At 36.7% G+C, this 72,089-nt stretch overlaps 1 pseudogene; it reads right to left on the bottom strand.

The window, feature by feature from the left end:
* Positions 1-40,846: 40,846 nt before the first annotated feature.
* On the bottom strand, positions 40,847-41,434 carry LOC103016208 (transmembrane emp24 domain-containing protein 2-like; annotated as a pseudogene).
* Positions 41,435-72,089: the final 30,655 nt, after the last annotated feature.

The raw sequence follows: 72,089 nt of genomic DNA, 5'->3' as shown, positions 1-72,089 counted from the left end.
TAAACACTGCCTGATTTCAAGATTTATTTTAAAAAGCCAAAACAATCATGACAGTGTGATACTGGCATAAAGTTTAAAAAGTAAATTAATAGAGTAAATACCTAGCCCAGAAATGCACTTATGGCATTTGATTTTTGATAATGAACCTGAGCAAAGGGGGAAAGAAAAGTCTTTTCAACAAATGGTGCTAGAATAACTGAATTCTATGTGGAGAAAAAATTAATCTCACAACATACACAAAAGTTAATTTGAAATACTTTATATACTTGAATATAAATACTAAAACCCTAGAATTTTTATAGGTAGAACCTGGGTTTAGGTAAAGGTTTGATAAACAGTTCACAGAAATATAATTGATAAATTAGACTTCATAATTAATTTTTTTAATCATCCAAAGATACCATTAAGAAAATAACAACAAAAACAAAAAAAAAACATGCAACAATAGGCAGGAGTGGGGGGAGGGAGAAATAGTCACAATATGTATATCTGACAAAGGATTGTATCCAGAATATATATAAACTCATACTCACCTGAATGTCTAAAATCAAAAAGAGTAAGACCAAATGTTGACAACAACATAGAGAAAGTGGACCTCACCCATTGTTAGAGATATAAAATGGTTCAATTACTTGAAAAAAATTTTGACAGTTTTTTATAAAACTAAAAATATGCTGACCTTATGACCTAGCAATTCTACTCCTAGGTATTTTCCCAATAAAAATGAAAGCACATGATGACAAAAGCCTTGTAAATGAGTGTTCATCACGGCTTTATTCATAATACCTAAACAACTAGAAATAGCTTATATGTTCAAAAATAGGAGAATTGAGAAATTAACTGAAATAAAATAATAGAATACTACTCAGCAGTGAAAGTAAAGAAATTTTGGTACACACAATTTATTAGTTTTCTATTGGTGCCATAAAAAATCACCACAAATTTAGCAGTTCAAAACAATACAAATTTACTATCATATCTTTAGGTCAGAGGTACAGAAAGGGGTTTACTATGGGTTTTACCCTTAAATAAAACCCTTTCATGTTTCAGATCTCTCCTATCTCTTCTTCCATCTTATCTATCTCTTCTACCTTCCTTCCTCTTTCATTTTTAATGGCCCATGTGATTACATTGGATTTATCAGGATAATCCAGAGTAATCTCCCTATAAGCATAACTTCCCTATATTAAAGTCCTTAATTCTGTTTGTAAAGTTTTCTTGCCATATAACATAGCATATTCACAGGTTCTGGGGCTTAGAGCATGGGAATCTTTCGTTTGTCATTATTTTGCCTATCATATCAGTGTTCAGTATAATATTCTTTTCAATCCTTTTTTGGTAATATGTTGGGGAAAAGGAGATATGCAATAATATCTACTTTATCTAACAATAGGCTTATGGTGAAGTTCAAGTGAAATAAGTAAACAATAATATAAAGTGGCATTTAAGTAAAATTCATCATCCTATTCTTCTGCTTAATAACATTTTTTTTAACATGAGGTATTTGTTGAATTAAAAAAAAATATTCATTGCATAGATAAAAAGTAAATCTAGGATTTGAATTTTGACTTCTCTAGTTTTATCCTTTCCAACTGTCTTTGATTCAATCTATGTCTTAAATATGGCAATCTTTTAGTCCTTGAAAACTCTAAATCTCTCAACTATTGGGCAATGCTATTTACTGTGTCTGGAACACACTTCACTTCCTTGGCTTTTCAAATCCTACTCCTTTCTCTCTACCATCCTATTCTTGCAATTCAGAAATTTCTATTTATCTTTCAGATTATTAAACTTTACTTTTAGGTACACTTCCCCAAGCCCATAAGTTAAGTTAAGTTAAATTAAGTCCCCTTGCTGTGAACTTCATATTTATTGAATAGATAAATGAGTTATTTATTTTCTCTATTCTCATACTTTATTCTAAATATAATTTTAATTCTCTCTTTTCCACAGTTAATTCTAGAGTCTATGAAGGGAGGAACATTATCTGTCTTGTTTATCACTGTAGGCATAGTGTGTATCACAGGACCTAGCAAACAGTGGGTGTCCAATAAATATTTATAAAATGTATCAATGAATGAATAAATAAATAAATGAATAAGGAAAGTCAGCATTATCTTAGAACCATTATTCAACCTAGTGACCTTAAACTCCTAGTGTGGTTCTTGGACATTTTCTGATATCCTGTATCAATTTTTCCTATGAGGTACTTGGTTAACATTTTCTGCCTTAGTGAATTTCCCAAATATTCCCTCTGGACCAGAAGTCCTGTGCTTCCTGCCTGATTCATTCAGCCTATCTCATCTTAACTTCTTGCTTGCCAAATAGAAGATATCTGTCAAAACTGTCTTGCATAGCAAGATTTCTGGTTCTAGACCTTTCTAATCAACCATGCTGAACTGTCCCACACCTCACTCTCAATCCTCCCAGAATAATCTTAAAAATAACAAGCTAAGGCAAGACTTACACATTGCCATCCAGTGATAGATATCTTTATTAGAGTTCTTATTTATTTTTAACCTTTTCCCGTAGGCATTTCAACTCCTTCACACTACATCCTATTATATCCTATTATTGTAATTGCCCATTGAGTATATAAAGAAAATTACTGGATTGTCCCTAATATAAACACAATGAATATGTGTTGGAGACAGATGTAAGCTCTAACGGTGCAGCTGCAACTCACACAGCACAACACGGGGTGGGGAGATGCCAGAAAGATCCAGTTTTAGGAAATGACTGACAAAACTGCAAATAATCATTGCAGGGTAATCATGGCCCAGGGGCTGCTCCACACATTTGTTGGTGTGGCTGCCTGTGAAGATGTGATTATAGGACAGAAGAGTCCATGCAGCTGGACTCACAATAGAGTAGAATTCTTTGAAGAAAATTGATGAACCACTGCCAGCTCCTAAGTCTAAGGTAAATGAAAACAGAAAGAATAGGTTTATTTACCCTTCAGACTCTCATGTAAGCAAACTAACCATGTTTCTATTGCTGATGCTGAAAGAGAGAGTTTGATGAAAGTTCAGATCTCTGGTTTCCATGTGTCTTCCAACTCAAATACATTTAGTGAGAAAATGGGGTGTCCCTTACCTGGAAGTCATGAGTAAAAATAATCCTTAATATCAGTGCACCTGATTCTCTCATCAAACCTCACCAGCTCTAGCTTGAGTTAGGATTACTTTGGAATTTAACTCTAGTCTGTGAATATACTGCGGTTATATACAAAAGGAAGGAGAGACTTGACATGGGAAGAGTAGTTGCCTTATAAGTAGTCTCCTACAGCACTTAAGCATTTAAACAATGGTTCCTTATTTTGGGGTCTACAAACTTTGAGAGTATTCTTCTGCAAAGTATAGTACATGATACAATTGCATCAGAATTATCAATTATTTCTGAAATATTTAGGTTCAGATTTCTTCTAGACCCAATGAACTCTGGGTTTCAGGATGTAGGGCATGTGATTCTGCATTGTAACAAGCACTTTAAAGTGTTTCAAAGACACTCTAAAGTCTGAGAAGCCTTACTGAATGAGGTCCATGGATGGGTTTCAAAGGACTTTCAAAATCCAAAAATTTCGGGTAAAATTTTATGCAATTGTCAAAAAGAAGGACTATAGCTTTCTGAGAATTTCAAAGCATTTGTGGCCCCAAAATGTTTTAAATCATCAGATGATAACATCTGAAGAGGGATCTTATTCCTGGTGAATTTATGGTTCTTGCCTTGTCACAGAAAGAATTCAGAGATGAGACAGGGAGGTCAAGAAAGTAAAGTGAAGATTTATTTAAGAAAGAATACACTCTCAGAGGGAGAGAGTGGATAGCTGCCCCTGGGTTTTTTTTGGCAAGCCAGTTATGAGGGGCATGCAAATGAAGGGGCAGAATATTCACTGGGAAGGAAGGGTTTGGGGGTTGTATTTCCTGATTTTCATCCCATCTTCACATTCCCCCAGGGTAAGAGAGATTTTTATCTTTGTTTAGCATTTATCAGAAGTGTCATGGCATCAGTGCTTGATGGGTACTTCTTATCTGCAAGGCTAATTTCATTGTAATGAGAGCACAATGAGCAACAGATTACATTTGGACGCAGGAGATTCCTGCCTTTTCCCACTTTTCTTTGTCTGCCTCCAGGACACTTATCACCCCAAAATATGTGGTTTCCTGTCAGTCTGAAGGTTCCTGCTTTTCTTTGTCTGCCCATGGAGCCCCACTGCTTACAAGATGCATGATTTCTTGCCACCTGGTCCCTGCTCTCCTTTCTCTGATCATATCTAGCTACCTGCTTGCTGTAACAGTCTGGCTTTTTCATACCCGTGCTAACTACAGCTTTTCCCTGAAAACATCTGTGAGCCAATTCTCAGACAATCCAGATCTAAAATTGTTGGTAGGTATGAGAGCCACAGGGGAAAATCCTTCATTCCTTGCCTTAATCATTTCCTTCCCTATTTTTGCCTTCCTACTGTTGGATAAGTATATGTTCACTATCTCAAGTCCATTCTAAGTCTTAACCACCCTGACAAGGTTAGGCAATATACAATAAGCCCTGGAATCTCATCTGTATGCATCTAGAATAACTTGCTAACAATAGACATATAATCTTGAGAAACAGATTTGAGCAGTATATACCTCTGTTAAAGTTACAACATTTTCTACCTACTTTCTTTTCCTCCTTCTATGTGAGCTTCTTACTATATAATAAATATAATTCTTATACCACAAATCAGCAAGCAATAAATGTTCACTGATTTTATTTTCTTTAAATTAAACCTGGCCTCCAAGCTCCCAGCCCTCGGACAGGAAGAAATCAAACTTCAGCCATTACTATATTCCTTCAAATATCCAAGACTATGCAAAGGTCCTGGGATATCTTACCCAGAAGGGCAAATTAGGCAAATGTCCTCCAGCTATTAGGTCAAACTGATTAGCATTGAGATATCCACTGGCCCAGCCTGCATGGTCAAATTGAGTTCAGTGCTTATGCTTTCTCCATGGCTTGTTTGGGGACAGGAAACTTTTCTGAAGTTGGGAACCCTGATGTCTTAGATCCAGCTTCCTCATATGAATCACATGAAGCCTACAGGTATTTTTACGTCCTATGGTACCCCAAAGCTTCAGGCAAAGATTCTCGCAATTTTTATAACTCTAGGCCTCTATTTGTCTCCTCTCTAGTTCTGAGAAATTTATTTTTTCCTATTTCTTCCCATTAGTTCTTGCCTTGATCTGAATGTATGTGTCTCCTTCTCAAAATTCATGTGTTAAAGTCTTAACCCCCAAGGTGATAGAATTAAGAAGCAAGCACTTTGGGAAATGATTAGGTCATGAGGACAGAGCCCTCAAGAATAGGATTAGTACCTTTATAAAAGAGGCCAAGAGAGCTCACTTGTCCCTTTTGCCATGTGAACTTACAGCAAATAGATGGCCATCTGTGAAATGGGAATAGGCCTTTACCAGACACTGAATCTACTGGCATTTTGATTATGGACTTCTTAGCCTTCAGTACCGTGGAAAATGTTTCTGTTGTTCATAAGCCACAAATTATGATATTGTGCTGTATCAGCCCAAATGGATTAGGCTCAAAATTTCTTTCCTATTATACAACCCCTCTGTATGTGCAGGTGACACTGACCCTGTTGTATTATCCTGTGGGATTTGGACATCATGGAATTCAGCACAAATGCTGACACTCTGGCAAATATCATTATTGTGAATATTAAAGTCTTATCTCTGACCCAGGAGTTTCGTGTCTTCTACAAGCATCCTTGAAACTACAGAAGTCTAATTTGTTAACAAGTAGGGTATAATCCCAGAGTCTGTACAATTCTTGGCACTCCTGTTCCCTGCCTGTTGGATGGGACCCCTTCACTCAATCCAATAGCAATATTTACCCCAAACAAGTCTGTTTTTGCCATATTCCTTACACACAGTATGAGATCTGCCCACAGGATTAAGGCCAGGTTCCCACAGATCCCTGTCTCAAACCTTAATGCTAACTGTTCCCCAATTCTTGTCTTCTTGAGAACTTGATGGTGAGTTTCCAGAATACAATATACCTCAACCAGTTTGTGTTATGAAAAAAGTCTCAATCAACATTCAATGTACAAATAGTAATTAATTAATTATATATTTTTTCAGTGTACTTACCAAGTGCCACAGACCTACAGGCTTTATTATAAATTAAACATCTATTTTATTTATCTTTAGAGTGCATTATGATGGGAGGGTTAGAGGGACATTTATTTTTACAAAATATTTTCTAAATTTTAGTTCTACTTTCTATTTTTTTTCCTGTTTGCCTTCAGGCTCCCCTCCTCCTCTCTGCATGTTTTATGATCTTAATGGGTCATTGATCATAACATCTCTCTTCCTGCTCATGCACAAAATCCTAACTGCCCTGTGAAAGGAGCCATAACTATATTCTATGGCTCAGGGCATTTCCTAGTCTGCAGCCTCTTTTCCACTTCCCAGCTGAAACACTTTAAGTGTGACTAATAAACTTTCACCTCTCAGTCTCTTGGATACACAAACATACACGTGTGTATATACAAACATGCATGCATATTTTTACATACAAAATAGCACATTAATATGCATATATAGTTTAGATAATATTAATAAAATTCATGTACCCAAAACCTAGCTTAAAAATAGGATATTATCAATGTACTAAAAATTACCTGTATGACTTTCTCCAACTCCACCTCACCCTACAGTTAATTGCTATTTGGAATCATTGCCTTGTTGTTGTTATTTTACTTCAACTTTATATATATTATTAAACAATATATGGTTTTAGCTTTCATGGTGTAAATGTTACATGAAAGAAATCATATGTATTATTCTGTGACTTTTCTTCCTGCAATGTTTATGGTAATAATTTTTACTGTTGTTGCATATGTGACTATATTTCATTCATTTTCACTTGAATGTTAGATTCCTGTTCTCTCTCCAGCACCTTTGGACCATTGACTCTTGCTTTTCCTGCCTGGCTTTGGTCCCAGACAGTGATTCACACATCACTGTCAGCATTGTGCTCTATAATCTGGGCTTTTCCTATCTTCTTCCTCCTAGCTAGCCCAGAAACTCAGGATGTCCTGCACTCAAGACTCATATCTTCTTATGAGGTTCATCAAGGATCTTAGGCATCTATGAAAGCATTATTATTCCTCCATCTCTTTCCCCATCTCCTCTAGAGCAGGAGGAATAAGTCACGATCTAGCCCCACAGCACAACAAAGCCACCCATCAAGGTTTAGCTCCAGCACCCTAGTCCAAGTAAGGCAAAAAACAAGTAATAGGAGAACAGACTCAATAAGAGTTAAAAAAAAAAAAAACACACAAAGAAACAAAAAAACACTAGCCTATAAAGCTTATTTCAAAGATCTAAAATGAATCTTAATATTGAATTTGGATTAGGGGGAGATTGAATTAGATGTGAAAAGGCCACATACTCTCTTATAAAAAGATACTTCACTCCTCTAATCCCTCTATGGCTCCTCCTAATCTCCTCTCACTCCCTCCTCCTGTTCTTCATATCACATACCATGCACTTAGAACACACACTTGTTAGGCATGAGACAATTAGATCCCATAGATCTAAACTATACCAAGTACTCTCATACCATCCTTTCTCTACTTTTTCTGTGGAGTTTTATAGGATTTGGTCTGAGACAGATTGCAGATTGATTTTTCATGAAGGCAAATGTTGGTCCATTTAGGTTAGGAAACTGATGGGATAGGAATGTTGAAAGGGAGGGACTGGCATTAGTGAACTGGATAAGAACAAGGCCAACAGAATTTTGGCAGTTTTGCTGATTTTTGAAAACATATGCAAAACTAGATTAAAATACTCTTCAAACTAGCAAAAGCTGGGGCCAGCTTGTCTCTGCTGCAATGTTCAGGCTGGCTGGTACTTCTGATGCTGAATTTCTATTTAAGTGTCAAGTCTGACCTTTACTCAGTTTAATTCCATTCAATTTAATTCTGTAAAATTTATTGAAGCCAACTTTTGCCAGGCTACTGTGCACAAAGATCCTAAAGAACATATCATTTAAATCTAAGACTATTTTTGAACATTAAGAAAAAATTCCAAAGTAAGAAAACAACGGTTCTCAGGGCTTCTTCATAGTATGTGGCTTATCCATCTGATTTTTGTATTCATGACCAGCAATAATGACAGGGTCAGAGAGAAGGGGTAAAGGAAGAAAGGCAGAAGGAAAAGGTATAAGAAAAGAAAAAAAAAGAGGGAAAGAGAAGAGTAAGAGTTGCAAGGTGCACGAACCACATTGATGAGTATTTTGAGCCCCATCTTTCTCATTTTCTAATGAGAAGCAGCATGATGCAATGCAATGCCCATTGAGTAGGAGTTGAACGATCCTTCTTGACTTGCTAGAGCAATTTCACCTCTCTGAATTTTAGTTTTCATAGTAGTAAAATGACATGATATTACCTTATACTTCAAAATTGTTCTGAGGGTCAAATTAATGATAGTTTTTTTATTTTATTTTATTTTTTTTTACCAAAAACTTCCCACCATTTTATTGACATCATGAAATCTTATATGTAATCTTTTTTTCTCTTTTTTTTTAAACATCTTTATTGGAGTATAATTGCTTTACAATAGTGTGTTAGTTTCTGCTTTATAACAAAGTGAATCAGCTATACATATACATATATCCCCATATCTCCTCCCTCTTATGTCTCCCTGCCACCATCCCTATCCCACCCCTCTAGGTGGTCACAAGCCACCGAGCTGATCTTCCTGTGCTATGCAGCTGCTTCCCACTAGCTATCTATTTTACATATGCTAGTGTATATATGTCAGTGCTTCTCTCTCCCTTCGTCCCAGCTTACCCTTCCCCCTCCCCGTGTCCTCACATCCATTCTCTAGGTCTGCGTCTTTATTCCTGTCCTGCCCCTAGGTTCTTCATAACTTTTTTTTTTTTTTTGGTAAATAAAGGACTTTAAAAAAACTCACTCATTAATTTGACCTTCAAAATTGTTCTGAGGGCCAAATTAATGAGAGAGTTTTTAAAAATCCTTTATTTACCAAAAATATAGATTTGGAACTATTTTACAGTCATATCTACATGTTTTTTTTAATTTTAGTGATACTCTTCCCCAGGAACTCTTCCTCAAGGAGCATCTTGAGACTTGGGGAGATAAAAAGAGCATCATTTTACAAAGGACCAAGAGAAGAGTTAGAATTACATGTCATAAGTTCAGAGTCCACACAATCTGAATTCATGGTGGCACTGACTTGGTTCAGTGAACTAGGGCAAGACGAAACATGTCCAGATCAGAAAAAAACAAGGTAAAGATCATAATTATGTAAAATATGTTTGCAAAATTGCTTTTCTGTGAGCCAGATGTACCTTTACATCTATTGACACGATTGTTCCAGTATCAGTTTAGTACCTATAGGTTAGGGAGTTACCTCTATCCTAACCAAATTATTCACATATTATCTGTCAGCAGCATTGTGTTGTATGTGTCTTCCATTCCCTGTGCTATACAAAGGTGCCAGACAGGCTGGTGTTGGCCCTATCTGAAGACCTGGTCTGTTCCTAGTCAATAAGAAATCTTGACTCCCAAAGCTATTTTGGAGACCAAAGATTGTACATCTTTGTTCCATTAAGCCCTCCACTTTGGATAGAGGAGGTCCTAGGCAGCACTAGTTGGAAGTAAAGAAGATTGGCTGGTATCCTCTCACCATCTCAGAGGGTTCTCACAGGCTGTATATCATATATCTTCTTATTTCTATCAAGTCTTCTTCCCAGCCAGCTGTTATAATCTGGTTTAAAAGGGTAATTGATAAAGGTTTAAGGAATTAGACCTCCAAGGGATGCTACTCTTCAAATAGCATATTCTAAAGAATGATAAGTTTTCAAATTCCCAAAAGAAGACACTTAAAACATGGAAATGTAACCATTCTGAAAATTTTCATTTCTCTTCATCTTTTTGTTTCTTTAGGAGTGAAAGGAGAGTTAGGTAAGTAATTTCTATGGAGTCCCTACAATAAAAATCTGCCTGTAACACCTTTTCTTTAAACTTCCCCAAAGTAGAGCTATATTTTTGTTCCAATCAGTTCTGGGGTGATAAGTTTCTTTCCTAAGATAGAATAGTACTAGGTTTCAACTTGCAGTGCCACTTTATAACATGAATGAATATGTCTTTGGATTTAGATCTGTGTTCAAGCCCTGCCTCTGTTACTTGCTAGCTGTATCACTTTGGGTGAGGTCTCTAAATAGTTACATCTCTGAGAGGAAGTATTACACAGTGATTAAAACTGTGGTCTCTAAAATTAGAAAATTTGAAGTCAATCACATTTGTATTCAAGTCCCAGGTCCAGCTCTTTGTAGCCCTCTGGGAGCCACTTAACCTCGCAAAGACTCAGTTTCCTCATACATAACGTGAGGAAAATATTGTCATAAGTAATTATGACATTGGGTCATTGTGTGGATTGAATGTATATAAAGTTCTTCCACATAGTATGCTCTCCATCATGTTAACTGTTATTTTATTAGCTATTATTATATTCTTCTTCATCTGAAAAAAATGAGAGATGAAAAAATTAGGGTATTTTGAGAACATATAAATAATTATATAAGTACTAAGGTTTTTTTGTATTGCTTTGTTTTTGCTATATTCAGCACATAATAATATTTCAGTAGATGGTTATTGAGTTTATAAACACTTGTGAATGTCATGTTTTATGTATTTATTATTTATTTATTTATTTATTTATTTATTTATTTATTTTTGGCTGTGTTGGGTCTTCGTCTCTGTGCGAGGGCCTTCTCCAGTTGCGGCAAGCGGGGGCCACTCTCCATCACGGTGCGCGGGCCCCTCACCATCGCGGCCTCTCTTGCTGTGGAGCAGAGGCTCCAGACGCGCAGGCTCAGCAATCGTGGCTGACAGGCTCAGTCGCTCCGCGGCATGTGGGATCCTCCCAGACCAGGGCTCGAACCCGTGTCCCCTGCGCTGGCAGGCAGACTCCCAACCACTGCGCCACCAGGGAAGCCCCGAATGTCATGTTTTGAACTTTAACAAATACTGTTTCTCTTGGTCTCTGTCTCCCCTTTAATATTATTTTTCCCCCTCTTTTTCTCCCTTTGTCTCTTCTGTTTATGCAATAAGAATCGTATTTTCTTGTGAGACCATGGTCTTAGTTGTTCTCACTCTTCTACTTTTCAAACACATTTGTAGCTGTTTTCACCTACAAGATTGGTTCCTGACTACAGTTAAATCATATCCTCTCTTCCTCTATACTCTTTTTTTTTAGGCGGGATTTATCACTCTTAGGTTTTTCTGGAGAGCTCGCCAAATGCATTTACTGTTAGATTCATCATATTTGCTTATCTGAGACAGAGAGATTCAGAAGCTACAGTGGTGGTCAAGTTGCTCCAAGACTTTGGACAATCACAGCCTTTAATGAGGTGGCTAATTTCTACACACAGAGAAATGAATCAAAAGTCAGGATAGTTGTTTCCATTAAAATCAATTCAATAGAGAATCCTCAGCTATCCGTTAAAAGTAAACTATTGTCTGTGTATATTCAAGATGGGTCAGTTCATGGTAATAAAATCTTGACCCACTGATTTGTAGACACACAAAAAAAGTTGTTTGAAGTTGAAATAACTTTTGTTAAAAAATATTTTTCTATAGCAAGAGATGTGAGGATTATTTCAAAGACCTGTGTCTATAACTCTCCAGTGTCCAAGCTATTTGCCTATGTACAAAGTTCTTACTCAGACAATGTCTCAAGTTGCTGGCTAAGCATTTTATAAATTCTCTAGGAGCCTCTGCATACCAGGTTTTTTTTTTTTAAGACATGTACTTGAGGTTTGACTTAATCAATTGCTCCAGTAATCTGGTTCCCCCTCACCTGCTAACTGAATATACAGATTGTTGTAGAAATGTCACTGGTGAATTCTAACATAAAAATGGAATTTCCAGGCCAACTGTTCACTAACTAAAAATGCCCAAATCATGATAATGTGGAAACACAGGTGAGATCCAGGATCTTGCTGAAAGTGTCTGGTATAAAGAAAATGAAAAAACATGCTTCAATTATTAATTAAATTGAAAAAGGTCAAGTTCCAGTGTCAGATGTTGGAGGTCAAGTGAAAACTCTTAGTTGGGAAAGTACCAACCCTATTCCCCACCTAATGACACATAACTCATTCTTTTAAAACAAGAAACAAAGACTGAGGAATAAGATATTACCACTCCCAGTTGCCCTCAATAACCTAGTAAGCATTGAAGTAATTTATTGATTGGAGGACTTTATTAGCTGCTCCAGTCAGTAATAATTTGGCTGAGATTTTTATATATGAGAGACTTAAAAATGGAGGAGAAAGATGTGGCTGATAGAAAGTATAAAATAATATTTATAAAAATTGTAAGACTGAGAAAATATCATTATTCCATATTTTTAGAATAGAGTGGGGCTGAGGAAGATTATGATAAATCGATAACCTCCCAAGATTTCCCTCCTTGCTGCCATCTCTGGTCAACTCATGTGTACTTCTAGCTCACAGCTACCATCAGTGTGATCCACCACTGTGAAGCTCAGTTAGGAAGATTCCTCTCACAGGACAGTTAGATCCCACCCAAAGAGGAAACTTTTTTTTTTTTTTAATTTATCATCTTTGCAATGTATTTAATACATATGAATCCGTTTATTTCAACATTGATCAAGTGTCTACTTTGTGTCATGCACTTTCTGGAAGGTGGTGTTATAAAGATAAATCAAATATGGCTTCTCTCCTTAGGTAGCTTGTAGTTTAGTGAGACAGCCATGTAAGCAAATATCCCCCTATAATTGAATAAGGGCAGTGACAGAGTTACACACATTGGCACTGAGAAATGTGGCAAATTGGGTGCCCGTTGAAAGAAAAAGTAAAGAAAAATCTAATTAAAAAGTATATATGTAAATACCTTTTTATGTAAATAGTACATTTTTTTCCCAAATTAGGAAGATGTTTCACAGCATCTACAAATCATATAGCACTAATTTTCTAGTACAAATGTTACAGATGTGTTAAACTTATCAAGAAAAATTTTCCTTCAGATTGTGAGGCAAGAGAAGTGAGTTCTCATTTAACCCTTGTCGTTTATTCATCTTCTCTGTCATTTATTATTTAGCATCTATTATGTGTCAGGCACGAGACTAGGTCTCTTAATTGTTTTATAATTGATGTTAGAAAAGTCATTTGAAGACTATCTGACCCTTCACATCTGCAGATTGAGCATTATATATATTTCTTCTTTTAGATTATTATAAAGATTAAGGGTCATAGAGTACATGTAGAAAATCTATACATTTGTATAACAGTAACTTGGAAAATTATATATACAAAAACAAAATGCAGAAATGTCCCCTAATTTTCTTTAATTCATGAGCCTTTTATCTATCTACTCTTTGTTACTTTAAAGATTCCTGATACCTACTGATTCTTAATTATTTATTCCAGACTTGACATAAAGCCACACAAGAAATTTCCAGTTTCCCCTTTGAATATAGAAAAATGTAATCAACATCTTAACAAGAAAAAGCCAGATAATCTACAAAATCTTAACTTTTCTTGAATGCATGAGAGAGCTGAGGTCACAGGACAATCAGCTGCTTGAAACTGAAGGGAAGACAGATGCCTCCAAGGAAAGATAGGACCCAAGCACTGATAGAGCATAGGTGAAAGAGACCTTAGACACCACATGAGCTGCTAAGAAGAATTCAGCCTAATTTTTTTAGCCAGTTGCTGACAGTCATGTGTGGGCTGGAGTGAGAGTATAAACCTCCTGGCTGCCAAAATACAAGGAGAGTTTGCATCACTCACATGGTCTTCTCCATGGACCTCACTGGGTGCTCACAAGGAAGATTGGGGCAAGGTAAGAGCCCTGAGAAAATCTTCCTCATGGTACAGTTGGAAGGTGGGGCACAGCAACAGCCACAGAAAAGGATTTCTACCCAGATCCTTTCCCCTAGAGGAAAAGCAGGAAATTGTCATGGGAACAGAACATTTGAAACACCCTGTTGCTAGGGAAAGGAAGGATCACTGAGAAAGACCAGAAAGATGAGGAAGAAAAAGACACCAAGAAGAGGAAGATGGTGCTTATCTGAAATTGAGGCTGAACCAGGACAAAAGAGAACAACTCAAATCCCTCAGGTACACATGAGTAAGATTTATCAGCAGGCTACCAAAGGGAGAAACAAGAGCATAGAGAGAGAACTTCTTCCTAAGTGAAGGCTCAGAGGGAAGGCTTAAAACAGAGAGTAGAACAGGAAACATGAGAAAAATCCTCCAACAATAAAGCTCCCCCACCCAACCACCATGGAACACAAACCAAGTTAGAGGAATTTGAAGCTGGTGGTATATTCAAGGTAACAATATCAACAACAAAACCCAGCTCAGATCAATGACTGACTAGACTGACTCAATCCCCTGTATTAAATGTCTGGCAGAAAGAGATGTGTGCTTATTTCCAGAAATAAATACTATTTAACTCAGTTTCTACAGAGATGTTTGGTTTTCAACCAAAAATTATGAGCAAGAAAAATAAGCAAGGTAAACAAGAAAAAAACAACACATTTTTAAGACATATAGCAATCAATAGAAAAATGTATGGTTATGACCAACATGTTGAAAGTATCAGACAGGAAACTTAAAGTAACTATGTTTAATATATTAAAGGATCTAGTAGAAAAGTGAACAGCATACATAGACAGATTTTCAGAAGAGAATGAATATTATGAGACAAAACCCAAATGACAATGTAACAAATGAGAAAAAAATATGGTAACATATATAAAGAATGCCTTTAGCAGGGTCAAAAGTGAACTTGAATTTCAATAGATGAAATATAAAAAATAAAATCATAGAAACATGATTTTGATAAATAAAATACTGAAATACAAAGTTGAAACAGGAGATGAAAACATAATAGAACATCTAAGACCTATGGGATACAATCAAACAGTTTAATATATATTTAATGTAAATCCTAGAAGAAGAGGAAATTAAAAATGAGGCAAAAAAATTTTTCAGAGGATAAAGGCCAAGAATTTTCCAAAACTGATGAAAAACATCCAAACACAGATCCAAGAACCTCAGAGAACGCCAACAAGATAAACACATACACATGTCAACATATTATATTCAAAATTATTAAAACACACAAATTAAAAGAAAAGTTTGAAGACAGCCAGCCCCCCTCGCCCCCCCAAAAAAGAAAACATCGTATACAAAGGAACAAAGAAAAGAATTACAGGAAATATCTCTTCAGAACCTATGCAATCTAGAAAAGAATATAATGACATTTTTAAAGGGCTGAAAGAGAAACACTGTCAACTAAGAATTCTATACTCAGTACAAATGTCTTCCAAACGTAAAGAAGAAATAAAAACATTTTTGTAAAACAAAAACTTAGAAAATCTATTACTAGCAGGTCTGCACTACAAGAAATCTTGATGTTTTTCAGGCGAAAGGAGTACAATACAAAAGAGGAACTTGAAACTCTACAAATAAATGAAGAATGCTAGAAATAGTCTGAATGAAGGTAAATAATATATTCATTAGTAAAACTAATGAGCTGGTCCTTAAAATGATCAGTATAATTGATAAACCTCTACCCAGAAAAACTATGAAAAGGGAGATAAGACATAAATTACAATTGTCAACATAGAAGAGGCTACATCACTACTTATAATTGTCAAGACAGAAACAAAACCACCTCTGATTCTCCCCAGTATAATTAGATTACTACCTGAAACCTGGGTACTTTAGCAAATTCTAAAGGTAGATGCGATGCATACTAAAGTTGGGAACAACTTTCATCTAACAAATAAGACAACTGAGAATGAAGGAGACAAGGCAATGATTTGCTAAGGTCACATGGATAGTTATTAGCAATACAGGAACATGAACCTGGGAAACCCAATATCTATTTCAATGTGTTTCCACATAAATTTATTCTTTTCTCTTTAAAAACAAAAGAATTAGTTCACCTCATGGATGATATATTTGAATATTCCCCTATTGATTAAAAGGACAATTGAAAATATTGAAATTTACTACATAGTATAAGATCAGTCATATAATGCCAACTGATTCCAATGCAATTCAACATCCATTTATTGAGTACCTGCTATGATGCAATTCTTCAAAGAATGAAAGCATTATATATGATCACTTCTCAGCTGGTGGAATCTTTTTTACCTTTGAATACATATAAAATTTAATCTTTTCTCTCTCTTTACTTACTCCTTTATTATTATTATTGTTGTTGTTTTAACAGTTAACATGTATGAAATTCTAACAAGTGCAAATCCCTACTATGGGATATGCTAGCTATGTTATAGGAACTACTTTGTTTGATCCTCCCTCATAGCACCCCTATGAAGCACTATTATTATTGTTCCCACTTTGTAAATGAGGAAAGAGATTTTTAAAATTTAAGCAAGTTGTTGAAGATCACACAGCTATTAAGTGGTAGAACAAAGGTATAAACCCCAATCAGTCTGATTCCAGAGGGCTTTAGTCTAAATAACTATGCTATAATATCTAACTTTACCCTGTTATTAGTCTATAAATGCCTTACATGTGAAAATTATATCTAAGTATTTTATGTCTTCTATAGCTCTTAGGAGTCTTTTACCAATAGTAAGTGCTCAGTATTTATTATGCATGATTACTGGGTAATAAGTTATTTAATCAGATAGAACTTCACGAAAGGAGTTACAGTTTATTAGAAATTTAGTAGGTTTTCAACAATATGTAGAATTGGAAAGGACTCGGGAAAGAATTAAAGAGAAAAGAAAAGGGAAATAAGATTTCCAGAATGGTAGTGTTGCTCGGGGAAACCTCTCCCTGAAAAGGAAGCTATTAAACTGGTCAAATTAACAAAGACAATCAATCAAAGTGGAATAATCTTGGAATTGATCAAAGGGTTTACAACAAATTGAGAATCGTTTATTCAAAAAAAAAAAAAACTATGGAAACTTGTAAGAACAATGGGAGGATATTTCATTTCAGCTAAGCCTCATAGAAGAACTATTTTAGAAGGTTTAGCAACTGAGTGGCATTCCCCATCTCTCTCAACTCCCCAGGTTGGGAAAGTTAATCTGGGTGCTTTTGGCAGCCAATGAACATCAGTAGATCTCATTTTCTATAGTTCTATGCTGTAGAAGCCCTATGTCAGGAAGCTGAAGAGCACCCAAGTTGCATTCATTTCCTGACCCTAAACTCATATTACATAGGGAGGATCTGAGCATGGCAGGTAGTAAAGAAAGAAGTTCCTCTTTCCTGCATACTCTGTGCTGTCAAAGAGCTGCTCAATGGCTCAGCAGCTGGTTGGCAATTCCCATCTCCCTGATCATTCTAGGCTAGAAGACCCATTGTGGTTAGATGTGGCAGCTGATAAACATCAGGAAATTCCACCTTCTCTGGCCTATGCTATGGAAAATCTATACTAGGAGCTGGCTGCAGCATGGTGGCAGCACCAGTAGCCCCAAACACACACACATACACACACACACAGCTCCTACTATAGGGAGGATCCAAGTGGAGCAGTCAATAAAGAGTTCCCCACCAACTCCTCCCTATCTCCTCCATACTGCAGTGGTTTTGCCCATGGGAACATCAGAGCAAACCTCAAAGTCTGTCCCTGCCATGGGACCAGACTTCGATTGGAACTGACTGCAGAAAAAATTTTTTGCTCCAGGGCATTGCTGAAAACAATAGAACTATCAGTTAGCCATTAATGGAGGCTAACAGCTGAGAGTGAATGTAATAAAAGAACAACGACATTTTAATAGGGATATTAGAGAAAGAGAAAATCAAAGAGAGCACAGCTAAAGCCACAGTCATTGTTGCTGTCAGGAACATTTTACTCATGCCCAAGGCTGCAAACTCTGAGGACAAGCATTAGAGTTTGCAAATTGCAGAGGAAATAGATGTCACTGAACTAGTCTGACTGAGTCACAGAACTAATTAGTTAATTAAAAAAAGAAATCAAGCAGACAAAAACACAATCCCTATAGAAAGAAGAATCAGTATCCAGAGTTGCTACAATATACCTAAAATGTCCACTTTTCAACAACAACAACAACAAAAAAAGAAATTAAAAAAAAAACAAACAAAGAGGAAAGTATGATCTATCCATAGGAAAGACAAACAGGCAATAAAAACTGCCACTGATGGGCTTCCCTGGTGACGCAGTGGTTGAGAATCTGCTTGCCAATGCAGGGGACACAGGTTTGAGCCCTGGTCTGGGAAGATCCCACATGCTGCGGAGCAACTAGTCTCGTGAGCCACAACTACTGAGCCTGCGAGTCTGGAGTCTGTGCTCCGCAACAAGAGAGGCCATGACAGTGAGAGGCCCGTGCACCGCGATGAAGAGTGGCCCCCGCTCGCTGCAACTAGAGAAAGCCCTCGCACAGAAACGAAGACCAAACACAGCCAAAAATAAATAAATTAATTAATTAATTAATTTAAAAAAAACAAAAACTGCCACTGAGTGGATGAGAAGTTGGACACAGCAGACAATACTTCAAAAGAGCTATTATAAATATGTTCAAAGATCTAAAGGAAACCATCTTTAAAAAATTAAAGGAAGGGGTGGTGGCAATAACTCATAGCAAATATGAATAAAGAAATGGAAATTATTAAAAAGAAATAAATGGAAATTCTGAAATTGAAAAGTACAATAACTGAAATAAAAAATGTACTAAAGGACTCAACAGTAGATTTGAGCTGGCAGAAGAAAAAGTTGGTGAACTTGAAGATAGATTGATAAGGATTATGAAATCCACATAACAGGAAAAAAAGAATAAAGAAAATGAAGAAAACCTCAGAGAAATGCAAGGCATAATAAAGTGCATCAACATAAGCATAATGGAAGAATCAGAAAAAAGGAGATAAAGATGTAGAAAAAAATATTTGAGTAAACAATGATGAAAACGTCCCATTGGTGAAAACATTAGTCTACACATCCAAGAAGCACAAAAACCTCCAATTAGGCTAGCCACAAAAGGATCCATACCCAGACACATTATATTCACCATATGTGAAGATGAAGACAAAAAAGGAAGCAGAGAAAAATAACCCACTACATACAAGGAACTCTAATGAGATTAACAACTGATTTTCACCAGAAACAATGGAGACCAGAAGGCAGTTAAGAGACATATTTAAAGTGCTAAATGAAAAAGTGTCAACCAGGATATCTACATTCAGTAAAAATACTTTTAAAAAATGAAGGGAAAATTTCCCAGATAAAAACAGAAATTGTGTTGCTGGTAGAGTTGCATTACGATAGGTGCTAAAGGAAATTATTCAGGTTGAAATCAAGCACCATCAGAAAATAAGTTTAATGTGCACATAAAAACCAAGAACACGGGCTTCCCTGGTGGCGCAGTGGTTGAGAATCTGCCTGCTAATGCAGGGGACACGGGTTCGAGCCCTGGTCTGGGAAGATCCCACATGCTGTGGAGCAACTAGGCCTGTGAGCCACAACAACTGAGCCTGCACGTCTGGAGCCTGTGCTCCACAACAAGAGAGGCCGCGATAGTGAGAGGCCTGCGCACCATGATGAAGAGTGGCCCCCACTTGCCACAACTAGAAAAAGCCCTCACACAGAAACGAAGACCCAACACAGCCAAAAATTAAAAAAAAAAAAACAACAACCAAGAACACTGGAAGAGGTAATTATGTACGTATTATGATTGACAGTATAAAAAATAATTATTCTCATTTCTTCTTTTGCTTTATTTAAGGGGTAAATGCATAAAACAAGATGCACAGAATTGTATTTTGGGGACTGTAACATATAGAAACGCAATGTATTTGTAAAAAGAGCACAAAGGAGATAGATGGGAACAAAACTGTATTGAAGTAATGAAATTATAATAGATGGTAACTCAAATCCAAAGTAAGGAATGAAGAGAACAAGAAGTAGTAAATACAAAGGTTAATAGAACACTCTATAAAAATATAGTTTCTTGCCTTTCTACTCTCAGCTTCTTTAAAAGAAAAAAATACAGTGGTAATCATTACAACATATGTTTGGGTTAGTAACATATACAGACATAACATGTAATAATAATAGCACAGAAAAAGAGAGAATGGAGATATATGAGTAAAATTTCTATATCACAGTAAAATTAAATTAGTATAAATCTGAAGTAGATTTTGATAACTTAAGATATATATTGTAAGCTCCAGAGCAACAATTTAAAAATGTTTAAAAATTTTATAAGTATTAACTGAATTAAAATGTTACACTAGAAAATATCTAATGAATGCCAAAGGAAGCAGTAAGAAAACAAGAAATAAAAAATATATGAGACACATATAGCAAAGTGGCAGATGTAAATCCAACTGTATCAATAATAAACTTTTAACAATACAATCATTAGTCAGATTGTCAGATTTGATAAAGAAAACAAGATCCAACATTATACTATTTACAGGAGTCATGTTTTAGACTTGAAGATACAAATTGTTTGAAAGTAAAAGGATGGAAAAGCTATACCACATATACAGCACCCTTAAGAGACCTGAAATATCTATACTAATATCACACAAAATAGACTTTAAAATAAAAATATTGCTAGAGATAAAGAAAAATATTTCATAATGATAAAAGACTTAATTCACTGGGTAGTTTTAACAATTATAAACATATATATACCTAAACAACAGAAATCCAGAATATATGAAGAAACCCTGATAGAATTGAAAGGAGAAAAAGACAATTCAACCATAATAGTTGGAGACACCAGTACCTCACTTTCAGTAGTGGAAAGAATAGTATGCAGAAGATAAACAGAAAACAGAAGACTTGAACAATACTACAAATTAATTAGACCTAACAAATATCTGTAGTACACTCCAGTCAATAACAGTAGAATATACATTCTTCCAAAGCACACGTTGAGTATTCTCCATACCATATGTTTGGCCATAAAACAACCTCAATAAATTTAAAAGGATTGAAATCATACAAAGAATGTTCTCTGATTACTACAGAAAAATATTAGAAAACAATGGCAGGTGAAAAGTTGGGAAACTCACAAATAGCATAGTCCTAAATAACTAAAGGATCAAAAAAGAAATCACAAAGGGAATTAGAAAATACTGAGACAAATGAACATAAAAACACATGTATCTCCTAAAAACAAGGACATTCTCCTACATAACCGTAATATCATTAAAAAAATCCAGGTTGAAAAAGAAAATTTAAAACTATTTCAGTTTGCATATGACATGATCGAGTATATAGAAAATTCTAAGGAATCATTAAAATTATTAGAAATAATAAATGAGTTAACATGGCTTCAGGATTCAAGATCAGTGCATAAAAATATATTCTTTATTTCTATTCTTTAGCAATGAGTAGACAGCAAAATTGCACCCTTCTCCATTAGCCATGATAGGTAAAGAAGAATAATGTCAATAAAAGCACTTTGACTAAAGAAAGAGTTATAACCAACTTACATAGAATGAAACAGTTTTAAAAACTAAAGCTCCAGCTCTGCTCATTTCCCTGATTCTCAAAGATAGGTGGTTATTTTCAGTAGGGTCAGTTTTACCAAGCTAAAGAAAACAAAGAGGAAAGCGCTTTGGGCAAATAGGGGAATATTCCAGGCAGTTTTTAGTACAGAGATATTTCTTTTCCCCACTTGAATATAGAGAGTTCTAAAAAGTCCCTGCCATTGCAACAACATTCTCATGGCCCAAAGAAAGCTGTGTAGAGCTGGGCAATGGCAATTTGAAACAGAAATGGAGAATGTGTGATCCATGGAAATGCTGTTGATGAATTCCATGTAGACAGGTCAGCTGGTCTATAAGGACAGAATATGGAGTGATTGCTGATAAAGAAACTAAATATTTTTCAAACTTCGCATCTCTGAACTAGAAAGTGACCTGTCCAATATTGATGATTCTAGGTGACACTAACAACCAGGGTGACCAAAGAAGGTAAGAGCAGAATCTGTGCAGAGACATTACGCCAAACACTATGGCTGAGTACTTGACCAAAGCCTAGTGCAAAGATCTTGGGTATTAAACACTAGAACCTCATGACATTTGTCTATGTATATTGTTGTCTATGTATTTTATTTCATATTGCTGTTTCCACTTTTTATAGTATGTGTGTTTTGGGGTTACCATTAAAATGTCTTTTGTGTGTGTGTGTGTGTGTGTGTGTGTGTGTGTGTGTGTGTGTGCCTCCCAATATCTTTTTACTTAATCTCTGATGACAGCAGTCACCTGGGGTTTTTTTGTTTGTTTCTTGTTTTTATTTGAATTTTTGAATTTTATATTATTTAATTTTTTATACAGCAGATTCTTATTAGTTATCCATTTTATACATATTAGTGTATATATGTCAATCCCAATCTCCCAATTCATCACACCATCCCCCCCCCCCCGCCACTTCCCAGCTTGGTGTCCATATGTTTGTTCTCTACATCTGTGTCTCTATTTATGCCTTGCAAACCAGTTCATCTGAACAATTTTTCTAGGTTCCACATATATGCGTTAATATAACATATTTGTTTTTCTCTTTCTGACTTCACTTTGTATGACAGTCTCTAGATCCATCCATGTCATTTCTCTAATAATTAGCAATGTTGAGCAGCTTTTCATGTGCTTCTTGGATATCTGTATGTCTTCTTTGGAGAAATGTTTATTTAGGTCTTCTGTCCATTTTTTCATTGGTTGTTTGTTTTTTTAATATTGAACTGCATGAGCTGTTTATATATTTTGGAGAGTAATCCTTTGTACGTTGATTCATTTGCAAATATTTTCTCCCATTCTGAGGGTTGTCTTTTTGTCTTGTTTGTAGTTTCCTTTCTCCTGCAAAAGCTTTTAAGTTTCATTAGGTCCCATTTGTTTATTTTTATTTTTATTTCCATTATTCTAGGAGGTGGATCACAACAGATCTTGCTGTGATTTATGTCAAAGAGAGTTCTTCCTATGTTTTCATCTAAGAGTTTTATAGAGTCCAGTCTTACATTTAGGTCTCTAATCCATTTTGAGTTTATTTTTGTGTATGGTGTTAGGGAGTTTCTAATTTCATTCTTTTACATGTAGCTGTCCAGTTTTCCCAGCACCACTTATTGAAGAGACTGTCTTTTCTCCATTGTATATCTTTGCCTCCTTTGTCATAGATTAGTTGACCATAGGTGCGTGGGTTTATCTCTGGGCTTTCTACCTTGTTCCATTGATCTATGTTTCTGTTTTTGTGCCAGTACCATATTGTCTTGATTACTGTAGCTTTGTAGTATAGTCTGAAGTCAGGGAGTCTGATTCCTCCAGCTCTGTTTTTTTCCCTCAAGACTGCTTTGGCTATTTGGGGTCTTTTGTGTCTCCATACAAATTTTGAGATGATTTGTTCTAGTTCCGTAAAAAATGCCATTGGTAATTTGATAGGGATTGCATTGAATCTGTAGATTGCTTTGGGTAGTATAGTCATTTTCACAATGTTGATTCTTCCAAGAACATGGTATATCTCTCCATCTGTTGGTATCACCTTTAATTTCTTTCATCATTGTCTTATAGTTTTCTGCATACAGGTCTTTTGTCTCCCTAGGTAGGTTTATTCCTAGGTATTTTATTCTTTTTGTTGCACTGGTAAATGGGAGTGTTTCCATAATTTCTCTTTCAGATTTTTCATCATTAGTGTATAGGAATGCAAGAGATTTCTGTGCATTCATTTTGTATCCTGCAACTTTACCAAATTCATTAATTAGCTCTAGCAGTTTTCTGGTGGCAGTTTTAGGATTCTCTATGTATAGTATCATGTCATCTGCAAACAGTGACAGTTTTACTTCTTATTTTCCATTTGTATTCCTATTATTTCTTTTTCTTCTCTGATTGCCATCGCTAGGACTTCCAAAACTATGTTGAATAATAGTAGCAAGAGTGGACATCCGTGTCTTGTTCCTGATCTTAGGGGAAATGCTTTCAGTTTTTCACCATTGAGAATAATGTTTGCTGTGGGTTTGTCATACATGGCCTTTATTATGTTGAGGTAGGCTCCCTCTATGCCCACTTTCTGGAGAGTTTTTATCATAAATGGGTGTTGAATTTTGTCAAAAGCTTTATCTGCATCTATTGAGATGATCATATGGTTTTTATTCTTCAATTTGTTATTATGGTGTATCACATTGTTTGATTTGCATATATTGAAGAATCCTTGCATGCCTGGGATAAATCCCATTTTATCATGGTGTATAATCCTTTTAAAGTGTTGTTGGATTCTGTTTGCTAGTATTTTGTTGAGGATTTTTACGTCTATATTCATCAGTGATATTGGTCTGTAATTTTCTGTTTTTGTAGTATCTTTGTCTGGTTTTGGTATCAGTGTGATGGTGACCTCATAGAATGAGATCGGGAATGTGCCTTCCTCTGCAGTTTTCTGGAAGAGTTTGAGAAGGATCAGTGTTAGCTCTTCTTTAAATGTTTGCTTGAATTCACCTGTGAAGCCATCTGGTCCTGGACTTTTGTTTGTTGGAAGATTTTTAATCACAGTTTCAATTTCATTACTTATGATTGGTCTGTTCATATTTTCTATTTCTTCCTGGTTCAGTCTTGGAAGGTTATACCTTTCTAAGAATTTGTCCATTTCTTCCAGGTTGTCCATTTTATTGGCATAGAGTTGCTTGTAGTAGTCTCTTAGGATGCTCTGTATTTCCGTGGTGTGTGTTGTAACTTCTCCTTTTTCATTTCTAATATTAATGATTTGCGTCCTCTCCCTCTTTTTCTTGATGAGTCTGGCTAATGGTTTATCAATTTTGTTTATCTTCTCAAAGAACCAGCTTTTAGTTTTATTGATCTTTGCTATTGTTTTCTTTGTTTCTATTTCATTTATTTCTGCTTTGATCTTTATGATTTCTTTCCTTCTACTAACTTTGGGTTTTGTTTGTTCTTCTTTCTCTAGTTCCTTTAGGTGTAAGGTTAGATTGTTTATATTAGATTTTTCCTGTTTCTTGTGGTAGGCTTGTATTGCTATAAACTTCCCTCTTAGAACTGCTTTTGCAGCATCCCATAGGTTTTGGATCATCATGTTTTCATTGTCATTTATCTCTAGGTATTTTTTTATTTCCTCTTTGATTTCTTCAGTGATCTCTTGCTTATTTAATAAGGTATTGTTTAGCCTCCATGTGTTTGTGTTTTTTACGTTTTTTTCCCAGTAATTGATTTCTAATCTCATAGCATTGTGGTCAGAAAAGATGCTTGATATGATTTCAATTTTCTTAAATTTATTGAGGCTTGATTTGTGACTCAAGAAGTGATCTATCCTGGAGAATGTTCCGTGTGCACTTAAGAAAGAGTAATCTGCCCTTTTTGGATAGAATGTCCTATAAATATCAATTAAATATATCTGGTCTATTGTGTCATTTAAAGCTTGTGTTTCCTTATTAATTTTTTGTTTGGATAATCTGTCCATTGGTGTAAGTGAGATGTTAAAGTCTCCCACTATTATTGTGTTACTGTCGATTTCCTCTTTTAGAGCTGTAGCAGTTGCCTTCTGTATTGAGGTGTTCCTATGTTGCATGCTTATATATTTATAATTGTTATATCTTCTTCTTGGATTGATCCCTTGATCATTATGTAGTGTCCTTCCTTGTCTCTTGTAACAGTTTTTATTTTAAAGTCTATTTTATCTGATATGAGTATCACTACTCCAGCTTCCTTTTGATTTCCATTTGCTTGGAATATCTTTTTCCATCCCCTCACTTTCAGTCTCTATGTGTCCCTAGGTCTGAAGTGAGTCTTGTAGACAGCATATATATGGGTCTTGTTTTTGTATCCATTCAGTGAGCCTGTGTCTTATGGTTGGAGCATTTAATCCATTCACGTTTAAGGTAATTATCGATATGTATGTTCCTATGACCATTTTCTAAATTGTTATGGGTTTGTTTTTGTAGGCCCTTTTCTTCTCTTGTGTTTCACACTTAGATAAGCTCCTTTAACATTTGTTGTAGAGCTGGTTTGGTGGTGCTGAATTCTCTTAGCTTTTGCTTGTCTGTAAAGCTTTTGATTTCTCTGTCAAATCTGAATGAGATCCTTGCCGAGTAGAGTAATCTTGGTGGCCGGTTCTTCGCTTTCATCACTTTAAGTATATCATGCCACTCCCTTCTGGCTTGTAGAGTTTCTGCTGAGAAATCAGCTGTTAACCTTATGGGAGTTCCCTTGTATGTTATTTGTCATTTTTCCCTTGTTACTTTCAATAATTTTTCTTTGTCTTTAATTTTTGTCAATTTGATTACTATGTGTCTCAACATGTTTCTCCTTGGGTTTATCCTGCCTGGGACTCTCTGCACTTCCTGGACTTGGGTGGCTACCTCCTTTCCCATATTAGGGAAGTTTTCAAATATAATCTCTTCAAATATTTTCTCAGATCCTTTCTTTCTCTCTTCTCCTTCTGGGAAGCCTATAATGCGAATGTTGTTCCATTTAATGTTCTCCCAGAGGTCTCAGGCTGTCTTCATGTGATTTCATTCTTTTTTCTTTATTCTGTTTTGCTGTAATGAATTCCACCATTCTGTCTTCTAGGTCACTTATCCATTCTTCTGCCTCAGTTATTCTGCTATTGATTCCTTCTAGTGTATTTTTCATTTCAGTTACTGCATTGTTCATCTCTGTTTGTTTGTTCTTTAATTCTTCTAAGTGTTTGTTCTTTAATTCTTCTAGGTTTTTCTTAAACATTTTTTGCATCTTCTCGATCTTTGCCTCCATTTTTTTTTTGAGGTCCCGTACCATCTACACTATCATTTTTTTGAATTATTTTTCTGGAATATTGCTTATCTGCACTTCATTTAGTTGTTTTTCTGGGGTTTTATCTCGTTCTTTCATCTGGTACATAGCCCTCTGCCTTTTCATCTTGTCTATCTTTCTGTGAATGTGGTTTTTGTTCCACTGGCTGCAGGATTGTAGTTCTTCTTGCTCCTCTGTCTGCCCTCTGATGGATGAGGCTATTGAAGAAGCTTGTGCAAGTTTCTTGATGGGAGGGACTGGTAGTGGTTAGAGCTGGGTGTTGCTCTTGTGGGCAGAGCTCAGTAAAACTTTAATCTGCTTGTCTGCTGATAGGTGGGGTTGGGTTCCCTCCCTTTTGGTTGTTTGACCGAAGCAATCTATCACTGGAGCCTATCTCCTCTTTGGTGGGGCTAATGGCAGACTCTGGGAGTTCTCATGCCAAAGAATACTTCCCAGAACTTCTGCTGCCAGTGTCCTTGTCCTCACAGTGAGCCATAGTCACCCCCTGCCTCTGCAGGAGACCCTCCAACACTAGCAGGTAGATCTGTTTCAGTCTCCTATGGGGTCACTGCTCCTTCCCCTGGGTCCCTATGTACACACTACTTTGTGTGTGCTCTCTAATGGTGGAATCTCCGTTTCCTCCAGTCCAGTCAAAGTCCTGTAATCAAATCCCACTAGCCTTCAAATTCTGATTCTCTAGGAATTCCTCCTCCCGTTGCCAGACCCCCAGGTTGCTGGACCCCCAGGTTTGGAAGCCTGAGGTGGGGCTCAGAACCTTCACTCCAGTGGGTAGACTTCTGTGGTATAAGTGTTCTCCAGTTTGTGAGTCACCCACCCAGCAGTTATGGGATTTGATTTTATTGTGATTTCACCCCTCCTACCATCTCATTGTGGCTTCTCTTTGTCTTTGTATGTGAGGTAATTTTTTGGTGAGTTCCAGTGTCTTCCTGTCGTTGATTGTTCAGCAGTTAGTTTTTTAAAATGTTTTAATTTAGATATTAAAAAGAAAATGTCAAATTAATTGGAGCTGATTATGATCACCTTTGAAGGACTAATTGAGAAAACTAGATAAGGTTATCTTTTACAGTATTCAAATAGAGACCAGTCCTTACAAAAGCATTAGCCAATTGCAGCAATAGGTCTTTATTTTAGTAAAAATGGACTAATAAATTGGAAAAGGCCAGATTTTTCAAAATATAAAGAACTTCCTGTTTAATTTATATCACAGTGGGATAACCTGTCTTATGGAATAACATGTTCTTCATCATGTAGAGGTGTTTAAATAGGAGCAGGATAGTAATTTATCAGAGATGATGTTGAAGGGGTCATGCATAGGGGAGAATATTGTTTCAATCATTGAGAAATATTTATTGAGTGCTAACTATGAGAATGGTAAATGGGCTTTTGCTGCATGGCAACTCCAATCAATTTGCAGAAGCTTCCTGGGGCAATGTTGAGAGGTGACAAATCTGTAGAAAGACTCCTATAATAGATTAGTAATGCCTGTCATAAAATCAAGAATAGGGAAAAATAGGTTGAATTTTAGCTTGTTGTATTCCTGACCTACCTGTTTCCAAGCACTGTTGGATACTGAGACTACAATGGTAAATAGCAGAGGTATAGTCCCTGCTTTCATGAAACACATAGGAAGATAAAAAGACCTCTATGAATTAATACCAATTGGCTTTCTAAGATTACACTGGAAAACTTTTGTCCTAATAACTTCTCACTAAGCTTACTCTTGGGGCTAATTTGGAAAAAAAAATTTCAAGTAGGAAATGAATGAGTAAGAATGTTTACTATAAATACAGAAGTTTTCTGTGGGGTTATCAAGAGGTTTGCAATGTCATTTACTTCCTGAATGTCAATGAAGACCTTGTTGGGTAAAGCCCAGCAAGCAAGGAACACCCATTGAAGGAGCCCCTAGGTTCTGTAGTATCTTTTCTATTCTATAACCAGTGGGTCAGAAACACCCATCTCAGGGAAGTTTTTGGTTGCTTGTGTTTGTTTTATTTTTTCTGGAAGGAAAAACTACAAGTCAAGGTCAGAGGATAAGAAATAACGATATGAAGTGTCTGAGCAAAAAGATTCCTCATTAATTTAAGCACTGTTGAGAGAAAGGGATGATGACATAATACCAGTTAATTGCAGAAGTCTTGATTAAGGAATTGGAGCTACCTGGCATGAAAACAACCAAGGGATGCAAGCAAAGAAGCAACTGCCTTGGGAAAAAGTGCACAGCCAGGACTGCTCACGGAATGGACACCTCAAAGGAAAGTTATTAATGCAACAGATGTCAGAATGGTAACAGATGAAGAAAACCCTTGAGAGAGTCAGAAATGAAGATGCTGGAAGCATTGACAGATGCCCTAGATTGTCAGTGAGATGTTGGAAGGACTTCCTGGCCCTCTCTGTACCTGACTTCAGAGGAAAATGTAAAAACTGGTAGATAAGTCATTTTATATCAGGTGAAACTCACCCATGAGTAGCTCTCCAGGTGAAGGCTAAGAAACACTCTCAAACTCCCTGTAAAAAGATACCTAAATTCCTGAAAGGTCCTAAAAAGAATGCTCTATTGTGACTCATTATTCCACATGGGTTGATTGGATACTAAATAAAGAAAACTGGGTCGGGCATTGTAGGTGATTCCCAAAATATTTGAAAATATAATCTGTCTTCTCTGAGATTTCATTCTAATTGAAAAGATAAAACAATCACTCAGTAGTATAAGTGGAGTGAAAGACAGATTTTGATAAAGGCCAAATGAGCAAGAAAAAAGATTAAAATGGACCCTAAAGGTGGGAGATGAATTATTTAAGTAGAGGAGGGGAGAGAACATCTTTCTTGAGTATTATCAAAAGACATAAATCAAGAGTCAAAATAAATCTCCCAACATCCTCATAACAACCTTACCCAATAATCTTATGGTTCTCTAAGTATGAAGGTGAATTTCACATATGACATGGTATCTTCTTTAAATTTAGTATCTTTACAGTCTCACTTTCCAGTATATCTCAAGTCCTCTACATTACAGCCACATCAGTCTATTCACAGAATACAACATAACATGCACTCAATTCCATTATTTCTTACCTCTTCTCAGTCTGGAATGTCCTCCTCTCTCCCCCACATCCACATCCGCAAAACCTTCCTTCTCCATGAATCTTTTCTGATCCATCTAACAGGAATTAACTGCTCTTTTATCTGCAATCCAACATGTCCTTTGTAGTTTTCACTATATTCTACTTTATATCGTATTAGAATTAATTGATTGCAATCTATTTCCTCCATTAGATTGTAAACTCCTTGAGTAAAGTCATATCACTCCTTACTTGTTTTTGAAATTTCCTACTTCCTAGTATAGTTCTTTGCAGATAGAAGGTGCTTAATCAAAGTCAACCATGCAACCAAACACCAAGCCGCCTTCACCAATTTCCACACAAGCACTTTAAGTATTTTGGGATTCTGCTTTATTATCTGTTCATATAGAATATAACACTATTTAGAGTATAGTTCTGGAGCCCAGAACGCCAGGGTTCAGATCCTGGATCAGCTACTTAAGAGCTATATGATCTTAGATAAACTAATTAATGTCTCTATGCTTCAGTTTCTTCATCTGTAAAGTGGGAATAATAACAGCACTTATACCATAGTAGTTGTGAGGCTTAAATAATTTAATCAACATAAACCCCTTAGAACACAGGGTCTGTCACACAATAAGCACAGTAAATTTTAGCTATTTCTTCACAACCCTAATTATCTAATTCTAATTCTACTTTGACTGGTAAAATTATTATATTTGCCTGTACATACTTGAAGCAGACACTATTGTTTGCCCAACAAATATTCTATCACTCTTTCTTGCTATTTGTTTCTTGTTATCCACCTCTGCAAAGATATATGCTTAGAGAAAGTAAACTCATCAGTTCAAAGGTAAATCCGAATGAAACATGGTAATTCCATTCTCCATGGTTTAAAGGTAGGCAGGTGATGAAACAGTTAAAGAGATACACTGGAGAACTTCTAAATTCCTTTCTTTTTCCATCCCCACCTCCCTCATTTCCCCCTCCTCATCTTCCTCCTTCTTTCCTTTTCTTTTCTTTCTCATCTTTTCTTTTCTCTTCTTTTCTTTTCCCTTCCTTCCTCCCACCATCCCACCCTTTCTTTCCTTCTGTCCTTCTTTCATTTTCTTTCTTTCTTCCTTCCTTCTTTCCTCCCTCCTTCTCACCCTTTCTTTCTTTCTTTTTCTTTCATTCTTTTTCCTTCCTTCCTTCTTTCCTTCTTTCCTTACTTTCTTCATCCTTCCCTCCCTCCTTCTCACTCTTTCTTTCTTTCTTTCCCTTTCATCTTTTTTCTTCTTTCCTCCCTCCCTCCCTTCCTTCCTCCCTCCTTCCCTCTCTCTATCTCTCTTTCTTTCCTTCTTTCTTCCTTCCTTCCTTCCTTTTCAGCAAAGCAACATACCAGAAAAGACAGTTCTTCTTCTGCTCTTAACTGTGACACCTATCACTGCAGCAGCCATTTTGTGACTGAGAGTGTCATGGCCACACTGATGATAAACAAACTAATGGTGGCAGAGCAGAGAGAAAGAGCTTGGATCCAAACTGACATTGTTGACTCCATTTGTTTGCTAAACTTTTATAAACATAAGAAACACCTATGATACCAATTTTAAAAGTACAAATTTTGGGGTCTTACCCTAAGCCCCAGAAACAGAGCATCCAAGACAAGATGCTAGAAACTGTGATTTTTAAGCAATGAGTCTTAACATCAGGGAAATTTAGAAATACTTCTTTAGTCTATCTTCAGTTTTGTTTCCTATTACTTCATCTAATACTATTTCTATTATTTCATTTTATATCCTACCTAATATAAAAATTTACTCAATTACATGGTTAGGGTACCAATATTGGACTATTGTAAAATTTCAGTGAGGATAGCTCCTTGGAGTTTTAATTAGGTTTAATAATCCTTCACATTCCAACTGTGCTTAAGGGACTTCCCCCTTCCCAAGCTTCCCTATTCCTGCAATTCATGGTTGTTTTCAGTGGGCAAAGGCATCAAGGAATGTTTAAGGCAACCTTAAAAGGTAAAATCAAGCATACACTCTTTTGCACTAATAAACACTCATCTAGTAGCATGCAAGCAAATTATAAAGTGAAATGCAGCTTAACCAAGCCACACCTTAACTAGGCTCATAAAAGCACCCAACTAGCTACCTTGTCTGGATTTGATTTGCTTTCATTTTAGGATTTAGTATCACCCTTGGTACCTGTTATGGGCTGAGTTGTCTCTCCAAAATTTGTATGTTGAAGTCTTAATCCCCAGTACCTCAGAATGTGACTGAATTTGGTTTAGGGTCTTGAAAGAGGTAATTAAATTAAAGCGAGGTATATGGATAGGCCCTAATCCAATATGATGGGTGCCTTTGTGAGAAGAGGAGATTAGGATACAGACACACACAGAGGGAAGACTACGTGAAGACATGGAGAAGACAGCCATCTACAAGCCCAAGGAGAGATGTTTTCAGAAGAAATCAACCCTGCCAACACCTTGTTCTTGGACTTCTAGTATCCAGAACTGTGTGAAAAAAAATGTCTATTGTTTAAGCCACCCAATCAGTGGTACTTTGTATGACAGACCTAGTAAACTAATACAGTGCCTTTTATGCATGAATGTTTGCAACTTACCTTTCTACCTGCTCTGATATCTTCTGAATCATGGGCAAAGCCTGCACCTTAGTTGTCAGTCTTTCCAATGACCGAGTCTATTTTAGGATTCTGTTTCTGCCAAAACCAGACATTCTTGGGACTAACATTGCAATCCGAAAAAAAGACTACACTATTTTGTAGTATCCTCTTTCTATTTAACTTTAAACTATTTGAGGGTAGAGATAGTCTTCCTGCTTGTGCATCAAAATCAATTTATGATTGTCTGTTTTTCTCTCCACTGAGCGTGTCTTGAGGATAAAACTGTCTTGCTCAGCTTTATTATTCCAGCACCTATCACAGTGACTGGTACATAATAGGTTTTCCAAAAAAGCATGTTAAAAAATGAACAGTGAATGAGTGAATGAGTGAATGAATGAATGAAACACAAATAACATGAAGTCCAGAGAAACAGTACACTATTGTGCACCAACCAGGCATTTGATAAATATGCCAACTAGCTGACTAGCGAACAGAGCAACTCTATAAAGATAACAAATTGCATCACTTTTCCGCAGCTAGATTGATTACACGTATTACCGTGGCTATTTCTTCCCTGCAACATTTTTCATTATAGGGAATATTAATGAGTTAACAAGAATTCTATCTCTGTTTATCTTCTTTCTCATTTTAACAAGTAATTCTGATGCTAATTGACAAATCTCTAGATTTATAATAACCTGACCACTGTAAAAAGAGCAGTGTGGTGCAACTTTTAAAAAATTTTCTGTGCAAAAATAATTATTGAAATTCCTTTGTAAAAATTTGAAAACATATCAATAGCAAATACTATCCATCTCTAGGTAGGAAGATTTTCCAGGGTTTTCAGGTCAATCGATATATATTTATTTAGCCTCTAAAATGTTCAGTGTACTATGTTAGGCATCAATGGGGACGGAAAAAAATACGTAAATTTTTTCTTTCTTACCTCAAAGTACTTATATTTGACTGTGTTGAAAAAATATATACAGGTAAAAAGTTTATATGTCAGTATAACACTACAGGTATTGTGAATGTCAAATAATTTATGTGTAATTTAATATGTAATAAACCTGATAAAAATAATTTATATGGTGTAGAATTTCCTGCAATAAGTTTCATTTTGGAGAATATACATGAAATATATTTTTGTGTATATGTGTATGTTATAAAAAATATTGCAGGGAGTAGTGAATATCAGTCTAGGAAGATAAATACCAAAATGTAACAGTAGTTGCCTTTGGGTGGTAAGGTTCTGAATGGTTTTAAATGTCTTCTTACTATATTGTGTGAATTTTTACAGTTATGCATACAATAGCTTTGTGTAATTAAAAATATGAGGCTGTGAATTGCAACTACCAAATGAGGGGGGAATATAAAGAGTAAAAGAGGAGATAACTAGGGCTGGAATATTCAGGAAAAGCATTGTGGAGAAGGTTGGACGTGAGCTAGGCTTTGAAGGATGGGTAGAACTGGGGTGATGGAAGATGCTTGAGGGCACTCATATCTGCACATAAACAGTACCTTTAAGTCAACACAAAGTAACCCCACACACTGACCACCACAAGAGTGAGCCATAGGCCCCTCAAAAGCTGTTGACACTGATATTCCAGAACATCTCATTTATTCCTTGCATTTTTTTCTATTGCCATCTGGCCTCAGAATCTCAGTCTTGTCTCATATTTGTAATTCTAGGACTGGTCTTTGGACTCGGCCTTGAAATTGTTTTCTCCTCTTTGGCTTCTGCCCTTTCTCAAGGACCCTGACACGAATGCTCCTCTCTCAACCCACTTTAAGTAGCATACCTCACTATAACCAGCCCCAGGACCCATCCCTCTGTCCTGGCACTAGCTAGCCCCTCAGTGGGGTGTGTCTAGTCCTCATCAACCCTAGAGGAGAACATGTTTGACTCCAGACACAAGAAATGGAATGACAAAGTGTGTAATGTACAAAGCATGTTTAGAGGCCAATGTTCAGAGTTCAGAAGGAGGGTTCATTTAGGGTAAGTGAGGACAAATCTGGATAACATTGAGAAAGACCTTGAAGGTAAGTGTATTAGTTTCTTATTGTTGCTCTAACAAATTATCACAAACATAATAGCTTAAAATAACAAAACAACATAAATTTATATGAGTGGGCTAAAATCAAGGTATTGGCAAGGTTGTATTCCTTCTGGAAGTAGCAAAGAAGAATCTGTTTCCTTTCCTTCAGCTTCTAGAGGCTGCTCACATTCCTTGACTCATAGCCCCTTCCACCTTCAAAGCCCGTAATGGCCAGTTGAGTCTTTCTCACGTTAACTCACTCTGACTCTGACTTTTCTTCTGCCTCTCTTCCCACTTTTAAGGACACTTGTGATAACATTGGGCCCACCCAGATAATCCAGGAGAGCCTCTCTTTCATAAAGTCAGCTGATTTTAACAACCTTAATTCCACCTGCTACCTTAATTCCTCTTTGCCATGTAATGTAACATATTCACAGGTTCTGGGCATTAGGATATGGACATCTTTAAGAGGGCATTATTCTGCCTGTCACAGATAGATTAAAGATTTGAATTTTGTCCTCTAGATAATGGGGAAATTTTGAGAGTTCTTAATAAGTTACAATGTAAAAGGAAGATTAAGATGCATAAAATTGCTTGGCTTGTTTATTACCAGAAAATTGTTATTTCCCCCTTAAATGATTAAATTCTAGATCATATCATCAGGAGATCCATGTCCACTTTTTCCAACTCCATTTTCACAAAGGGAAACGGGATCATAGAGATCTAAAAGTGGCAAGTTACATACTAGTTTGATCAAAAATTAAACCAGCAGAATTATCTGATGAGGTGAATTCCTCCCAGGCTTAAATATTCTGTGTCTCTGAACAATGATCCTTTCATTGTAGCAGATGGCAGTAGATTTGACTCAACCAATCTCAATTCTCCATCATGCTCTGTCTCTCCATCTTCCTATGACTTTCTGCCACCCCCCCAAAATTAATTTCAGACAGGCCTTTGTGCTTTGGCTGACATTCAAAACTGTCACCTCCGTGCACACATTAACTCCAAGGCCTCTGTCATCTCTCACATTAAAATTCTATCACTAAGAGTCAGCACAGCTTGACTCAGCAAGCTAAGGGGCTGGTCTGAGCAAGATACAGTGACAGCAGGCTTCTCCCGTGACAACTTCGGTCAATTTGACAGCAATAAGACACCCTCCTTAGAACCAGTTGCAGCTCTTGTTGACCCAAGTGGGAAGGTCATCTTTCTGAGCAATTCTCTCCCCTTCCCATGAGAAAGAAAGGCCAAGGGTTACAAGACTTAGGTTGTGAATATTTTATGGTTAAATGACCACAACAGTGAGGAACAATTAGTAAATTCCACAATCTAGGTTTATATTCTAACTGTGAAGTATAGCTGTTTGCTGGCTTAAGAGGGACTCTTTAAAATGACAGCTCAAGAAATATACCCACAATGTGGGTAATAGGCAATTGGCAATTCTGTGTAGAATCCTGATATGGAAAATGATTTTGAAATCACCAAGTCTTCCTCAGTTTCAAATAATGCTTAGAGAGGTAAAATTTCCAGCGGCCACACTATTGATTACCACCAAGGAAACTCACCGTCTCCCTATCTTCCCCATGCCTGTCTGTTCTTGTGTGGTATCTCATTTGGGTGGGTTGTGCAGCTAATACCACGATCTGGGTTTGAAGACAAAAAATTCATGAGGATCACAGTTTAAGGATTCATTCACTCAGCTTTTTGGACTAAGCTAAATTACACACAAATACATGAAAAATTACAAACTATAAAGCATTCACTTCAAAGGCCACTTCCTCTATGAAGTCTTTTTTGGCCTCTCCCCAACTCCCGGGAAAAGTGAGTGTCTCACTCCTATATTCCCCTACTGTGGTCTTTTTTCTTAATTCAATTTAATTTTATAATATGTAAAATTACATTGTTTAGGGCTTCCCGAAACAATGTAATGGCTGGGATTTTATTCTTAAGTGACTGTCACAACCGTAACATCAGTGTCTATCATTTGGGAGGGAAGTAACAGTGAATGGCTACAGCAGACATGCCATCAGGCTTAGAGTCAGCGGCACAATAAGATGGAGTTTTGCCCCTTTCAGAAATGAGTCTGAGCTTGGGGGGTGCCACTTAAAATTCTGAGATTGTTTCACTCTCTGTAAAATTTGGTATGAAGCACACTTCACCAAAGGTTTGTGTAGATTAAATGAGATCTTTGAAAAGAAGCTCTACAACTTTATTCCCCATTTGGAATTATTATACACTGTCTAGTTTTCATGTAATGGGCATGTTACTTTTTTAAGATAAAGTGTGGGTTATTTGGAACTCTTCTGCCTGATGTAATGCTCTTCAACCACAAGAGCACATTACCTGTAAAAACTGTCCCCATAGCTGTCTCTAGCTGCTTTTAAACTTGATTTTCTCTTTAATAGAGATTTTGAGCAGAAGATATCATATCACCAAATCACTACTGGAGGGGAGATTGGGATAGAGAGTACAGTGTCATGGAGAAGGAACTGTGAAGTAAACAGAAGAAAATCATCAAGTTCAAAGACTGTTATCCCAGACCTGATCTTCTCCAGACACTATTCACAGCCATCTCAGATTTCCGGGACTTCATACCACTGAAGCTGCTCTTGGGATGTCAGATTTTATCTGAAACTTGGTGTGTCAGCAAGAGACTGGCCAAATATTCAAATAAGCAGTGTTTAGGAGAAACTTCATTGTAAGAAAGATGACAGAGGGGTAGATTTAGGTGACTCCATTCCAACAAGACAGATCTGTGCTGTCATATGACAGCCAGTTGCCAAGCGAAGGTCACCATAAAAGCAATAAAAGCAGTGGGAAGGCTTCTTTTCTTTGATAATAACAACTAATATTTCTAGAGCACTTCAGAATTCACAGAGAAATTCATGTACATTAATTTATTTGAGCTTTCCTGCAATTCTGAATATGTTATTTTCCCCATGTTGTAGCTGATGAAATAGAAGTTCAGAAAGCTTTAGGGCTTTAATGAAGCTCATACAGCCCTTAAGCAACAGAACTGGGATTCAAATGCAGCTATGTTGATGCCAAATTTGAGGCTTTAGACTCAGAGCTGCAGGGACAGGAAATCGCAGACCTGTCTGGTGATGTTTATTGCTCTCTGACCTACTGTGCACCCTTTTCCCTTTAGGTTTTGTGCTCTGCTGTGTCCCTTGCCTGAACCTCCCTATCTAACCCCTCTGGCTTATATGAAGCTTAACTAGGCCAAGTCCACTTTTTAGAAACAATTACAAGACAATTTTTTAGAGAAGTTTAGCTTTTCAGAAAAATTGTTCAGAAAGTACAGAGAGCTCCCACGTAACCCGTCTCCCATCACCCCTGAACACCGTTTCCCCTGTTATTTATGTCTTTATTGTGTGGTACATTTGTTACAATTGATGAACCAGTATTGATACATTATTATTAACTAAAGTCTATAGTTTACAACAGTGTTCATTCTGTGCTGAACATTCTGTAGATCTTGACAAATGTATGTGTGCATCATTACTGTATCACAGAGAATAGTTTGTGCCTAAAAGTCCTCTGTGTTCCACTTATCTGTCCCTCCCCGCCTCCTCCAGTATTCCTTGCAGCCACTGATCTTTTTACTGCTTCCACAGTTTTGCCTTTTCCAGAATGTCATAGAGTTGGAATCATATGGGATGTAGCCTTTTCAGATTGGCTTATTTCACTTAGAAATATATATTTGAGGTTCCTTCATATCTTTTCATGGCTTGATAGCCCACTCTTTTTTAGCACTGAATAATATTTCATTGTATCACAGTTTGCTTATCTAATCATCTATTGAAAGACATCTTGATCACTTCAAGTTTTGGCAATTATGAATAAAGTTGCTATAAACATATGTGGATATACATAAGTTTTCAACTCCTTTGTGTATACCAAGGAGCACATATGCTTGATCATATGGTAAGAGCATGTTTAGTTTTGTGAAAAACTGCCAAACTGTCTTCCAAAGTGGTTGTACCATTTTTCATTCTCCCCAGAAATGAATGAGAGTTCCTGTTGCTCCACATCCTCACCAGAATTTGGTGATTTCACTGTTTTCAATTTAGCTTTTCTAAGAGGTGTGTAGTAGTATCTTATTATTATGTTAATTTGCATTTCCCTAATGACATATGATGTTGAGCCATTTTTCATTTGCTTATTTGCCATCTGTATATTTTTGGTGAGGTGTCTATTCATATCTTTTACCCATTAAAAAAAAAAAAACTGGTTGTTTGCTTTCTTATTAGGGAGAAAGCACTTTTTCTTTGAAATTTACTATGACCATGCCAGCATTCATGAGTCTTACCTCTCTGAATACCTGCAGCTCACATTATCTGTATACTAATTCTCTCTCACCTATTATGACTTCCACTAACACTTTATTTTCCATGTCTGGTACAGCCTCCCTAACTTGCTGATAAGCTTCTTCAAGGAAGGAATCAGTGTTGTACATCCCTGAATCACCCATAATATCTAACAACATGTTTTGTACATAGTAGGCACTCAGAATAACATGTACAGTAGTTCAGTTAAAACCAAGACTATATTTTTAACCAAATTAGGATGGAACTAAGTAGAGTAGATGAGGTATCAGGATATCTGTATGTTAGTTATTACTCTCAGAGGCAATTACTTCCTGGGCTTCAGTTTCTTTGTTGTGAAATATCTGGTATAAAGGGCAAACACTCTATGGCTACGAAATCACTTTGGATGTTTATGAAAGGAGAACTCGCTTCTACCATCTGAAAATGTTATATCATTATCACCCTATCCCCAACTTGGAAGAAGGCAACAGCAAGATTAAAGCTTGTGCCTAACTGCAGTCAAGGATCTTTAGTTTGCAGGAGTTAGGACTTTAATCCAGCAACCACTGAATTAACAAAAGTCTTAATTAGGCAGAATATTTTGTCTTTAATAGAGGCTGATAGAGAATGTAAGGTTGAAAGCAACACTGTAGACATATAACAGAAGACTCAAATAGAGTCCACTTTGGGATTGCACCAAGCCCAAGCACAAAATAATTCTATTTATTCATTCAACTGATTCATTCATTCATTTATTTATTCATTCCTTTTTTTCTATAACTGAAAAGTGTTAAACTCAGGACTCTTTGTATTGAAGCAGGGTATGTGCATGTGAAAAATGAAAACTGTCAGAGTCTGCAAATAAGGCTTTGTTAGGTTGTGAGATGATCCTCAGTCAATAGATTCCAGATGTGTAAGCATGTATTTGTAATTTCTTCTGGTAAGGAAGGATTCTGGTAATCAAGGCAAGACCTGAGAGAACAGTACAGCTAAGACAGAGGCTGTGTCAAGGACCTTTTCTGTTACTGGTTAATTACATTGTTCAAGGGACTTATTTTATAAGACTGTTTAATATACCCAAGACTTTAGATAGTTGTGAATTATAAAATACAGGGGTAGGGAGAGAGGGAAAGAGTAGACAAAAATAAAAAGCAAAGCAACAAATTCCAAGTGGCACAAAACTTCTTAAATCTTAAAAATTTGTTTCAACACATGAAGTAAATTGGTAGGTAGCTTTGGCAAATCTCTTGTGTGTGGAAAGGCTGCCAGAATGAATTATTGTTCTGCCTAAACTCCTCCATTAGCTGTTTGGTTGTGGTTATACCCTTGTACATGCTGAATCTCTGAGCTCTCCTCTGGATAAGAAAGCTAATAAATAGTCTCCTACATTATGAAGGGTCACTGAGAGAAATCAAATATTATTTATGTTTAACCATGTTAATTCAGTCAAGGTATATAAAAATATGAGCCATTTTCTGTATCAACACTGGAAATTGATCTTGGAATAGGGAGGGAATCTTATTAAGCATCAATTTGTTTATAAGGTTAACTTTAGAAATTCGAGCCTACTATAAAAGCAGATGCTTCTCATTTAATTTTTATTAAAGGAATTACAAATGATTTATTCAACTTTTTAAAAAATGTGTCATTTTATGTTAATATTCTGGTTATGCTCCTACACCAAGTGAATGAAAAATGTTAACTTTATTTCCAGGGTAATCGTGACATATTTAATTTAGAAGAAATGTGTTAAAGATAAAACCATAATAATTCTCAGAGGCATAAAAAGCACTAAAATAACTGATACATTTATTTAATAGCCCCCAAAATCAACAATTTTTCAGACATTTGGTGCATTGCAGGCATGCAGACATCTGCATTCTGAATTTCAAGTGAGTCTCCTTGATGTCCAAAATTAGGTGGATGCAAGCCACCTTCATTAGTTTCTTCTTCTTTCTTTCTTTTTTTTTTTTTTTTTGACATTACTATGACCAAGATGTTTGATAAACAGTGAATTATGAGTTTGGGATCATCAGAAAAAGGTTTTTTAAACAACTTTCCAGACTACAAAAAATCTCTTCAGGTAGTAGATGCATCCTAATGTCATGGCAGCTAGAACAAGAGCTTCAAAGAAGGACCAAAGGACGAGTCTGCTGTTTGTGCTGTCATTGATTTCTCTGTGTATTCTTTCCCGAACTTCCATGTATTCCTGTTCATGCTTTACAGCTGTCATTGCCACTGAGAGCTCATTAATCATTTCTTCTAGCTTGTTCTGGTGAGCTTCTGTTTCCATGTCCTTTTGGGGCCTCCCCAATATCAACGGTGAACATCACTATCTTTGGAGTCATGTTGGACATTCTGTTGCTAAAACAAAACTTATATGCTGCTGCTCTATCCATGTGAGCAGCAAATGTGTATTTCCCACTGGACTCCCAGTGTCCTTTATAAATTCCTTTATTATCAGGCCCTGTAATCTCCACGTCGCTGTCCAGGCAGCCAGCCTCAGCCACCTCAAAGATGAGGCCTATCTTGCTGCCCGAGGTGACCCGCTCGAAGAAGCACTCCTGGGCATGTGAGTTGATGCTGACACATCGATGCTGACAAAGTAGCCCGAGGCAGTGGCCAGGAGGGCGACCAGGATTCGTCAGTTTCTATGGACTCTCAAAATAAGATTATTTGTATTTTGTTTTCCTCATAATTTATCTACATGATAAATGTTGATAGTACAGAGACTGTTTACTTTTTATTTATTTATTTATTTATTTATTTATTTATTGGCCACATGGCTTGTGGGATCTCAGTTCCCCGACCAGGGATGAACTTGTGCCCCCTGCAATAGGAGGGCAGAGCCCTAACAACTGCACCGCCAGGGAATTCCCTGTACAGAGACTGTTTTACATTTAACATTTCTTCTCAAGTAAATATAGTTAGAATGGCCCTTGATGCTAGAAGACACAGATGACCCTGTGCATTATTCAGCTTTCCTCAAGTTAAACAGCCCACAAATTTCAGTGGCTTACAACAACAAAGGCTTATTTCTCACTCACATTACGTATTGGTGACTGTTCTGCTTCTCCTCCCTGTGTCTTCTTTATCCCAGAATCTGGAGTAAGAGAAAAGTCCCTCTCTGCTCAAGGCAGAGGAAAAGAACAAGAAGGCTGGCCAAAACTCTGTGATGACTGCTCAAAACACATTTCCTTGGCCAAATCTGATCTTAAACCAGATCCTTTGGCCAAGCCTGATGTCCGGGAAGGTAAATTCCCGGCCATTCCACCCCCAACTCCCCTACCCTCCACTAAGTCCTTTATAAGCCTACTAGAGGAATGGGGAAGGGAGTAATTGAGAACATTAACCCAATCCATCATACCATGGCTCACATTTTTTTTAGAAAGATATGTATCTCTTGATATGGGAGAGATTATACTTGTCTATGTTGAACAAAATTTATGAAATTGTAGGCAATTATGATAGATTTCTTTTTTCCCTCCCTCCTTTTTTTCTTCTCTCTGCCCCGCAAATTCTTTCTAAATGTTCAAGTACTCAGGAATTGCTCCAAATGATTCATCCTTTGTTCTGAAATCTAGGTAAGGCTGTGCTCACCAAAGGGTAGCTGAAGTTGAATAAAACTATGTGGTATTGAGTGAGAGATAGGAGGAGATCATCAGTTTGAATATATATTTATCACAGAATTACAATCCCCTATATCTGTAAATATAGAACGAATCCAAGATATCAGTGGATTGATCAAGACTTTTCACATTTAATGTTTACAGGAATTGCCTGGGGATCATATTACACAGATTCTGGTTGAGTGGATATAGGGTGAAGCCAAGAATTCTACATTTTCTTATAAGTTTCCAGGTAATGCTGCTTCTGCTGGCCCAGGGACCTCATATTCAGTAGCAGTGGACAAGATAACTCCTGAACTTCTTTCAAACTCTGATCCTCTGAATTTACTTCAGTTTCCCACACCCATGTGGCTTGAATAAAGGTAAATAGAAAGTGTGAGTAATTTAGGGTGGTTAAACTTTTATTAAATTGCTTCTTCATGGAAGGGAGAGAGTTTTACCTATTTTTGTGTCCTTTATAACCAACAATACTATGCCATATGGATAACTGAAACTACACAACAGTTTGGATAAATGAATGCTAAGCTTAGTTAGAGGAGAAGTGGATGACAGAATGGAACTATGGGGTCTTTATGAATACCAAAGTAAACCTCCTTCCAGAAGAGAGCCTTGTTCCCTTTATAGACCCCATGATCATTGGGATAGTAAGTTTTTTGCTAAACCGTTACTTATACTTCAACACACATCCTTGCCCCAGGGACTTCCCATGATTAAGATTTAGCATCTCAATCTTAGGAATGAGCTTCATTTGCGAAGGAAAGCAAGGCATTCAATTCCAATTAACTGTACAGTTCTTGTGTAAGAAAAACAACCTTACACTTTTAGACTATTTAAAGAAATGCAATGTCCCCACCCTTAATTTTTCAATAAACAGAATTGTCCTGACAGGGCTTTCCTGTTCTTTTGAGTCAATAAAGCCCAAAGAGTTTAAAAATAGATAATGGTTTTACATTTATCATTTGAACAAACATGGGAAATTCGGAAATAGTTGCCATGGAATTCCGGGAATAATTTTTCCATCCCCACAGTTGACAAAGTGGTTCTTAGGGAACAGTAGACTACATAAATGCACACACTGGGGATGTCTTGGCATACAGCCTCCTAAGACACAATGTCATTTGAGGCCAATCTCATTGGGAGGGCACATTTGTGATTTCAAAAATGCTGCTAAGGAGCACGGTGATGCTTACTAGCTCAGTGAAACTTTCTCTCCTGGGGCGCTGATGATTCTAAGACACCATGAGGACCTCATTTTCCACTCATACCATTTCCTCCTATTCCCAGTTGTTTGTTGGCAGGAGGTAGGGAGCTGAGGGTTGAGGAATAAACCAATACTATAGAAAAGGGAAAGGTACTTAAAAGGTCACTGAACTAGAAAATGCATAGATCTGGGATGTAATTTCAAGTATAACAATTGTTAGCTGTGTGACTTTGAGCAACTTATACACCACAGGCCTTGTTTCCTTATCTGTAAAGCAAGAGGATTTGATGGGATTTCTAAGGACCTTTCCAGTGTTACCCTTCTAAAAGGAAAAACAATAACAATACACACTCATTTCATTGGTAGCTACATGGAAGGATTTAATGTATAAGCATATAGGCTACATAATGTATGCAGTATGGTCTATATACATATAGAGACAAACTACACAGAAAGAAGGAAAAATAAAAACTTGTCATGGAAAGAGACTAGAACTGGAAGTCAGAAGAATTATTTCATTTATCTGTTTATTATTCATTCGTCCTCCATTCATTATTCAGAAATATTCATTAGAGCCAATTATCTCCCACTCACTATACTGGGAACTGGAATCTGATAGTGAAAAGGACAGACTTTCCTGCCCTTTTGGAATTTATATTCCCCTGGGAAAGACAGGTAGGATATAAATAAACAAAGAAGAAAATAAGATAATTGAAGATTGTTAAAAATGTCACAGAGGAAATAAATACGGCACAGAATTCCCAAGTTGCACAGGGGCTTGGTGTGTTTGACAAAGAGAAAAGAAGCCAGTGGGGCTAGAATGCACTGAGCAAGGGAGAGAAAATATGAGATCAAGTCGTAGTTAAACAAGACTCAGCTCGGGCTGATACCGAGCAGGACCCTCGGGGGCTCCTGGGTACAAAAGCCTTTCCGTGTCCCCCATTTCTTGATTATAGGAAATAGGTTTCCTTCAGCCTCCAGGACCTCCCCTGAGCTCCAACGGGCAGGTTCAAACAGTTGCTAATTAGGGAAGGGAGGGGATGCGGAAACAAGGAAGAACAGTCAAGAGAAACAATAGTGCAGCCTTAGGGCGAGGTCCTGGTTCCCCATCAATGCATACATATAACAATGTCTTTGAGCTGTTTTGCAGATACTGAAATCCCCACCAGGTGGGAGAAGTTAACAGTAGGCTCTCCACAAGCACTAGACTCCGGACAGGTTAGAGCCTAAAGGTTGATGATGCTGACTCCCACTTACCTCACCACCAACCAATCAGAAGAATGTCCACAAGCTGATCACGCCCTTTTAAACCATTATTATAAAACTCCTCACTACCCGCTCCAGGTTTGGACACACAGTTTTGAGGGCATTAGCCTGCTGTGTCCCCCTTTGCCTGGCAAAGCAATAAAGCTATTCTTTTCTACTTCGCCCAAAACTCTGTCCCTGAAAATTAATTTGGTGTCGGGGTACAGAAGCCGGATTCAGCTTCAGTACATGGCCTTAGAAATCATAATAAGGATTTTCGATTTTAAGAGTAAAGGGGAATCATTGAGGAGTTTTAGGGATAAAAGTGACATTTTAAATCAATCTTTCTCACTTTTGTGTGGAGAAAGAGGGATGTTGGACAGAGCAGAGAGAATCACTATGGACTAGTGCATTTTTATTTACCTATTATTTTACAACACTTTATGGCTAATTGGAGTCATTATTATTTTTCTGCTTAGATTTTCCCAAATTTGGCCTAGGGTGGGGAGTAGATGAGAGGAAGCTTAAAGATGACTTCTGTGCTTTTGGACTTGGCCCCTTTTGAGTGCCTCTTTGTTTTTCTTTTTTCTTTTTTCCTCCCAAAACAAAATGTCCGTTTTGTACTTTCCCTGACCTAGGCCTGGAATCAGCCATTTCTCCAGGAGTGCATATTCCCTTGAGTGAGAATAATATCCAGAAACTAATATTTGGGCCCAGAGTATGTTCATTTCTATGGAATGTCATTTTTTGTAGGTCCTTTAACTAAATTTTTAGTCACATTCAGGAAGGCTTCCTCTATTCCCAGTTTATAAAAGAATTTACCCATGTTTCCTAATACTTAGATTTAAAAAAAATTTTAATCTCTAATTCATTGGAATTTAGGTTGATGAACAGTGTAAGGTTTGCCAATTTTATCTTTTACGAAATAGCTATCTAGTTGTCTCAGCATTGTTTATTAATAGGTCATTTTTCTCCAGTGATTTGATATACTACTTTTACCATTTACCAAATTTCCAGGGTCTAATTCTGGACTTCCTCTGTTGTTTCATTGCTCAGTCTATCCGTTCATGGACCATACTATCTTTATTTTAAAGTCTTTATGGGACATTTTAATATCTGTATGGTTGGCCCTCAGTCATTGATCATTATTTGCCTGGTATTTCTTGGCCATTATTGCTCACTTATTTTTTCATATTAAATGTAGAATCAACTTATCTTGTTTCAGAAAAAAAAAAGTGTAGCTGTTTTTGTTAAGATCACTTTTATTTATAACTTGGGGAGAAGCATGAGGAAGCATCATCTTTGTGAAGCCGAATTGCCCTATGGAAGAACATTGGATAATTATTTGTTCAAAACTACTTTTGCATCCTCCATGACTTTTTAAGAGTTTCCTTCATATAGATTTTAAAATTTCTAATTAAGTTTATTCTTAGTATTTTATCTTTTTTTTTGTTCTTGTGTTAACTCTTTTAATTTGTTATTATGTTTATATATAAAAATTTTGACTTTTTTTATTATGGTAAAACCATCATAAAATTTTCCGCCTTAATCCTTTTAAATGCATAGTACACTAATGTTCAATATATTCACACTGTTGTGAAACTAATCTCTAGAACCTTTTCATCTTGAAGAATTGAAATTCTATACTCATTAAACAACAATTGTCCTCTGCCCCTTCCCTTAGGCCCTGCTAACCACCATTCTACTTTCTACATGTATGAAGTTAACTACTTGCGATACCTCACCTAAGAGGAATCATACAGTATTTGTTCTTTTGTGACTGACACATTTCACTTAGCAAAATGTCCTCAGAGTCCATCCATGTTGTAGCAGGTGATAGGATTCCCTGCCTTTTTAAGACTATATAGTATTCCATTGTATGTATATATCACATTTTGTTTATCCATTCATTGATAGACATTTGAGTTGCTTCCACCTCCTGGTTATTGTGAATAGTTCTGCTATGAACATGTGTATGCAAATGTCTCTTCAAGACTCTTCTTTCAATTGTTTTAGATATATACCCAGACATGTGATTGCTAGATCATATGAAACTCTAGTTTTGTTGTTGTTATTGTTTTGAAGAACTGTCATACTGTTTTCTATAACAGTTGCACTATTTTAAAATTCTACCAACAGTGCCCAAGGGTTCCAGCTGCTCCACATTCCTACCAATACTTGTTATTTATTGTTTGTTTGTTTTTCAGAGTAGCCTTCCTAATGGGGTGAAGTGACATCTCTTTGTGCTTTTAATTTGCATTTTACTGATGATTACTAATGTTGAGCCTCTTTTCATATGCTTGTGGACCATTTGTATGTTATCTTTGGAGAAATATCTATTCAAGTCTTCTGCCTATGTTTTAATAAGATGATTTGTTGTTGAATTATAGAAGTTCTTTGCATATTCTAAATATTAAACTCTTATCAGATATATGATTTGCAAATATTTTCTCCCATTTTAAGTTTGATGTCCCTTTTGTCTATTTTTGCTTATGGTGTAAAATTAGGGTTTGACTTCATTTTGCATGTGGATATCTGGTTTTCCCAGCCCCATTTGTTTGAAGAGACTGTCCTTTCTTGATTGAGTGATCTTAGCACTCTTATTGAAGGGGTTTGTTTCTGGACTCTGTATTCTATTCCATTGATCTATATATCACTCTATATGACAGTACCACACTGTTTTGATTACTATAGAAATCAGGATGCATGAGTCCTCCAACTATGTTCTTCTTTTTCAAAATTGTTTTGGCTATTTGTTGTTCTTTCAAACTGCACATAAATTGCAGGATGATTTTCTTCCACTTCTGAAAAAAAATGCCATTAGGATTTTGATAGAGACTACATCGAATATGTAAATCTCTGAGTAATATTGACATCTTAAGAATATTAAGTCTTCTAATTCATGAACATGGTATCTCTTTCCATTTATTTATGACTTTTTTCATTTATTTCAGAAACATTTTGTCATTTTCAGTGTACAAGTCTTTCACCTCCTTGGTTGAGTTTATTCCTAAGTATTGTATTCTTTTTTATACTATCATAAATGGAATTGCTTTCTCAATGCCCTTTCCTGATTGTTCATTCTTAGTGTATAGAAATGAATCTGATTTTTGTGTGTTGATTTTGTACTCTGCAACTTTGCTGAATTTGTTAGTTCTAGAAGTTTTTGTTTTTGTTTTTGTTTTTTACTGTATGTGGAATTGTTAGGGTTTTCTACATATCAGATCATGTCATCTGCAAAAAGCGATCTTCCTTTTCAATTTGGGTACCTTTTATTTCTTTTTCTTGACTAATTACTCTGGCTAGAACTTCCAACCCTATGTTGAATAGAAGTGATGAGAGTGGGCATCCTTGTCTTGGTCCTGATCTTAAAGGAAAAATTTTCAGTCTTTTATCAATAAATATGATCCTAGCTGTGAGCCTTTCATATATAGCCCTTACTATGTTGAGGTAGTTTACTTATATTCCTGGCTTCTTAACTATTTTTATCATGAAGGAGTATTGAATCTTGCAAATGCTTTTTCTGCATCAACTAAGATGATCATAGGTTTTTTGTCATTTATTCTGTTAATGTAGTATACCTAAGCTATTGCTTTTTAAGGAATTCCCTGGTGGCCCAGTTGTTAGGACTTGGTTCTTTCACTGCCAGGGCCCAGCTTTGATCTCTGGTCAGGGAACTAAGATCCCACAAGCTGCATGGTGTGGCCAAAAATTAAATAAATAAATAAGACTAGTGCTTTTTATATAATTAAATATTCTGCAACTCTACTAATTTTAAATGATTTGTATTGTATTTCAATAAACTGTCATGGGTTTTCTATATATACAACCATGTCATAACATCTACAAATAAAGGCATTTTTAACTCATCCTTTCTAATTTTTGTGATTCTGCTTTTGTATTTTTATCAGAATATGTGATCTAAAAGCTCCAGTTCTGTAGTAATTGATAATAAAGTGGCCATCTTTTTTGGTGCCAGACCTCAGAGAGAAGATTTCAGTGTTTCCCATTTTAGATGCCATCTTTGGGATGGAGTATATATCTTTTATCATGTTAAGAAAAATATTCCTTGATTACTTTTATTATGTGTTTTTATTGAGAAAGTGAATTAAATTTTGTAAATGCTTTGCCAGCATATATGAATATGAACGTATGACTTTTCTCCAATGAGCTAATAATAGGGTAAAATATATTAGTGGACTTTGTAATATTAATCTATCTTGCATTTCTGGTATAAATTCTATTTTGTCCCCATATATTATTATCTTAATGTACTGTTGGCTGCTGTGTTCATATTTATTTTGGAGTATTGCATCAGTATTTATAAGTGAGAGTTGTCTATAGATTTGAGAAGAATAAGTTTTAAATCAAGCTTTGTTTATAATGTTACATTCTTTTTGTCCAAAGGATTTGGATGATTTCCTTCTTTTTTCATGATTTTGTAAAAATAGTACTGAACTTTGAAATTTCCATAGAATTCCCCTGTAAAATCATCTTGACCTGCTGTTTTGTGAGATGTGGGGAGTAGAAAGTAACTCTGGTAACTTTCTCCATTTCTTCTATAAAAATTGGTCTTTTTCTTTTTCTTTATCTTTTTTTTTTTTACTGGAGTCAGTTTTGGCAAAGTATTTTTTTCTAGAGAATTATCCACTTTTGCATTATTTAAATCTCCTCTCTTTCAATGGTTTTCTTTGTCATTTTTTATCTAGTGTATTTGTGTTTTCTTCCACCCTCATCCCATAAACAATCTTAACTTTTTTTTTTTTATTAGATTAGGAATGATAGGTTATTTTTGTTTTTGTTACCAGATATTGACTTAATGATAAGGCTATTTTTCTCTTTTCTACTTCATTATTTTTTGCTTTTATTCTTATTACCTCTATTTTGCTCTCCTTATTAACTGAATTATTCTGTTTTCCAAATTTTGGGATTAGATATTTAATTCATATTTTCATTGCTCATTTTTATTAATATATATATTTGACTATAAAATTTCCTCCAATCACAGCTTTAACTGTAAAAAGATATATAGATTCTGATACATAATGTTTTTAACCATTATTTTTTATAATGTCTGTTATAAAGTTTTCTATTTCCTCTTTTAAACTGAGATTTTTGCATAATAATGAGAGAATATTTTGTATACTATTCTGTGTAATTTATTGAACTTTTTTGACCCAATATGTGGAGAATTGGTGAATTTTCATAAATATCCAATATGCATTAGGAAATAAGATCTATTCTCTATTATCAGGGTGCAAATATGTCCATCTTATTTATTATGTTGCTTGTGTCCTCTTATCCTTACTTGTTTTTATTCATTTTACTTTTCTCAGTCTGAGTATGGTGTGCCAAAGTCTCCTAATGTTTGTTTGCTTCTGTCTCCTTGCATTTCCTGAAGTTTCTGCTTTAGGAAGGTGGCTGATATGCAGAAAGTTTCCATCTTATCTTTTCTGTGAATTGTGGCCATTACCTTTATAAAGTTTTCTTCTTTGTCTTATCTCTTTTAGTCCTGAATTCTACCTTATCAGATACACAATCACAGTCCTGCTTTCATTTTCCTTTCATTTGCCTTTGTTCATTTCTTTATTTTTCAGCTTTCTTCACCTCCTTTTTTTAGTTGTGTCTCCAGTGTACTGCAGAGAGGTTGGTTTTGCTTTGTGCGTCAATTTGAAAATATTTTCTTTTAACACCTGAGTTAAGCTTATTTGCATTTATTGATTATAATATGTTTCATTTCAGCTCAATCAATTATTTTATTGTATCATCATATAATTTCATTACAAAGTGACTTGAACTGTGTGATCTTTTTTCCTCTCTATCTTTTTTTTTAACATTGTATTTTGTTTTGTGTTTCTTTTGTTATTTAAGAAGGCTTGGATTCATTACCAAGTTGTTACCTCATACTGATGCCTTTATATAATGTCCAGAGTCTCTTTTTTCTTTACCTATTTTTGACTACTCTGCTTGTCAGCTTTAAATGATATTCTCTGATTCTACTCTGCCTCATTCTTCTCTCTTCTCTGCTTTCCCCACTTATTTTCTCAATTAGTTGTAAATTAAAGTTTACAAAGTTCTTTGTCTTTATATTATGTTGCAAGACAAGATATGGGTGATTTTATTTGCTCCCCTTGTTCATCTGTATTTTTTTGTTTGTTTGTTTGTTTTGTTTTTTTTGAGGCTGTGTGGAGAGATTCTAAGTTAGGCTGCTGTCATTATCTTATGGACCTGGAAGATTCTCATAGATTTTTATGAGAATTAAATGAGTTAATCTATGTGAAAGTAAAGATCACTGATTACCCTTTGGTGCAAAGACTTTAGTAATTTTTTTCTTGTATTTAGAGATAACACACTTTTTCTAACTACTGTCTATTAACCCTTTTATGGGAAGTATTTTGCCACCTACCACTTCCTAACATGCTTTCTGTTTTGCTGTGTGGAAACCTTCTGATTTGATAGGTAGAAAAGTGCAGGAGGTTGAGGGCAGGGTGACGTCTCCCTTGAGAGAGTAAGAAGAAATGAACAAGCTGGAAGAGAAAAAACACCAAAGAGGAAGATAAATTGATAAAAAAGAAAATAGGGAGGAAGTAAATTGTCAGTTCTCTTGCATTCTACTTAGATTTGTTGTAGGCTGTAGGCAAGGCTGAAAAGTCCATTGGTTTTCAATGCACCAACTAGCCTAGGTTAAAAATAAGAGCACCAGAAATCCTTTTGAGCAATAGCTATATTTAGTTAACTTATTATTTCAAGAAGGCATCACACTCAAACTCTAAAGAATAACAATATTATAGTCAATGACCTCAGTGAAGGTTTAAAATATATGAGAAAATAAGCACTAGTTTAACATTATGTTCACAACAGCCCAAGAACTTTGAATTTTTGTCATCTGCATTTTAAACACTAGAGACCATGAAGATTCAGATTCAGAGAGGTTGAGTGAATGGTGGAAAGTCACATAAGTAAAACAGGGCAGAGCAGTGACTTGATTCAAAGGTTTCTTTGCTCCAATATAATATAATTTAAGAAGATAAAGAAGGGCAAGAGGAGTGGCAGTAACAGACATGTACTAAATGCTTAGAGGACAAGAAAGTTACTTGTGGTCAGAATGGTCTGAGAAGACATTTCAGAAAACGTTGGATTTATAGATTTCCTTCCAGTGCAAGGCAGTATCTGTGTTCATAACTCCTGTGTCTCCCACTTGTTGCTGGCTGGACCAGCAGTGCAAAGCATACTTAGAGTCTCTTCGGCTCTCTGACTTAACCAGGAATGGCTCTTCCTTCTTAAAAAAAAAGAAATGCTTTCTTTGCACAGAGACCTTCATGCAGGAACCCCTTTAAATTAGAGATTATAATTAATATTATCTCTGGGTCCTGAGAGGGGAGCTTGATTGAGAGTGCAAGAATAGAGAGTGACAAGATACAGATTGCCTGTTATCTGATCAGGAGGGCTAGTGTTTGAATTCACTTGGAGGAATAAAGAAGATCTATGCACTGATCCTTTGAGCCAGATAAACACCAGCAGGGTGTGAAGTGGTTTCTTGGAATGACCTAAGGCTGAATCTGCTATGAGAACAGGGGTGTTATAAATATCAGAACAGCAGGGGATAGAAGTGGTTCTAATGGAATTAGATGAGATTATTGACAGGACCTGGCTCTGGAAGTGTCTCTTCGACTCCCCAGAGGTGATATTCCTGTTAAACCCATTATTTAAAATTGAGAATAAGAGAACAGAACCAAGGAGTGACAAAGAAAAGTTGGTCAGCCCAAAGTTCAAGCAAATCTCAAGTAATCTCCATTTCTGTATCCAGGCGTATGGCAATATCCTAGACTATTAGAACAGAAAGAACTCAAAGGAAAATGGTTTCATTATTTTCATTTTATAGATGAAGAAACAGAGTTCTCACTGCTCACCCCCTGCCCTACTCTCCAAAAATAAAATTAGAATATTTGGCCCAATGACAGAATTGAAACCAGACTCTAAAGCTATGAAAGCCTTCTTTTCAGGGCAGCTATTTGTGGATTACTCCAAAGTAGAAAATAGGTGATGGGGAGGAAAAGCTCAGAGTACCAGAAATACCTGCGTTTGAATCTCACCTTCATTACCTATTTTGAGCTGTGTGGTTGTGGGGAAAATCACTTATCTGTCTTGAAACTCAGTTTTTTTTTTTTATCCATAAAGTCTAGATAGCAATCCTTACCTTGTAGAAAAAGCTAAGTGGAAGGAATGATTAGCTCTACTTGGAGAAGGCACATAAAAAGGGCATTTTAATCTGTTCATCAAAGACAGGTTGAGGCTGTGGGAAAGGGGGCAGTAGAGAATGGATGTTTTAGGCAGAGGAAATTCAGAAGCAAAGTCATGACTAAGAAAGAATACAAGACGTAGGGAGATAGTACTTTGTGGTTGAGATTTTAGTGCCATAATGAGAAGCTTAGACTTTATCTGGTGGTAGCAGTAGTAGTAGTAGAATAAATAATATATAGCACTTATTGAGTGTGTATTACAGACAAGGCACTGTTCTAAGAATTTTACATTTATTGTCACATTTAATCCTTACAATAACACTGTCAGGTAGGTACTCTGGTCTTCATTGTACAGATGAGAAAACTGAGACACAGAAAAGTTAGGTTATTTGCTCAAGGTCACATACAGAGCAAGTTCAGAATCTGAGCGACAAAAGACATTGTGAGAAAACCAAAATATTCTTAAGCAAGGGAGTAGAAGAGTCAGCTCTGTATGAGTATACATCATATATATATATATATATATTGGCATGGACCTGAGTAAAGAAAGCTTGGACCTAGGGAGAGGTGGAGGAACCAATTAGAAATATGATATAATAATCCAGGCAAGAGATGACAGCAGTTAGAACAAAGGCAGCAGGTAAAAATAATGAGATGAGTGACAGAAAATATATTTAGGAGATAAACTTGACAAACTTGACAATGCAAAGTGAGAAAGAGAGAACCATCAAAGATTACTGTGAGATGAGGAAATTGGGTGGATGGTGATGATAATATAAACCCAATAGGTAAGAATATTTTAAAACAGTTGTTTGCAAGCCTTTAATATGAAAGTGAACCAGCATCTCTACAATGGAGTGACCTCAAGTCCCGAAGTTTAACAAGTCTACAAAAATAAACAAGTATCATTTTTTCCATAGACTAAGACTTTGCAAACAGGGAAGGATCTAATAATCTATCTTTGCAACTCTGGCACTCTATAATCATGAGAATAGGAGGCAAGGAAGGAGAGCAGTGCTGATGGATAGATATTTAGGGTCTGGATTAAAGATAATATGTCCCAGGATTGTGTCTTTTTGTGTGTACATGTGTGCCCACACTTATACATTACCCTGGGACAGAAGTCAAACAGGTGTGGCAAAATGTTCACCACAAGATTATGTAGCTTAAGTGTATACTTTTCCTCATTGAATTCTGTCCTTTCCATGTTAACCTCCAGCAGTTTTAAAGATGCAGTAAGAAGCCATTTTATTTTCTTTAGGAAAAAATCAGTGTCATAGTCATCAGTGGAATATTATGAAGTCATTAAAAATAATTCTTCTGAAAAAAAAAGATGAAATATTTATTTAATGTTTCTTGCATTAAATAAATTAAATATATATATATACAAAATGGTATGCAGAGTGTACAAAATACATGAACAATACTCCTCAATCTGTCAAGGTCATCAAAAACAAGAAAAGTCTGAGAAAAATGTCATAGTCAAGAGGAGACTAAATGTAATGTAGTATCCTGGATGGAATCCTGGAACAGAAAAAGCACCAAGTGAAAGAGCATATAAACATTTATTTCTATGCAAATTCCTAAGCGTCTGAAAGTTTAACGGAGTCCTGAATTTTCATACATAGTCTCCTTAAAATCACATATTTTTAAAATATCACGTCAAAGTCTTTCAGAAAAATATTGGAGGTCTGTTTAAAAATGTGCTAAGTGACTTCTATTTTCTTTTATATTTTAATGCAGAAGTTGACCCCCCAGTGCTGAGTAGCTCCATAGGGAGATAAAGCACATGCTCAAGATGCTAGCAAAGCAGGGATGCTAGCAAAACAGAACCATTTCTTTAAAAGAAGATGATATTTATCAACCTCATTAGGGTTAGGTGCTACTTAGATTTTGGATTAGTTTGAGCCCTACGGAAATTGCCAATTTCGACCTGGAAAAGAAAAAGGTAACTTCATATGATTCGATCTAGTGCCTTTAAGGAATGGGCAGCCTTATCTTTCTGTTGTTGGAGGCATCTAAGGTCTCTATCTGGCTCTGCTGCCAAGCCAGGTTCTTAATAAGCAGGCTCTTAATTTGAGTGGTCAACATTATAAGATATCGGCGTAGTGTCTGTTTCCACCCCTTTCTCTCATCTCACGGAAACCCACCTCCCACCCTCAAAATAAGTAACCTGAAACCCACCTCCCACCCTCAAAATAAGTAACCTAACTCTGGCAAAACCTGGAGGCTAGAGCAAACTTGGTGACACTTCGAACTCATCAAGAATTCAAGCAAATGCCAGACAGGTTTTGTGGAAAGACTTTTGAAAACTAGGAAAAACTCCATCCTCAGTGGACTCTCTAGGACCTAGTTTTTGTTGGGGGACCAGGTCCTATGACTTGGTGTGACATTTCCTGAGGGAGCTGAGCTTCTCAGTAGAGAGAGAATGAGGAAACATTGGGAGTGAGGGTCTGGAAAAAGTATTTGGTTTGTTAAAAAGACTCCCGCGCCCCTCAGTTGACCTGCATTGCCGAGTGCTTAGTAATAAGGCAGTATTTTATCCTAGCTTCCTCCCTCTCTCCTTCCCCCTCCTTCCAACTCCTGATTTTTTTTCTTGTTTTTTTCTTTTTCTTCTTTTTCCTGGAGTAGCAGCCGCAGAGCATGGGGTGAAAAGTCGCTGGAAGGACAAGTTGACAGATAGCATTTGGGTCGCCGGGTCACTAAAAGGCGTCGTGATCTGGGCTCAGACGGAGCGATTTCCTCGGTGATTTTAATCTTTCGTCTGTTCACACGTCATGCCACCTGGACATAATGCAGAGAAATCTGGAGGTTTAACAAACCCTTCCGCTTGTCCCAAAAGCTCCCTTGGAAAGAGAGAGAGCGAGAAAGAGAGTGAGTTAACTCTCTCCCTACCTTCCCCCATCAATAGCAGAAACCCTAGGAGTGGGACAGACCTCCCTGGCAATTAATAAGCTCAGGGCTTTGTCTGAGCAAGGAGGGTTTCGTCTTTATGGATACTGTAAATAATATAACAAGCTGCCCCGTTTACTCCCTTAGACACATATAAGTGGCAGCTTTATCCTTTTTCGTTGACCCTCTGTCCAGGTTTTGATTTACTTTCAAATCTCTTGTCGTAGATTCTTGGAAAATATTTATTTTGGTGGTGGGGGTGAGGTGCAGGCAGTGGGAGAAAGGATGTAGAGAAAGAGAGATACCCGTGAAGGGGAATATTAATATACTTCCTGTGACTGTGGCCAGACAGTCTGCTTTTCTTATTTCCCCATAAGGTTCGGAGCTGTTGCTGACCAAGGGTGTTAAAGCTGAGAATTAATGGATTTCAGCAAAGTAGATGCTGACGTTCCAGAGAAATGTTTCTGCTTAACTTGTTAGAGATGTGTCTCGGGTCGTGCTTCATAGAGCTGGGGAATGAGGAGAGAAAAGGTAGCCAAGGTCCTGCCAGGAAGCTGCTCCTTCAGGTTTCTTCCCTCTGGACCAATGGTGGAAAGAGAGAGACTCCAGCTCTCACTCTGTTTTCCCACAGAATGCGCTTCATACTTCTGTGAAAGCACTTATCAAACTTGATCATGGTTATCTGCTCAAATGTCAGCACCAGACTAGAAACTCCACAGGGGCAGTGACTGTATCCTTCACATCTAAGTGCCTGAAATATAGTGTTTTAAATATTTGGTTGTTTATTCATCAAATGTGGTCTGAGCACCTACTATTGCTGAGTATAGAGCTAGCCAGAGAGGATACAGTGAGGAATAAGTTAAAGTCCCTTTCCTTAAGTTGCTCATAATCTGGTGGGGGAGACAGATATACAACAATAACATCTGCAGTAAAATATTGTAGATGTTGTCCTGGATGTACAGGCTTCGACTGGGGGAAATAATTAAGGAGGAAAAAAAAAAAAAAAAAAAAAAGGAGGGTCCATTCTACTGGGGAAGGGAAGGGAGAATCAAGAAAGACATCACCAGTGAAATGACTGTACAATTACAAGTCAGGAGCCACACAGGCCAGTTAAGACATTATCTCAACCGCCTGTGGGAGAAATACCAGGGTCTGATATAAGGGCACGATCAGTGGGGCAGAAAGGAGGAGACAGCATTAAAAGATAAGAGAGTGGTAATGCCACAAAATTCAGCAACCACTAAGATGAAGTGGTGGGAGGAAAAGGAGAAGATGACCTCTAGGTTTCTGGCACTAGTGATTGGATCATTAATCACATGGTTTACCAATATAGGGCAAAGAAAAGAACGGAGGTCATGATAGCCCAGTCACCTTGGGTCAGGAGAACCCAGTCACAAGAGGTCATAATATTGTGGCAGTGTTTACTAATCCCAGTAACTAATTTAACTGTGTTTGTTTGCTCAGATTATCCCAGTTGCCTTGGCTTCCAGTAGACACAGCCTGCCTTGTTGCCATGAAGCTTGGAACAACATCATTTACTTGTGCCAAAGTACAATGGAAACATCATAGGGAATTTGGAAACCTGGATTGAGTTTTGTCTCTGAAACTCTCTGAGTCCCCATTTACTCACTTTTACACTGGAGATGAAAGCTACTCCCCTACGTACTTCATTAGTTGGTTGTGAGGGTTGAATGAGATTATGCATCTAAAAACTACACAAATATAAGAAGCAAGATAGGACAGATCCACAGGCTCTTCTAACCCAAGAATTTGGAGGGGTACTTTGGCCTTTTAACTAGACTTGAAGTCATTCACTGACAGAAAGCTAATGAAAATGAAAATCACACACTGCCTCGAAGTCAGCAGGCCTGACCCATGAGGATGAAACTTCTCTGAAGAGGATATTTGCTAAGTGGCACTTGCTCAAAGGAAAGTATTCTGTCAAATCTGCCCAGCGTGGGCTCCAGATTGCTGAGCTTTCAGGATGCCCATTTATCAGAAGAAAACTCCATTCAGTTCCTCAGTCTAGTGACCCTAATTTGCACAGGTGGTAGCCCTAAATCTCGGCCAAATTCCGGTTTGGATAATTCCATTAAGCTTCTCATCATTCTAGCTTCAACTTCATCAGGAACACTGTCCTTTCCTTCCTGTCTTGGAAATTGCCACTAGTAGGAGAGTATGTCTACATTTTGCATGTTCAGAGTAGATTTTTCTGTTTCTTAATGAAGACATTTTTCCTGTGAGACCAACTTCCAGGTAGTTTATTCTTAGAATCTAGACCTGAGACCTTTTCTCACCAACCAGGTAAGTTAGAGAATGATAGACTGTAATAGCTGTTTGGAAAACCTTGGTCACTGGTAAAGGATTGAAAGTGGCCAGGCAGATAACATAGATGTGTGAAGTGGTCAGTGGGGTTTAAAACAAGTGAGAGCGATGAGGACTGGAGAGTGCATTCCATACCTAAACTCATCTGCATTTTTTTTTAATTTAAATTTTAATTTTTGTCCATGCATGCAGCTTGTGGGATCTTAGTTCCCCAACCAGAGATTGAACCCGAGCCACAGCAGAGAAAGAGCCAAGTCCTAACCACTGGACCACCAGGGAATTCCCTAAACTCATCCACATTTTAAAAAGTGAAACATTGTGCACAAGGGTTCCCTTTTCTCCACATCTTTGCTAACACTTGTGGTCTCTTTCTTTTTGATAATAGCCATTCTAACAAGTGTGAGATGATATCAAGTTTTGATTTGCATTTCCCTGATGATTAGTGATGTTTATTCTCTTTTCATTCACGTGTTAGCAATTTATATGTCTTTTTTGGAAAAATATCTATTCAGATCTTTTTAATCAGATTTTTTTGTTGTTGTTATTGAGTTGTATGAGTTCTCTCTATATTCTGAATATTAATCTTATAGATGGTTATCGATAACTTTATCACATAGATGGTTTGCAAATATTTTTTCCCATTCCACATTGCCTTTTTAGTTTGCTGATTTTTTCTTTTGCTCTGCTGGTGGTTCCTCAAAAATTCAGAAATACAGCTACCATAAGATCCAGAAATCCTATTTCTGGGTATATATCCAAAACAAAAAAACAAAAAAACAAACAAAATCAGGATCTGGAAGAGATCGCTGAACTCCCATGTTCATTGCAGCATTATTCACAATAGCCAGGATAAAGAAAATGTAGTGTGTTTGTGTGTGTGTGTGTGTGTGTGTGTGTGTGTATATATATATATATATATATATATATATATATGGCATATATAGAATAAAATATTATTCAGCCATGAGAAGGAAGGAAATCCTGCTATTTATGATGACATGGATGGACCTTAAGGGCATTATGCTAAGTGAAATAAGTCAAACAGAGAAAGATAAATACTGTATGATCTCACTTATACATGGAATCTAAATGAGCTGAATTCACAGAAACAAAGAGTAGAATGGTGGTTATCAGAGGTTAAAGAAGATGGTGGAAGTAGGGAAATGTTGGTCAAAGGGTACAAATTTCCAGTTATAAGTTAAATTCTGGGAATGTATTATACAGCATGGTGACTTTAGTTAGTAATACTGGTAATACTTGAAAGTTAGTAAGAGAGTAAATCTTAAATATTCTTACCCACCCCCTGCAGAAAAAAAGCAATTATGTGAGGTGATGGAGGTGTTAACTAATCCTCTTGTGGCAATCATTTCACTATATATACATGTATGGAATCATTACATTGTACAACTTAAACTTACAAAATATTATATGTCAATTACATCTCAAAAAAAGCTGGAAAAAAAATTAAAACATTGTGTAGCTTAAAAAAACTCATTTGTGAGCCCAATTTGGTTTGTAGGTCACCAGTTTGTTATCCCTAATCTAACTCTTAAAACTTACTAAAGATTTAACTAAACAAAAAATAAATAAATAACTGAGGCATAGGGAGCTACAATTCATAGAGCCAATTGAAGGTGAATGTGAATTATTGCCTGGCCTTCTGTCTCTCAGTCCAAGGCTATTCTTCCATTCGGGTTGCTTTCTCTTCCAACCTTTAGGGAGTCACACTACTCTATTATGATTTCTTTGCTTTCCTAACCTTCTTTCTCATCCCTTTTGTAAGAGATATGTATTTACGCTTCAGTGGAAAGAACACTGGAATTTTGAATCAAAAGCTATGGGTCCAGTCCTGGTTCTACCCTATAGTAGCAGATCAATCTGGACCAGCTTCCTAATATGTGAATTGATGCATTAGTGGTACTGGAGACTGCTCATCTAACTCATTCAGTTTAAAGTTTTAATGACATTCAAATTTTTTTGAATTACTGTCCAAATACTTGTGCGTGTGCCCATTCTAGGATACTGTTCATTTGAAGATCAGAGTCACCACCTTCACTTATTAAACTAATGACATTTTCTATTATTGAGATCCTTCCCACCAAAAGTGTCATCCATTTTACAATAGGTATCCACTGGAAAAAATCAGATTCTTATAAATCTAATTAGCCCCCATTAGAATCATGTTAGAAAAACTAACAATATGAATAATTGTTTAGGGGGCACTGGGTTTAGACAGATGTGGGATTAAAAATTTGCGTTATCATTTAAAATCTTTGTGACATTGGATAATCACGAAGGCTTAGTTTCCCAATCTTTAAAATGGAAGAATATTAACTACTTCATCAACATAAGATTAAATGAGGTTACATGCAATGCACCTGGCCAGTAGGGAATTCGAAAGTGATAGCAATTTGTATTATATATTCAAGTATCTCCATTAACACTTTTCCTTCCTTCCCCACCGAAGTTTTGTATGACCAAAGCACAGGGTTACTCTAGAGATTCTAACGTCTTTGTGCATAGAAAGATTTCATGAATATTTTTCCCTAGCTGAAAGAGTCTGGAAAACTGAAAAATGTGACATAATTTGAATGGAAGTAGCCCTTGGCTGCTTAACATGGGTCTGACTGTAATAAATACATTTCCTCAAAGTTTCCCAGTAGGACTGTTCCCCAGGTGGTCCCTTAACTAAAACAACATATTAGAGAAGAATAAAGAATGTATAGTTTTTAGAAAATTATGTGCTTTTGATTTTCAAAGATATTTATGTTCCAAATGAATGATAGGTGACAAAAGCTCCTGCCATACTCTCCTACCTTCTCCACAAAGGGAAAATTTTGAGTGACAGTTTTGTGCTCATAACTTAATGTGTAGAGAAGTCTCCAAAAGATTTCTTCTTTGAGCATGTGGAGACTTGGTTCAAGTTGATGAGTTTGATTGGAGAATGATGGGACTTGGCCAAGTGATGGCGTGGAGGTTGGGATAGGATCAAGTAAGGAAGGGGTCTTGGGTGGGAAAAAGGGTACAGGGGCTCTTCTTGTATTATCCCTTTGCCCCAATCCCTGAGGACTTCTAAAACTCTTCATCTTATGATGGAGGTAGCATGTTGGGACTCTTGACACTTTTGGCACACTCATCTGGGAACCAAGTCCACTGTGTCTTTGAATTTCAAAGGAAGCTCCCTGCTCAAGAGTTGCTCCCTGGTTGGGGTTGCTAATAGGACTTCCAGCATATCACAGTTTCAAGCACTAGAACAACTCCTGGCAGATGAGTCCTTGGATGAAGAAACAAATAACTTTATAACTTGAACTCTTTTTAGCTCAATTCCTATATTTGACAAAGAAAGTAAGGCCCAGAGAAGTTGAATCAATTACCTAAAGTAAGAGTTGCTCAACTATGACTCATGGTTGACAAGACGTATGGACCTCAAAGCCTAATATATTTACTATCTGGTCCTTCAGAAAAAAAGTTTGCTGACAACTGATCTAAAACCACATGACCCATTGGAAGCAAATCCAGGATTAGAATTAAGGTCTTCTGAATCTTGATCCAGTGGCTTATCTTTTGCATCACACCAGAAGAGAGAAATATTGTAAGAATGAAAAACACAACGTATATAAATACTTGGGGTCCTCCAAATAAGAGAAATGACTGAATCTGAGATATTTCTATTATTATTATTATTATTTTTTTGCCACCGTAATTGATATCAGGAGACCCTCCTAAACCTACCAATCCTAAACTGGGCTTTAACTAAGGCCAAGAATTGAAGATGAATTTTGTTAGTTCACTGAGTCCTCCATGGCCTCTGTATCCCCTTATCCCAGATACCTGTCAATCTGCTCATCAGATATGCTATTCTTACACGTCCTCTTTCTGTGCCTTAAAAAAATCTGTTTAAGGATCATTCAGCATCCTAATAAGGATTTCAAGAAGATTGAGCAGCAAAGGTATTTAAAGAACAAATCATACCCGACAAACTTCATAGCTTTTTACAATGTAATTTCAAATTAGCAGATGAAAGGAAGGCAAGGGATCTTATATCTCTGTCTTTTAGTAAAACACTTGCGACAGGCTCTCTCACAAAATGTTAGTGGCAAAGCTATTTTATATCAGTCTTTGCCAATTCAAATGGGCTTGAATGCTTCCATGTAGACTGAAAAAAGAGCGATGATAAATGTCAATGCAAGGAGTTTGGGCATGGATGTGGCACCTCTGAGATTATTAAGTAATATCATAATTGGCCTTGAATAGGGCACAATAAGGTCAGGGTCATCAAATATGTGGGTGGTGCATAAATATATAAGAAAATCCCAAGGAAGTTCAGGCAAATAAGAAAAAGGAATTAAATAAAAGTAGATATATGTTCATGGACACAGCCAAATGACAATCCATGGAAATAAATAAATAAACCAAAAGTTTACCACAGAATCAGCTCTTCCAAATTTCAGGGACCCAGAAATAACTGAACACCAAAAATATTGAATTGGAAGTTAGAGTTATTACTACTGAATATGAAAAATTGGATGCAGCTCATCTCTATCCCAGTTGTGAAGCTGAAGAATTTGTGAGCAGCATGGCAGATTGGCAGTTAAACAATAAAAGAGAACTATTCATTTATTCATGTATTCATTCATTCATTCAAAAGCTATTTACTGGGTGCCTGTCATGTGCTTGTCACAATTTTAAGTACTAAAGTTATAGCAGCAAACAAAGCAGGCACAGACGCTGCCCTCATAGATCTCCCTCTCTCTCTCTCTGTCTCTCTCTCTCTCAGACACACACACAGACAGACACACTTTATCAGAAGATGGTAAGTGCCAAGAAGTAATGTAAAGCAGAATCACACAATATATAATGATGGAAGAGTGGGGGATGAAATGTACTACTTTAGATGGAAGGATGAAGGAAAACCTCTCCATGAAGTGGCTTGAGTAGTGAAGGATGTTCCAGGCATAAGAAACAGAAAGTGCAGAGCTCCTGAAATGAGAACACACTTGACATTTGGGGGACAGAATGGAGAAGTAGAGAGAATAAAAGGAAAAGTCCTGGGAACTGAGATAAGAGAATCACACAGATGCAAAAGTAGATATTGTCGTGTAGGTTTTGGTAAGGATTTGTATTTTATTTTTAAAGAGATGAGGAGACATTTTAAGATATGAACTAACACCTTAAATGATCACTCTGGTTGCATTATGAGATTGGACTACAAAGGGCCAGGCAGAAGAAGGAAGACCAGGTGAGAGGTTATTGCAGTATTTGAAGTGAGAGGTGATGGTGGCTTGGACTTGGGTGGATGCAAGCAGTGGAAGTGATAAAAAATCGTTCATTTGTGCATGGCTTATGGGTATATTCCGAAGGTAGATCCAATAGGATTTATCACTGCTTTGGGTATGAGAAGTAAGAGAATAAAAGAAGTCACAAATGCTTCCAAGGATTTTGGCCTGAGCATCTAGATGAGCCCAATAGCCATTTTAGTCAAATGGGAAAACTTGGGAAAAGGGACATTTGAGGTGGTAGAAAATCAAGAGTTCAGTCTTCACCAATCTAGTGAGTTATAGGAATACATACACACACCCCCTTCTTTATACCTGATCTTTCTGAGAATCTTCAGTAATTCTCCATCTTATGACTCTAACAAGTCATAATGAATTGAAGTTTATACCATGGTAACCAACTTTAATGAGCACCTATTAAGCTCAAGAAGAAAAACATTTAAGAACACAGAGAGAAAATGAGAAAGCCACAGAGCAGAAATAAAATTGCTTCCCAATAAAAAACCAAATGTTAAATTTGTTGAGAAAAGTAGCAGAAAATGGCAAAGAGCAATTTGGGTTTGGTGGCATTACACTTGAAAACAGATCTTGGTGTGGGCAAATTTAGGGGTGGCAAAAGAAAAACAAAATGAAGATTAGGGAAGAAGATGTTAATTTGTGTGCTGCATTTAGAAAGTAGAGTGATGTGTGAGTTAGAATCTATTGTTCTTAAAGATAGCAAAATTAAGTGTTCAATTGTAGAGCATCATGATTTGTTGGTTACCTTCAAAAGTTATTTTCTTTTTTGGAGCTTCAGTTTCTCTGTTAATTATAAGGTTTGGATTAGATAACCTTTTACAACATTTCCGCCTTCAACATTTATATAAATTCTAGGTTACAGCCACTCCCACTCTCTCATCCTCACTTCATAACATGAGCCCCTCCTACATGAAGATGCAAGTTAATAAGTGAAGAGGAACTATTTCAACACATTCAGTTAGGAAGATAGTAATGGCATCAAAAAAAAGGAGGACCAAGAAAATGAGATCGGACCCGTCTTCACTCTCACAGGAGATTACAAAAACTCCCAGAGTCTTCTTATCCTAAAAGTTCAAACCTCCTATACCACTTCTCCCCAAGGTTTTTTCTTGAATTTCCTATATGAGACATCAGCCAGATACTGCAGGATCTGATCCTTCCCAACCTCAACCCCTCCCACCCCACAACTAACCATCAAAGACTGTGTTTCTGAACTTCACCACTATTGACATTTTGAGCCAAATAATTCTCTTTTGGGGGCGGGGGGGGGTGGGGGGTCCTGTGTATTATAGAATGAATGTTTGGCAACATCCTTAGCTTCTATCCACTAGATGCCAGCAGCAATACCCTTCCCATCCCCTCCAGTCGTGACAACAAAAGACATCTCCAGAAATTGCCAAATGTCCCCTGGGCTATAAAATTGTCTCCAATGGAAAACCTCTGATTTAAGACAAGCAGGTCCAATGGATTCCACTCCCTTGCTTGAATGAAATGCCACCCTGGGCATCATGCCTTCTGACCACTGCTCATCAAAGTAGTTTACAGATAGCAGTATTTGCCCATGATATAAATTCCCATCAATACAATTAAGGGAGACATGGTTTATTTGTGTATTAGCATATCCAGCTGCTTGTTTGCCTTTGCTGGATATTTCTGTCCAAGTATAGGGGTTTGCCATAAATAATACCCAGTCAGCTGAAGGCTGAAAGATATTGTAAATATCCAAGTCCTAAACTACTGTGTTGTTTTCAAGCATAATCCATACAAACCACTCTTAGCTTGGAAGGGAAAAAAAAACCCCAACTCCTATGCCATTACTTAAATAGGCCCATTAAAAATGAGTTGTGAGTGAAACACGGCTTTATTAAACAGATGACATTACATCAGGAATGATGAATCATAAAGTTTCTTTTCGGTATTACAATGGTATACGACCTTTTAAACTTTAATCATTCACCTCATATTCTGAACTACCATCAGGTGTGCAGGCTTCTTGCTGATTACATTAACATGAGGCAGCTGTTGGCATCAATTCTCATCAGGCTTTTACCAGTATGGCTTAGCGACACACAGCCAGAGCTGGGACAGCCCCGGGCCTGTCTGCAAAGGGAAGTGTGGCCTCACACTGACTACCAAAGTCCAGGAATGACAGAGAAGGAACTCTTGTGTCTTACGTATTGTTTTATTCCCAGAACCTGGCAAAAGATCTGGCCCATAGTAGGGACTCTATCAATGTTCATTGAACACATCTCAATGTCCAAGATGTTGGAATAATGTGTTACATTTGGACAGGGACACTGGGAAAAGGGACATTATGAACCCTTTTTTTTTTACATTTGGACATTTGGACAGTTTACAAAGAGCATGCTTCATTCTTCACAGGGACCTTGTGAAAATGGCCAAGGTCACACTGGTAGTAAATGGAAGAGCTAGATGACAAGTTTGTTTACTTTTCACAACCTTCCACAGTGGATATAAGACAATACTGTGCGAAGAGCACAGGCTTGCTTCCATCCCAACACTTCTACTCAGTAACTGTGCACCTTTTCACAAGGCACTTAAACTCCCCAAGACCCGTGGTCCTCAAAGGTCAGTGGTGAGGACTATTTGAGATGATGCACATAAAAAGCTTGGCATGATGGATGGCACATAGTGAGCATACAATAAATGTTATTTATAATTATTAACAGCTTCAAAAACTATCCTAGGGGGAAACAGAAAACCGGCATCACAGAATCCTTAAGGGAAAAGCAGAATTTGAAATCACAGGGACTTAGTGGGCTATCACCCATAAAAATTGATTGAGGCCCCAATTAATCTCCACATACCTTTCTTTTGACTTCTCTTTCTAGAGGAGAGTTGTTAGGAAGCAGAGTAAAGGGCAGTTTGTCACTTGCTCTCAACAACTCCATCCCACAAGCTGGTACCAAAAATATACTTGGACCCTTTTTGAGAAGTTCCATATCATGATGTCATTATGTCAGTGATAATCTAACTAATGGGTAAGTTTTTCTTATTGTAGTTCTCCTGTCTCTGGTCTTCTCATTAATATTTTATATGGCACAGGAAAAATATAAAGAGGTTCAAGAAGAATTTTACTAAATTTTATATGATAGGTCTGAAGCAGATTAATTTAAAAAATAGGAAATTTTGAAATAAATCCATAATCTTTGAGTTGTGGCCATGTAAGAAAACTGTCATAATTTCTCCCAAAATGTCCACAGATCTCTCTTCAGGGACAATATAAAAATTTGAGATCAATCATCATTTTGTCCTAGGATAGCATATACTATATTTCTCATGAGACTCAATCTAAAATTAAGAGTTCATGTATCATTTAGTATATATGGATATAAATTCCAGAAACTCCAAGTAAAGTAACATAAATGATAAATAACAAAAAGTCAGGAGATATGTTGGTATTAGGGTTCATTAACTTTTGGTGGTACAATGATTATCAGAAAGAAAACAGAAATAGACCCACAGACATAGAAAACAAGCTTATGGTTATCAAAGGGGAAAAGGTAGGGGAGGTAAATTAGGAGATTGGGATTAATGTATACACACTACTGTATATGAAATAAACAATAAGGACCTACTGTACAGCACAGGGAACTATATTCAATATTTTGTAATGACCTATAAGGGAAAAGAATCTGAAAGAGAATAGATGTATATGTATGTATAACTGAATCACTTTGCTATACACTTGAAACTAACACAACATTATAAATCAGCTATCCTTCAAAAAGATTTTTTTTAATTTTTAAATTTAAAAAAAAGTTTCTTTTCATCTGTCATTTGCCATTGTTAGTGTGCTGCCTTGATCCTGTCTCTGTCTAGCTCCTCCCAAGGTCTCTAGAGCTACCATATCTCCTCCACATAGTTATGTCCAGAGGTAGAAAAAAAAGAGAACTATTTCCTCACAGAAGTCTCTTTTGTTAATAGCAAAGAAACCTTTCCCATAATTTTCCCCCACCCATAGATATTTTTCCCTATTACATTGGTTAGAGTTGGGTTGCATAACTACTCCCCAAACTAATTATTGCCAGAGAGAATACAGCTAAGGACAATTAAGATTCACCCCATTGAACTGGAAGGGTTCCTGCCTTTTTGTGCGCGTGGTCAGTTAATGCCTGAACAAAACTGAAGTTCTGTTGGTAAGGAAGAAAGTGATTAGGAATGGCTGTTGGGTAGGGAAGTGATGGTCATCATCCCATTAGCCATCCATAGGTCAGTGATTCCTAAACATGTCACCATATTAGAACCACCTTAAGCATTCTGATCCCATGCTAGATCATTTATATTACACTCACTGAGGAGAACACAAGAGTCAGTATTTTTTGAATCCCCCCAGGTGATTCTACGGTACAGAGAAGTTTGGGGGTGACTACTCTAGCTATTGGTTCAACTAGCCATGCTAGCAGAGTCTATTGAGTTATTTCATTACTAGTCCACAGGGATCCTCTGGTCCATTCAGTTTCACTGAGCACATATACAAATGTTTTATGATGTACTGTTGACTTGAACATAACGTGAAATATATCATCATACCACTACAGAATCTCTACAATAGTCAATATCTGAGAGTAAACTAAGAGTTTCTATAAGTTAGCTGAATGTTTTAAAATACAAAATGCTTTATTGTTTTGAGTTCTTAACCAGTTAATTATTTCCAAATGACGATTAAAATATGATGAGATGGCTCTGTACCTCCACTTGTATTATGGAGTTGTGGAATCATAAAGGTCATCTAACACAACCACTGGGACATTAGCTTCACAAAAGCAAAGATTTTTTATCTATTTTTTTCACTGCTGCATCCTCAGTGCCCAGAATAATGCCTCATGACATTCCCCATACTTATACCATGCCTTAGTTTTGTCAGATTATCACTCCATATCTCAATTTCCTCATCGGTTGTATGGGGACATTACTGCTTTATAAACCACATACGGGGAAGTAATAACTACATTTTGAAGATGCAGCACTGAAATCCAGTTCTTCTACCAGACAGCTGAGCAACATGTTGGGAGTCACTCCATCTTCTTGAGCATCTGCAGTAAGAGAAATACTACTTTGTATTTCAAAGAGTCTCTATGAGACTCCAATATGGTGATGTATGTGAAAGTGCCTTGCAAAATTTACATTCCTATACAAATATGAATTATTATTTCAAAATAAATGTTAAATGTTCAATTACTGCAACACAATATTCAGAGCACTTTCCCTCTCACATGCACTTTTCTCTTTCTCCCTCTTCCTCTGTCGCTCTCAAAATGTTAATACGGGTCTCCTCTATAAATAATGATAGTGGCATACTGACATCCAGATTTAAATGCTGCAGCACAGCACCCTGTACAAGAAGGCTGACACAGAACTTCTATTTTTATATGTTTAGTGATATATCCAAGTGTCACTCAACAACAACAGGAAAGGAGCTACTGTGCCACTATCATTCTCTCAGATCTTCACTCCTCCTCTGCCTACCGCTCAGACACAACCCTGACAAGTGCTGCATGGATCCACCTGTTCACCACCTGTCAATATTTGAGTTTAAAAAAACAAGACTCCAACACATGACTCTTTTTATTTTTAACACCTTTATTGGAGTATAATTGCTTTACATTGTTGTGTTGGTTTCTGCTGTATAACAAAGTGAATCAGCTATATGTATACATATATCCCCATATCCCGTCCCTCTTGTGCATCCCTCCTACCCTCCCTATCCCACCTCTCTAGGTGGTCACAAAGCACCGAGCTGACCTCCCTGCAGCACATGACTCTTAATTTTCATTAGGATGAGTGTGGATATTGTGAATAATAAACTATGCTCAGCATTTACATGGCAAGGCCACCAGAATTTCATTGCTGTCCTCTCTTGAAATGCTCGATCTCAGTATCAAATGATCTCTGCAAAGGCTATTCCAGAAATTCTGAGATGGGAATCGAAATATACTCTGGCAGTTGGCTGAGGGCACTGGGGAAATGCAAGGAAATACCTTGGACTCTAAGATTAGAACTTCAGTCAGGGCAGGGATAATTCTCCAGACTTCAGGGAAAGGTGACCCTATAGTTTTACACCCTGACTGAGCGAACTGATGCTATAGCCCCTCTTGTTTTCTATAATCTTTCCAAAGGCTGAACTGAGGCATATCATGAAAGACAATTAGGGGTAAGGGCTTCGCCTACTGAAAATCAGTGTGGTTCACCACTGTCTGAAAGCACCTGGGGGAATGCTCACTTGTAAGAAGATCAAACCCCACCTAACAGACAAGGGACATCCAAACCTAACAGTGCTTATAGGCAGGAAAAGGAGTGGACACATTCTTTAATAATTCATTGTTTGGTGGTTATTCAATATGCTATATGTGATTTACAGGTTTGCATGTCATACAAATTTGAGTGAGGTAGCTGGTCATAGTGACTTAGAGCCAGCTATGAAGCTAGACATTCTTGGTTCAAATTCTAGTTCTATAAATTCCTGGCTCTGTGATTTTGGATTTTTTGTTTTTTGGGTTTTTTTAACATCTTTATTGGAGTATAATTGCTTTACAATGTTGTGGTAGTTTCTGCTGTATAACAAAGTGAATCAGTTATATGTATACATATATCCCCATATCCCTTCCCTCTTGTGTCTCCCTCCCACCCTCCCTATCCCACCGCTCTAGGTGGTCACAAAGCACCTAGCTGATCTCCTGGTGCTAGGCAGCTGCTTCCCTCTAGCTATCTATTTTACATTTGGTAGTATTTATATGTCAATGCTACTCTTTCACTTCGCCCCAGCGTACACTTCCCCCTCCAATTGTCCTCAAGTCCATTCTCTATGTCTGCATCTTTATTCCTGTCCTGCCCCTAGGTTCATCAGAACCATTTTTTTTTTTTTAGATTCCATATATATGTGTCAGCATACGGTATTTGTTTTTCTCTTTCTGACTTACTTCACTCTGTATGAGAGTCTCTAGGTCCATCCACCTCATTACAAATAACTTAATTATGTTTCCATTTATGGCCGAGTAATATTCCATTGTATATATGTGCCAATCTTCTTTATCCATTCATCTGTTGATGGACAATTAGGTTGCTTCCATGTCCTGGCTATGGTAAATAGTGCTGCAATAAGCATTGTGGTACATTTCTCTTTTTGACTTATGGTTTTCTCAGGGTATATGCCCAGTAGTGGGATTTCTGGGTCACATGGTAGTTCTGTTTTTAGTTTTTTAAGGAACCTCCATACTTTTCCATAGTGACTGTATCCATTTACATTCCCACCAAAAGTGCAAGAGGGTTCTCTTTTCTCCACACCCTCTCCAGCATTTATTGTTTGTAGATTTTTTGATGATGGCCATTCTGACTGGTGTGAGGTGATACCTCATTGTGGTTTTGATTTGCATTTCTCTAATGATTAGTGATGTTGAGCATCCTTTCATGTGTTTGTCGGCAAAATGTATATCTTCTTTGGAGAAATGTCTGTTTAGGTCTTCTGCCCATTTTTGGATTGGGTTGTTAGTTTTTTTGATATTGAGCTGCATGGGCTGTTGTATATTTTAGAGATTAATCCTTTGTCAGTTGCTTCATTTACAAATATTTTCTCCCATTCTGAGGGTTGTCTTTCCACCTTGTTTAAGATTTTCTTTGCTGTGCAAAAGCTTTTAAGTTTCATTAGGTCACAGTTGTTTATCTTTTTTTTAATTTCCATTTCTCTAAGAGGTGGATCAAAAAGGATTTTGCTGTGATTTATGTCATAGAGTGTTCTTCCTATGTTTTCCTCTAAGAGTTTTATAGTGTCTGCCCTTACATTTAGGTCTTTAATCCCTTTTGCATTTATTTTTGTGTATGGTGTTAGGGACTGTTCTAATTTCATTCTTTTACAAGTAGCTGTCCAGTTTTCCAAGCACCACTTATTGAAAAGTCTTTTCCCCATTGTATATTCTTTCCTCTATTGTCAAATATAGGTGACCATTTGTGTGTGGGTTTATCTCTGGCTTTCTATCCTGTCCCATTGATCTATATTTCTGTTTTTGTGCTGGTACCATATTGTCTTGATTACTGTAGCTTTGTAGTATAGTCTGAAGTCAGGGAGCCTAATTCCTCCAGCTCAATTTTTCTTTCTCAAGTTGCTTTAGCTATTCGGGGTCTTTTGTGTTTCCATACAAACTGTAAAATTTTCTGTTCTAGGTCTGTGAAAAATGCCATTGGTAGCTTGATAGATATTGCACTGAATCTATAGATTGCTTTGGGTAGTATCGTCATTTTCAGAATGTTGATTCTTCCAATCCAAGGACATGGTATATCTCTCCATCTGTTTGTATCATCTTTAATTTATTTAATCAGTGTCTTATTGTTTTCTGCATACAGGTCTTTTGTCTCCTTAGGAAGGTTTATTCCTAGGTATTCTATTCTTTTTGTTGCAATGGTAAATGGGATTGTTTCCTTAACCTCCTTAATTTCTAGTTCAGATTTT

The sequence above is a fragment of the Balaenoptera acutorostrata genome, chromosome 1 (genome assembly GCF_949987535.1).
Source record: "Balaenoptera acutorostrata chromosome 1, mBalAcu1.1, whole genome shotgun sequence".
In the NCBI taxonomy this organism is placed as follows: domain Eukaryota; kingdom Metazoa; phylum Chordata; class Mammalia; order Artiodactyla; family Balaenopteridae; genus Balaenoptera; species Balaenoptera acutorostrata.
The sequence above is the reverse complement of the archived record's forward strand: the minus strand, read 5'-3'. Positions and strand labels throughout refer to the sequence as shown.